Source organism: Daphnia magna, linkage group LG3, assembly GCF_020631705.1.
Source record: "Daphnia magna isolate NIES linkage group LG3, ASM2063170v1.1, whole genome shotgun sequence".
Taxonomy (NCBI): domain Eukaryota; kingdom Metazoa; phylum Arthropoda; class Branchiopoda; order Diplostraca; family Daphniidae; genus Daphnia; species Daphnia magna.
In genome coordinates, this window is record NC_059184.1 from 10117509 (window position 1) to 10188737 (window position 71229).

Consider the following 71229-nt stretch of genomic DNA (forward strand, 5'->3'; position numbering starts at 1 on the left):
TACAAGTATATTCCATGCAGTTTACATATAGAAGTAAAAACTCATGGTATAACAGTGTATTCACATTGAGATACAAGTATATTCCATGCAGTTTTACATATAGAAGTAAAAACTCATGGTATAACAGTGTATTCACATTGAATACAAGTATATTCCATGCAGTTTACATATAGAAGTAAAAACTCATGGTATAACAGTGTATTCACATTGAATACAAGTATATTTGATGCTGTTTACATATAGAAGTAAAAACTCATGGTATAACAGTGTATTCACATTGAATACAAGTATATTCCATGCAGTTTACATATAGAAGTAAAAACTCTATGGTATAACAGTGTATTCACATTGAATACAAGTATATTCTGATGCAGTTTACATATAGAAGTAAAAACTCATGGTATAACAGTGTATTCACATTGAATACAAGTATATTTGATGCTGTTTACATATAGAACTAAAAACTCATGGTATAACAGTGTATTCACATTGAATACAAGTATATTCCATGCAGTTTACATATAGAAGTAAAAACTCATGGTATAACAGTGTATTCACATTGAATACAAGTATATTCCATGCTGTTTACATATAGAAGTATAAAACTCATGGTATAACAGTGTATTCACATTGAATACAAGTATATTCCATGCAGTTTACATATAGATAGTAAAAACTCATGGTATAACAGTGTATTCACATTGAATACAAGTATATTCCATGCAGTTTACATATAGAAGTAAAAACTCATGGTATAACAGTGTATTCACATTGAATACAAGTATATTCCATGCAGTTTACATATAGAAGTAAAAACTCATGGTATAACAGTGTATTCACATTGAATACAAGTATATTCGATGCTGTTTACATATAGAAGTAAAAACTCATGGTATAACAGTGTATTCACATTGAATACAAGTATATTTGATGCTGTTTACATATAGAAGTAAAAACTCATGGTATAACAGTGTATTCACATTGAATACAAGTATATTCCATGCAGTTTACATATAGAAGTAAAAACTCATGGTATAACAGTGTATTCACATTGAATACAAGTATATTTGATGCAGTTTACATATAGAAGTAAAAACTCATGGTATAACAGTGTATTCACATTGAATACAAGTATATTTCATGCTGTTTACATATAGAAGTAAAAACTCATGGTATAACAGTGTATTCACATTGAATACAAGTATATTCCATGCAGTTTACATATAGAAGTAAAAACTCATGGTATAACAGTGTATTCACATTGAATACAAGTATATTTGATGCTGTTTACATATTGTATTGACTTGCCGCTAGGAGGCAAGCAGACGACAAGAGAGGGAGAGGGAATTCAGTCTTGGCTAGCTTGCTACCCCCCCACGTTGTGCTATCGTGCTGTCCCATCGACCCTAGGTAATACACTGTATTCTTCTCACTACGGCTCAAAGTCCACACATGGCGCAGTTGGTTAATTCCTACAATTCTAATTACTGATTGATCCTGATTATTGGTTGTATACTCAGCTTTTCGTGTATCAAGATCCCATCATTCGGTCGTCAATCTCACGTGGTCGCGCACATTTTTGCCGCCAGGTGCGCAACACCAAAGTCGCTTACATCCACAATCGGTATCAGTTAAATCACCAGACCTCCAGAAGTATACAGTTACATTTATCTTAACGTTTTTCTCTGCAAATTTTCGTGTGGCAGCATCATATTTAAATTTCATCAACGGAAAAACGAACGTCGGTCTCGCGTGGTGTCGCGCAATTTTGCCGCCAGGCGCGCAACACCAAAGTTGCATCGTCACACAACGGTACTATTCACCGCAGTTAAACAGTGCTTCATGCTAATACTTTAGCGAGACGTCGTCTTCACGAACAACGTTTTTTTTATTCTTAATAGTGTCGGGAAAGACCAAAATCGAAGTCATCAAAAACCGTAGCATACGGTCTCGATCCAAACATTTTGCCACGGTGGCGCTGCATACCACCAACCGTGTTAGTCACCCCACGCCTTTGCTAGGTATGGGTAGTTTCGCCCGACAAAACTTTACATCGACACCTATTCGACTTTCTTTCGACAGGTGGCGACACTACCTCGACAAATATGCGAGACTATTTCGACAAATTTGCGAAAGTACTTCGACAAGAAATGCGAGACTATTTCGACAAATTTGCGAAAGTACTTCGACAAGAAATGCGAGACTATTTCGACAAATTTGCGAGACTATTTCGACAAGAAATGCAAGACTACTTCGACAGTATATTCTAATTTCTAATCTGTAAGCATCAATTTGTATTAAATTGATGCTTGGTTTTCTCATTTACATATTAAATCTGGGTTCATTAAATCACAAATATCAAACATGCACCGTCATATTTTGAAATGGCAGTTGACAACGAGTACACTGACGGAGAGGGATAGAAATGGTCAGACAGCTGGAACAAAGAGAATGGTTGCATGGAAGAAGAGTGAATTGTTGTGGATTGATGGAACAGTTGCGACATCGGGAATTTGGAGTACGCTCTGAGACAGGAGATTGACGTGGTGAAGTTCGTGATTTGTCTGCAGAAGTCGATGGGTGCTCCGAAACAGCAAAATCATTAAAACGAGTAGGCATTCTACAGATGCGCTTGGGGCGGCTACTGTCACTAACATCGATGTCGACTCTTCTTTTCGAACGGTTATTCGATGAAGTAGAAGCGATGGGCTCGAAAGTCGTGGAATTAGCAATGGGTTCCGCAGCCGTTGCAGTGATTGCGAGTCGAGTGGCGTTTCGTCGAGTTCGTGGAGGTGCTACTGGCGCAGCCAGTGGTGTCAAAGATTGCTCTTGCGGCACGGCTTGCTGTGGCAAAGCAGGAGCATCTGGAGCTATTAAAAGAACAAATTGTTAAATATTCTCAAACACATCAGCATTTTAAATTACCAGGAGCTGCTGGTCTGGCTCTATTAGTCCTCGGCTGTGCTGCTCCAGCTCGAAGTCGTTGCTGCCCTTGGCGATTCCTTGGTCTTGCCAGAGCTCTAGCGGTGTCAAAGGTGGGACGTGGCAATGTCTATGAGAAGATAAGCAAAAAAATTAAGTCTAACTAAACGTTTCAAAAACATATTCTATGATCTATGTTACCCGATCAGGTTCAAAGAAATTAGAGGCCAATTCCAGAAAAAGAACACGGGATATGGTTTTGTCATCTAACTCTTCCCAAAGTTTCATCAACTTTCTATCGACTGTACGGTAAGAAGCAGATTTATCGCGGGATAAACTCAAGCCCCTTCTTAGTCCTTCCAAATCTCGTTCAGAGCAGTCATTGGCGTCAATCAAAAAAGCTTTACAAAAAAATTAGTTTCTTTTTCTTAGCCTATTTATGAAAAATATTTTCTTACTCATGAACTCGAAGAAACCAGGAAGAGCAACTAGGACGCGCTCGTTGAACCAACGGTTCCAGCATTCGATGGCGTTGTTTGTTCGATTGTGGTCACGATAGACGCTGTATGTTACCGGTTCAACTTCAAGAAGCCAATAATTCATGTAGTAAGCATAGAGTAACTTGACGGCATCTTGGACGACTTGGGGTTGGTTGGAAAGTTCATCCGCATATTTTCTTTTGATATCCTGTAAAAAAGTATCGATGTAAATCAATATTATACTGACAATATTGAAACATATTGAGTAATAATTCATAAGAAATTCAAAATATACCGAAAATCCCTGGAAGATTTCGTTCTCCGGTAAGAGGGCGAGCGCAATTAATTGCTTCACGATAAGGTAAACAACCCCCTTTTTCTGATATTCCTGCTGAAGGCCAAACTCTTGTGTTTTCCGGAAGATTGCTTGTCCGTAGTGGAACCAGCAACCGCGCGGTCTGGCGTTCGGAAATGCACTGCCCATAGAACTAAGAATTGCACGCTCGAAGTCCGAGATGACTAATTCTATTTGATCAATTGACGCTCCTGGATTGTGTTTTTGAACTCATCAAGAATGTGACGTAGGGAGGCGTCGTAGATCTTTCGGTTTCGATGAGTCATTAGGACGTAAGCAAAAGGTAAAGTCTGTAACGAACATAAATACAATAATCTTTGAAAATTCGGACCATCTGTGATTGAACCAACCTTGCCACGATACGTAACATGGATGGTGAATAGCTGCTGAAACATACTTGGTGAGCTACGAAAGGTGCCGTCGGAAGCAAGTTGTGTCACCTCGGAAAGCAGTGACATAATGTTCAAGGACAAGAAGATAAAAGCAAACGATCTAACGCCATCGGTCTCCTCTTCGACGCATCCACTGAAAAAATTGTGACCCTTTTTGGTTTTCCTGTAAAATTCCGATTCACTTGTAATTAAAAATGAAAGGTAATTTATTGAAAAAAGATAACTACCCGTATTTCGAATATTTGGTGAGAATATCCGTCATCTCTGCATATGTCTCTGGTATACGTGGATGGTTTTTCATACGAGCAACTTGCATGCGCTTTTCAAGCGCAGCGTCAAAAGTCAACGTGACATTGGTGCTAAAAACAGGAGAGATCAATTTAATAAAAAGTAATGAGTATCAAGAAATATGTGAATTACCGTTGACGGACTTCCTCGAAAATTTTTTTCAGACTTCCGTGACGTTTTCCAGCCAAGCGAACACATTCGTTGACTGCAGCAATCCGGCGCAATTTTTGTGTTTCTGGTAACAAAAGGAAGAAAGACTATTTAGAAGAACTAGGTTGCAAGTGAAAAATAATAATTTGCCTAACATACCAGGGCCATGATTGTGCTCCCGTCCAGTTTTGTAAAAAACGCCGTCAACGGATTTGATTCTGCTACCGCAAGAAAGTCTTTCGAAATGTCGACATTTAAAATACACCATTTCCTTCCTTGAAGGTAGAAGAACACACACATCATTACATACAGTTCATAAAGAAAAGCATTACAAAATTAACATTTTTACCTTCCACGATCTTTACTGTAAATATAATCGTCACTTGAAACGTAATGAACTGAGCCATGTCTGTCACCGGGTTCTTCACTTACGTCAATTCTTTCTTCCATGATTCAGATGATACAACTCACTCAAAGCGATATGTATTAAGATGATGTTCACAAGAAGACGGAAAATACCTTATTGACATGTTTTACTTTTGACGGGTCTTTATACGTCTTTATTTGTCGTATGCAGAATGCACTGGCCAATCCAGAGACAGAGTCATTTCGAGGTTTCAGTCAGTTGCGGAGAAGTAAGAGACGTAAGAATGATGAGTCCCTTGTGGTGTTCGCTAACAAGGTTGACACCAACTACAAGCAATAAAGGGTGCCGCAAATACTCACCGCCACGGCCTCACCGGCAAAGAAAAGTTGCCGCATTAACCTTGCCGTGTGTTGGTAATCTTCTCCACAACCGACTTAAACAACTTGAAATATCCATCTTCCATGATTTATCTTCCTGATTTAAATCGATATTTTCAAATTCTAATTTGATTTTTTCTTATACTCAAACGTTAGTCATTCATCTATAAAATATTGTAAAATTCAAGAGAATTGCGTAAAAATGAAGTTCTCAAATTCAAAGAACCTATATCCGAAGGTTATGGTACTTTTAACGCGTGGAGTTGGAGTGGATTATTCATTGAAAGAATCTTCTTCGTTGTCAGTGTGAAATGTAGACGAGCGACTGCCTTCAGGGCATGTCGAATTAACGAAACAATATGAACCAAAGATTCGGTATAATTGTTGTCAAATATTCTGCTGACATAAAAAATATACCTTTTACAAGATCGTGTCATTTTGTTTGAGTTTTCTTCGTCATCGTCTCGATCACTTTCTAGTAAAAATCTAAAGTGTGATTGGATCTGAAGACATCAATTGAAATTGAAATAAGTTTCAGGGTCAAGGGAAGTCTGAGCTGGTTTTCCGGTCGAAATTTCTTCTTCAGGCTTCGATTGATTAAATTGTTTTCCTTTTAGAAAATGTCTTCTCTTTGCTTTATGTTTGTGATAAAAAGTAGTTAAACAGCTAATAATAGCAGACAACTGTTAAACATTCCAATCAAACAAAACAAAACACGGCGATTGGGGCTAAAGGGCTAATGGCTCAACAGACAGCATACAAATTCCTTTCAAGACGGTTCAATTGTCGAAACAGTCTCGCATATTTGTCGAAGTACTTTCGCAAATTTGTCGAAAAAGTCTCGCATATTTGTCGAAGTACTTTCGCAAATTTGTCGAAATAGTCTCGCATATTTGTCGAAGTACTTTCGCATTTATTGTCGAAATCGTTTCGCATATTTGTCGAGGTAGTGTCGCCTCCTGTCGAAAGTAAGTCGAAAAGGTGTCGATGAAAAGTTTTGTCGGGCGAACGTCAGCATCCCGGTTCTTATTTATTGTTATGTAAAAAATGCATCGTCTAGTGTTTTTTCCCGCCTGACATAACCAGTTTGTCTGCTTGCGTCATGGTTTATGGAGTTTTTAGTTTTTTTTAATGACTGCAATTAGTGTTTTAATTAGTTTGCGTAAAGACAAATGGAAAGAGAAGTTGCAAACATGGCTGAGGCCCCACAAGGCCAGTCTCAAGAATTGAAGTGTATACTTCATATTGGAAAAGAAAAGAGTTTTGAAAAAGTAAAATTGTTTTCGATGGACCTGCTAAAAAATTGCAAAGAGAAGTCATTAGTGTACAAGTTTCGAGTTAGTTCAGAGTACGCAAGCATTTCTATTCCAGAGAGTGTTGATAATACAACAAGATACCATTCATCATGCTGCAAAAAGTTCACAGCCGTAGGAGCAAAGGAACTTCAGTTAGCAATAGAAAAGCAAAGTACCCTTGGTGGTCAATCTTTGTTACGTGAATCAACTTTTAACCAAACAGACTCAGGTATATGTCAATTATTGGTTTATACTTTAACCTATTATGTTAATGAGTATATTTTATGAATGCAATGAAAATTTCCATCCAACAGTGAATCCACCTGAATCCACAAACACTGTTCGATCCCTTAGATCATCTTTGAATGGCACTCAATACATTAGTAATGCACGCACTGGAGTTTTAATTCAAAGATTTTTTTTTGCCAACAAAGAAGAAAACAGTTCAAGAACAAACCAGAGAATCTTGTCATTTGCAAAACTACAAACATTCAGGTATAACAATTTTTGCACCTACCTTTATTGTTTATTACTAAAACAGTTTTATTTCTGTCTTCATTTGCAACAGGTTAGCATTTTGAATGATGCAAAAATTTTAGAGCATAAAGATATACTGGAAAAATTTGCTCATGTGGAAAGTAACTTGGAGTTTGTTGCCAAAGAAGTAAGGTATCATGCGTCGTGTCGAAACAATTTTGGTAATCTAGCTAGAGCTAAAAAGGCGAATCGTGAAAAAGAAGAACAGTCTGATTGGGCATTAAAAAAACAAATTCGAGAAAAAGCTTTTACTGCTGTAACAGTTTTCGTTCACGAGTTCATCATAGAAAAAGAAGAAGTTTATAAAACAAAAAACTTGGCAGATCACCACCGAATGCTGCTTGCCGAATTCGGACTTGAACCAAATGACATTGTCCAAGAACGCGACTATTTGTTTTTGGCAAAACTGAGTGAACATTTTGAGGATAAACTTATTATCCTGAAACATCCGACCAAAGGTGTCGGTAAAATTGCATTCTCATCTACTATCGACCCAACTGCAGCTTTTTCAACTGTTTTTACTGAAAACACGGGAAATAGCTATAAGGTGAGGAAATAAAATGTTAAATGTTTTGAGAAAGGCAACTGATGTCTTTATTCTGTTTGCATTTATACTCTACGTTCAAGAAGTCGCATACTCACTTAGAAATTTGATTCTGAATGCCCCTCGAAAACCTTTACCTACAAAATTACGACCGAAGGACATAAAACAGGCGAGGTTGATGCACTGGAGTTGTTGATCCTCTTTTTCAATTGCTTATTGTCGGGTAATTTACTGCTTACTATACCAATGAAAACTGAATTTAGCTATTAGCTTCATGCATACTATTTATATTTTAGGAAGAAACCTTTCGCATAAAAAAGAGAATCTCTCTGAAATCAAGCAGATTCGAGTTCAAGCGCTTTGCGACGACTCAATATTCGCTGTCACAAATGGTTTGTTTAAACCAAGGATTCATCTCGAGTTGGCAGTATATTTGCTTTCCAACACTGGCAAAAAAGAAGTGCTCAATGTGTTGAATCGGTTGGGCAAATGCATTAGTTATACAGTAACACAAGGAATACTGACGGAACTCGCCTTTACGTCAGCGGAAACATCTCGCTGGTTGCCAGATGGCATAATTAGAAGAAACGATCTCAATGTGATGGTGGGTTTCGATAATTTAGATCTCTTCGTAAGCACTACATCTGGAAAGGATACCCTTCACGATACTGTTGGTATCGTCATTCAAGAAATCCCTGCCGAAGAGGTTGTGTTGTCAGAATCCGAGTGTGACGAATACAACGTAGCTACGGAAACAAGAAAAAGAAGACGCAAAACCCACATTGCTAGGGATACTGACATCGCTCCGTACCATAAACACCCGAAAATGTATTCCGAAACTATTCTAGAGCTGGAAGATGATAGAAGAAAACTGGATCCTGATACCATTCTTTCAGCCAACAAAATTGACTTCCTATGGATGATTTTTTTGTTCTCGGGGATTCCTAAAACGCCTATGTGGGTTGGTTTTCATTCTCTCATCGTCGAAAATAAACATCCTCTTCAAAGAATCAGTTATTTACCTCAGATAGAAGCCTCACCAACCAGACATGATGTTGTCAATGAAACATTACAAAGGACTTTACGGCTAAAAGAAGAATGCGGTCAGAAGTACATCTCAGTAACTTACGATTTGGCTATAGCCAAAGTTGCTTTATGTATTCAATCCATGGAATCACCCAAATATGACTCAATCTTCATCCAACTTGGACCTTTCCATACTTTAATGTCCTTCTTTAAAGCTGTCGTCAAATTTATATCTGAATCTGGGCTCCCCCATATACTTACGGAAAGTGGAGTACTAGCACAAGGATCTCTACGCGTTTTTTTTAAACGGGAACAATTTTAATAGGAATAAGCGGATTCACCCAATGTTGGCCGTTGCGCTAAGATGTTGCACTTCAAATCATTTATGAAAAAGAAGAAATGATGGATGAAGCGGCACTAAACTCCATGCTGTTAAAAATAAAGATAGAGCCACAAGATGAAGATACTTTTTCCAAATCTCTTCCTACGGAGTTAAATGAGCTGTTTGAAAAATACCAGATTTACCGCAACGATACACTTGATGGTGTACACGGTGCAACACCGCAATTCTGTATGAAATATGTAAAATTTATTGCTTTATACCACGACCTCAGTAGAGCAGTTCGAACAGGCAACCACAAGCTGTACATCCATGTTCTACCTGAATTTGTGAAGGTATTTTTTGCCTTTAACCATCAAAACTACGTTGGGGAACAAGGTCCGTATAACTATTACTACAGCATTGTGATCGTGTACTGCAGAGAACTACGAATTGAGTTTTAAATTTGTAACTAAATTGTTTATAGGTTTATTGACAATTTGCTGAAAATGGAAGACACGCATCGCGGGATTACACAAAATTTCTTGGGTTGAATGCTTTCCGTAAGAAGGACCAAAAAGCGGTTTTCGGGGAACTATCAAGATCTTACCTTGGAGCAAACAATCAATTTGGATGCAGCCCATACTGCTCATGGTATTATATCCTTAATAGTTTTCGTCACCGTTAGCGCAACCTTTGACATGTTTGTTTCAGGTGTAGTAAATTTAACGGATTCGATTGCTGCAAGGCAAAGGTGTGCTATAAACCACTATTTGCGGAGGGAGATTTCTTCTGACATCCTTAATTATTTGGGATGGACTAGCAAAGAAGATGTCTCAAGAGAAGTAAATCCAAGCTGCATAAGAAGAGATATGCGACAGCTGATGGATGTAATGGCGTGTATAGTGTCTTGTAGCAATCCATTTGAAAATGAATCTACTTCTCTCCATAACATAAGTACGGGAAAAACTGCTTCACCTGTCACGCAATATTTTCTTACAAATGTTATGGAAATCGGAAGGAAAGCTATGGACGACTTCATCCAGCGCTGTGTGGCGGATTCGGCAGCCTTTGAGAAACCCATTCAGAAGCAGAAGATACATACCTTTGCAGAAGAAGGAATCAAGATTAACAGGAGGGTAAATGGAAAAATCCAAGAAGTAAAAATGGAACGGGACATGTTTGGCCGACTACTAATGTTGTCGATGAAAAACAAGATCGACATGGCCGTTGTTTTTCAATATCCGTTGACGCCCGTGCCTCTAGTCTTCGGCCAAATCGATGGAACCGTTAACACCACAGCAAAATCAACAATGTTCAAAAGTATAATTGGAACATCTTCTTATGATCAACCGAAGGAAATCGACGCTTACATCGTTGATGGATTCTTCTTTTTGCATCTTTTTGCTTCAAACCTACCTCTAATTTATGAAGACATTATTCGGTTTCTTCTTGTAAAGCTATGTAACTTGAAGGCAAAAGAAATCCATCTAGTTTTCGACAACATCGTTTCGCCGTCAATCAAAGATCTCGAGCGGGATCGTCGTGGCACATCGGAACGTCACACTTATTACACTACCCTGGGGTTAAAACAAAAGCGCACATCGAATTTCTTAAATGCGCTACGGAGCGATACTTTTAAGCTTCAACTAGTGAAACTTTTATCCATTGGATTCGGCAATAATTCACTGTCTACTATTGTTGCAGAAAAACATTGATTTTTTACCGAAGGGCACTCTTGCTTTTCATTTAAAAATGTCGGAGGTGCAATGGTGCGCACAGAAGAAGTCACAATGTGTTGCTTTCATGAAGAGGCTGACACAAGGGTATGATCGACATTACTTATTTAAAGAACACCAACAATTAATTGTTAATTATTCCTAGATGATTGCGCATGCAGCGTCAATTCTGCCCCCTGCTACGGTTGTCATCCGAGCTTCCGATACCGACGTTTTTGTAATTGCTTTGTCAAATCTATCTAACTTCAGTTCTAGTACACAGCTGTACTTAGAAACTGGACATGCCAGCAAGAACTCGGTAAAATTTCTCAACTTAAACTCCGTTTCGGAACAACTTGGCTCAGATTTTTCAAGATCGTTAGCCGGGTTTCATAGTTTTACTGGTTGTGACCAGATTCCGTCTTTCGCCGGAAAGGGAAAACTAAAACCTTTTACAATTCTTAAAAATAACCCATTGTATAAAAAGACCTTTGCAACCCTTGGTTTATAGGGAAACCGTTTCAGAAAACACGGCTGAAATACTCGAAAAGTTCACTTGTGAACTTTATGGTATAAAATGAAATACGGACAGACACAAAAATGCAGGCGTGAACGACGCACGTTACCAAATTTTTTGCAATAAATATGATTCATCAAAAAAAAACACTTCAAGTAAAAGGCATAGATGGCAGTAGCTTACCTCCCTCAAAATCAGCTCTTGATCAGCAAATTGGTAGGGCCAATTATCTTTGCTCTATATGGAATTATGCGAGTTCGTTCAAGTCAACGATGTTTTCACCTGAAAGAAATGGGTGGCATCTTAGTCCCGACCGTTTCGGTGAAAGTCAATTCACTCTAAAATGGTTTGGTGGTGAAATGCTACCCAAGAATCTAGAAGACATACAAGTAGCTGGGTCACCATTGAATGAAGAGGAAGAAGAAGACGCAGAGACAGAGACAGAAGAAATGGATAATGAAAGCGAAGAAGAAGTCAATGAAGATGAGGAATGAACTGCCAAAAATTAATTCTCTTGTTTAATTGTTTTATCATTGCAACGCAATTGTTTATGTAGTCAAGAACAATACAGATGTTGAAAGTTGTTCCCTTCTTTTAAAAAAGCGGCTTTTTTTACACTGATGCCAGATAAAAAAAAACTAGTTGTAGAGAGTAAAAGTTGAAGTTCTATCGTGTCTGATGTGTTTAAAACAACGGAAACTAACGTCTGGTCTTTCACTTATAATAACAGTTTAATTAGAGCTATTTTACTGATAAAAAATTAATTGTCTTAAATGAAATATTAAAAAATACAAAAAAAAATAAATTTCAACGATGTATGGTCCATTAAAAGCGACCGATTACAGCGTCTGGCAAGATGTAGTTGAATTAAGTTTATTTTTCTGCATAATACTGTTTATAAAACATTTGTCTTAAATGGTTAGTGATTTTGGCCAAATCACGCCGACTTCGGGATTCAATAGAGAGTGAACGCGACCAGTTGGAGTCACCAGACGCGCCATCTCGCGGTCGGACTATCAACGTGAAACAAACCTGAGGGTCAAACCTTCTCTTAAAAAGTTTGTGTGAAAAACGACAAGGGCTCCCTGACTATTTCATCTTTCCGTAAATACAACCTGTGCATAAATTGCTGGGAATCACAGCGTCTGCCGGTAAGTTTAGACCTTTGACCATTTGATCTTTGGCCATTTTTTTTATGGTTCTATAATTCTCATGTCCAAGTCTCTGATGCCAAGTGTGTTCCGTTTCGGCTACATTTCCATTTTCGTGACGCCTGTTCTTTACAAGGATGTCCAAGAGATAAAGAGATTTTCCAGCTCGATGTCCTTCCATTACCACAATACCGTTTCTGGAAAAAGAAACGGTGTTGTCCACAAAGATTGCTTTAACCCCAAGTTCCGTCGCGATTCCAATTGAGAATAGGTTAGTTCAAAGTCCTGGTACGTATTAAACGTTTTTCAAAAATGGCAAAAAGGGACACCCCGTTTACTTTTGCTATAATCTCAACATTACCTTGGCCATGTACCGAAAGACAGTATTCTCCAATGCCTGACACCATCCATGTTTCTGATTCGATGGCTACGAAGTTGTTGAAGGACAAAAATTTATCAGGAAGATGTTGAGTAGCCCCTGAGTCAGCATACCACTTAGTAGATTGAGATTACTAGCTGTTGAGCAGGTATGTGTCTTTTCATTCTTGCTAGTTTCTTCATTTACAGTAAAGCTGAACGATGTCTTCTCCTTTTGATTATTCTGATTTGTATTTAGAATTCCTCGTTCCTTTTTATGCCCTAGTAAAGTTTTGTCGGGCTGAAACTGGTTTAAATCTGGTTCGAAATTCCAGTGTTAAGTTTAGCACGGGTGTTAAACATTCGTGTTACACCCACTTGTTTGCGTGATAGGGCGGGTATCAAACTGGTATACATAAGTCATTCTATTTTTGGTTTTGGGGTATGTTATATCGGTTTATTTCTGGTGTTTTTCACCGAATGAATCCCGTTATAGTTCGAGTTATGTCCCCGAAAGTTTTCCCCATTTCCAAACACTACATTACAGCCTCTTATACCCGTTTGGAACCCTTCTTTTTTACTGGTGTAATATACCACTTTGGAATGGTACCTACGTACTGGTCTGTTACACCAGTAAATAACGCTTCAAAATTATGTGTATATTGACGGTAAACAGAAAATAATTGCAAATATATGTTATTTAATTGAATTTTTTTACTGTCATTTTATTTCAGGCGTCAACAGATGAAAATGAAACAATTTAACTAGAGCACAATTGCATTTATCCAATGAAATATAATAAATTAAACACATAATGGGGCCTGCAATAGATGACTAAGGAAAAAAAATCAAAGGGAAAATTTGTTTACGGCTGCATTTAGTTGATCAATGTGTTCTTGTGTAAGGACACCATCAGAATCTTGAATTGCATTAAGGGTTGTATCAGGGACAATGCCATCATCGTCATTATTGAGATCTTCATTAGGGTTGTTTGCCCGATATACTCTTGAGTTCACTTTTCTGGCATCCCGAACCAGTTGTTGAAGTCTTGCTACTTTGACAACTTCACACCCCTTTTTCTTTGCGAAATGGCTAACAGAAACTAAACAAAACCAATAATTGGTTTAAAACACACGGCATACAATTTAAGATCGGAAAAACCTAAAAAAACTGCCAGGAGGTGATACAATCCAGCTAATCCAGGTCGACCGTCTTTTCCCCTTGGGCACATTTTCCATTGCATTGAATTGCTAGTTGAATCAGCAATTAAGTAGGAAAACATTAGCCTTAGAAATTAGTTAACTGTCTTTTCTGTTTGAAATTTTTGTATGAATAAAAAAACCTGAAATTCGTCAATGGATCGTTAGATTTTGACGTATAATATTTTTGTAACGTATGCTAGTTACCAGGCTAACGGAGAGCTTCTCATCCCGCAAAGTAATATTTAAAGCCTCCATGGCAGGTGATGACTTTACTGGCAACTCCTTTAAGTGGGACTCTACTACACATTTATGGTGACTGAAATCTTCTTTGGCCATCTTAAAGACGTCTAAATTTCGCCCCTCTTTAATTTTGTTCTCAAGCTCACACATCTTCTCAATAATCGACTGGAACTTTTCAGACAACTTTGTTTCTATGCCATCCATTGTTTTTTGCATTCCTGCAATCCGTTGTAAGCATTCTAGCACACATAGCATAAGTGTACGATCAGTGGTGCCTGTGTGGTAGAAGGAAGACATATTATATTGTTTTTTTTTTACCAAATGTTTCTGTTTGCATAAAACGCACAACATTTTCATTTATTCTTAACTCACCTTGTTGAACGGAATCAGATGCGATTAGCTTTAGAGTATCCATATCCAGGAGTGTGTCGTTTTGTCGTGGACTAATCGGGCCCACCCAATCAGTTGGGTCAACAGGAGTAGCTAATAAAGATGCACATTTCAAAAAACCAGAAAAATATGTTAGTAATTGAAATATTTACATACCACTGCGGCCTCGGTAATCACTATTTTCCAAATTCCAGTCTTCTTCTAGCAAAGGGAAAACTGCGTCGTGATTGCCCATTGCTTCTTTATCAATCGTAATGTCATGGGCATGTACGGCATTGTAACTAGCACAGACAATTTCAGCATTCTGATTTTCTGGAACAACCTTCCTCGACATAGGATCCATCGTCCTATTTATTGACAAACTTGTTTCATTTTCTGTTCCATCAGTCTTTTTCTTCTTTTTTGGTTTATCATTAGCTTCTGGAATGTCGAAATTTTTCTTAATTTTTTGGTGAGCCCCTCTTCCTAAAGAAACGTCGTTGTCGGATTTCAAGATATCTTCAAAATTTTTTGAGCCTTTCATGGCAGCAGCGGCTGATTTATGAACTCGGCCGTGACTTCCTATAAAACATCAATGGGTGTAGAAAATACATAAAATTTGCATAAATCTTGATTCTATCTCACCTGTTTTGTGAAGGTTGTGGATGTGTACAATATCGTATTCAAGCCAATCGGGAGTGGGGAAACGGAACCTTTTAAACACATTGCTTCTCCATTTTGGAAGTTCAATGTTTACGCCACTAACACAATGGAGCCCCACTGGTGGATACAACATCAACTGCTTGCATTTAGATATCCATGTGGTTGGGACACAGGTGTAGAAAGTATTCTCTTTGTAATCTTCATCGGTTTACACAGTTCTCACCAAGAAATATTTCATCGAACCTTGCATGATGCCTCCGTCAGCACCATCCATCATGTCAATTTCCATATTGTAGTTGTCTTTCCAATGTATGCGTAATCTCCCTAACTGAAGATCGTGCACACCACGAAACAATGATAAACACAATTAGTTGACTTTACAAATATTTCTAGGTAAGCTGTTTCAAAGTACCTGAAAAGCACACTCCAAATTTTCACAGGACGGCCCTGGTTGTACTATTTTCTCCATTACACTTCTTTTAAAATTAAAAACATTGGTTCCCTGCATGTCAATAGATTGAGGTTAAATATACGTTGAAAAAATAAAATATCACTAATATAATTTATTCACAGAGTTTTCGTAGTCGTTTTAGTTGTTAAGTCGTTAAACTGTGGCATGTGCATTGAAAAACGTGGATGACGTCTGCTACCGTGCGTTAGAGAAGGGAGTAGTCCGAAAACAAAAGAAAGCTAGTGTGCGCCGTGGCCTACGTTATGATATCTACTTGCATCTACAAACTTGGCGCCTAGTGTCCTCTAATGTGTTTTGTTAAATCACAGATAATGACATTGTAAATATATGCATTTACTTTTGAAATGTCCTTAAACTAATAATATATTTTCCCGAGTGATAATGTTTTACTTACACCTACTATGGTAATGCTCATTTGGGTGTGACAATAATTTATTTTTATAAAAGTTTAAAAAATGCCAACTTACGACACTAGAGTCCTCTGCAGGTATGGACTTCAAAGCCGTGAAAGTTAATTACACAGTTTCCACGGCACCAGAATAGAATGAGTAAACTGTCATGGCGGTGTGACAGTCTTACCTTGTTCAGTCGTTTCATTCACACGTCGAAAGAAATTTCAATTAATATGTATAATTTCTCTCTATTTCGTGTCACAAAAAATGGATAATCATTTCGAACTAGTGATTGATGAACAGGTGGATGAAATCCTCCTGGGAGCAGCGGTAAAATGCGAGTTTTACAAGATGTTACCTCATTTAGTTTAACTTTGATGAATTCTTAAATGTACACCAAAAGAGTACACAGAAGTACATTTTTATCAAAATGAGATTGAGATTTATTTTGCTTATCAAAATTTAAAAGTCAACTGAGTACAATGTTTCACCATGATCAATCATCATTTGCGTTAGATTTACTACAGAATGGAAATAAAGGGGATGCAAATACAGATCATGGCGGAATCTTTGTTGTAAGCAGTCAAATTGCTTTAATTGTCGGTTCAAGGTTTCGTGCCTTGCTAAAACCTGTTTTTTCTTCCCATCATTGTTTCCGTTAGGGAAATCAAAAAAATTTGGGTCGTTGTAACCGCGATCGGCAATGGCTTTCTCTCCTTCTCTAAGACCAAAAATAAATACATCTCGGGCTAGCCTAAGATCTGACCATTCGCCACAGGGAAGTCCGCCGTAAGCCCAAACAATGTCTCCGGTTCGGATACAAATGGCTAGTTCGTATCTAAGACCGGGACCATGAAATTTATGGGAGTACCATTTGGGGTTGAATGGCGATGGCTCCATGATTCTGAAATCTACTCCATCAATAGATACCAGAATGTTGGAGCCTCTAAGGGCTCTATGGAAACGATTCTCCCATTCAATCTATGAATGAAAACAAATTAGCATTATATATAAACCCCAAAGAAATTAATGTTGTCTCCTACCACTGGCATTTTTGCGAGAAGGCGAATGAAAATATGGCACCACTTCCGAAATGTTTTTTCTGACACTCCAACTAGAGCAGAACTTATGTGTTCAGTAGCATAATGCTTCAAATGCAATAATGTCCATAAAAGGTGCTCTGGGCGCGATTTAATGGGACGGACATGAGATAAATTGTCATAAGCAGCAGCACACACACTCGGGGAAGTCCCAAAAAAGGATCTGAATTTCCAATAGCCTAAAGCAATACTACCGTCAACGTCATGTTTAGTAATATTATGGCCAAGCCGCCAGAAAGTTTCAGCTGATGCCATTTTTTTTAAGTATGTAAAAGTATTAAAAAAAACAAGACCAAAAACCCAGTAAATCACTAAGTCCAATAGATTTTCGTCTGCTTGACAGGGTTGAACTGTTTGTGTAATTAGAGAATTTGTAAAATATTTAAAAACAGGTGTCAAGAAATTCTTTTAGGAATGATTAAATTGCCTTGACGAGTTTTGCCTTAAATTAAGCGTTCATATGGAATAACTTTTAAAAAGTAACTTATGCGGAACATTTCAAAAGTTTAAAAGATTTAAAAAGTCGAGATTTTAAGGATCTTTAAGATGCTAGTTTGTCTTCAATATTGTTTAAATAATGGAAATTTTTTTTAAAGCTGTTGTAGACATAAATCTGCGGCTATGTGCAGTGAAAAAACTAATAAACCTTCCTTGTGGTGAAAAAATTAGTGGATTGAATGTTCAAATATTTGAAGAAAAGCTCAAATTTTTTTACATTCAATCCACTAATTTTTTCACCGCAAGGCAGGTTTATTAGTTTTTTAACTGCACATAGCCGCAGATTCATGTCTACAACAGCTTTAAAAAGAAATTTCCATTATTTAAATAATATTGAAGACAAATTAGCGTCTTAAAGATCCCGAAAATCTCGACTTTTTAAATCTTTTAAACTTTTTAAATGTTCCGCATAAGTTACTTTTTTAAAAAGTTATTCCATATGAACGCTTAATTTAAGGCAAAAATCGTCAAGGCAATTACATGTTGCATAAAACAACTTTTCGACAACTATTGTTAATTAATTTAACCGTTTTAAAACATTTTGCAAATTTTCCAATAATAGAAATCGTTCAACCTTGTCACAACAAAGCAGACAATAATTTTTGCTTAAGAAAGTCACGTCTTTTGCCATACTCAGTGTTTATTTCTTTAATAGCTAATTTCAAGCTTAAAATGAGCAAAAAATGCCGCAGTGGAAACACAATCCTCCGTGTAAAGCCCACACTATTCTTACTCAAATGTTCGCAGACGGAAAAATTGATCCAGCAACCACTGCAAAAGCTGCATTCTCGTTTCACCCAGAATTTGCCAAGTTTACCATGCCGGTCTTTTACAACAACTTCAGGCAGCTTAGGCAATTGCATGGCCTCGAATGTATACCACATTTTATTATTCTCGATTTGTTTAGCAATTATTATATTTTCAGATATTTTTTATAGAAAAAAATTCCGAAAAAAGCTCATCGTCTGCCCTGTGTTGTTTGGAGGACTCGGCCAACTCTAGTAGTACCAGCTCTCTTGTCGTTTCTCGCAAACGCCTCCGTGACGATCAAGAGTCTGACTTAAACGAGGAAATAGAAGATTTGGATAGCAGGATAATTCACAAGAACCAGCCGGTCCTGATTGCAGTTTATAAGGATCACTCATTAGCCGAGATAGTCTCTATCTGTGTTACGCTTCCTAGTGGTGTCACTGATATCCGCTTCACTCTTGATGGCACTGGGCCCGCAATGACGTTTGCTACCATTACGTACACCTGGCCTCAAGTTATGTTCGACATTGAAGGTTTATTTGCATCTGCCATTTAAAAAAAACTATGAAAGTCGAACACCCCAAGATCATAGCCCTTAAATTGGAACTAGAGAACAATAGACAACACATAGATAGAAAACCTCAGGGCTCTATGGAGATCTCTCTGCCTATTCCTGTCAAAACCGATCCAAACACTGTTAACTATAAGTTGACTAAAGGAACAGATGGCGTAATAGTATTAATGGCTGATTTATGTGCATTCCACAGATCATATACAGCAATCAAACCTGAATTCAAATGTGATTTCGAAGAATTCTAGACTTCTAGTTGTTTTGGTTTATGTTTTTATTTAAAACAAATAAACTGACAGTCGCAAACCCTATTCGTACCTATTCGAATTTCTCTCATTTTACCGCAGCTCCCTGGTCTGTGGTAAACTTAAACGAAAGAGAAAGGTGAAAGTCAATTGTCTGACACCAGAATATAGGCAAAAAATGAAAAGAATTGCTGTTAAAGAACTACATCAGTCGATGTCTAACGGAGTTTCAGAAAGTTTTATGACGCATTTGAAAGAATTGTCCTCAACATTGCCTGAACTGTATGCATTAAAGCAATCATTTACTCCTGCTATGGAAATCTCGACAGCGAATAAAGAAATTAGTAAACAACCTTCATTCGACCATTTGGTATTTATTTAAATTTCTGTTGCTATTAACTCTATGTTAACAATTTTACCTGAATGAATGATTTATTTAGGAAGTTGATATGCTGAAAGATGTGATAGAGAATAACTCTGACATGAGAACAAATCCCGAACCAGAATATTGCATAGTTAAAACATCTTTACATGTGCATCAAGCCGAAAAAAGTGTGAATTTCTTAACGTCAGGTAATCATGTTTCTTTGCTATTATTTATGAAGTTCAGTTGTCGAAGAAGACGATAGAAGTGGCAATATGCAATCCTATTCCTTATTTCTATAGCCCAAACTCCTATTGTTTTTTTTAGATGTCATAATGTCAGATGGCAACCAACAATTGAATGATGCAGATTATGATGGATTTCAAGGGACGACTGTTTTAGATGTGACAGACAGTTCTTCACTGAGTAGCAACATATTATCTTTCACTCGCATTCTCCAACATTGGGCCGCTAGCACTAATCAAAAGAAAAGCCACCTTACGTACCTGCTTCAGTTGCTAAAAGAACACAAAACCCTCATAGATTTTGACACACTTCCAGCTTCTGGTAATCAACTTATGTTTATTGACGGGCGCGATATGCCTCAGCCATTTGCAACAAGTGAAAATACTACAAGGTATGTTTTGGTTCATGCAAATTTTAATTCAGTTTTGCTACAGAGCGAACTATTGGATTCTTTAGCAAGAAATATCCACTACCTCCAGTTATTGATTTAAACATTAATGGCAATGGAAGATACTGTCATTTCGGTCTAGAAAATGCACTTTCTGGAATCTCACCAGGATCATACTTCCACAATTCCGACTTATTGCAGTACGCAACCATATTCAAAACTAATCCGGAATGCATACCAAATTGTATTAGAAAAAAGGTAGTGTATTTTATCTCGGAAATTATTGTAAAATGTGATTAAATTTTATATTCACATTGAGATAACTTAGGTTATAATTTTTACTTCACATTCAAGGTTGAACAACTTGATGGAGAAGCAGTAATGGAAGAAGCTAGGAGAATTCTGAGAGGCGAAGGAGCAGTACCTGATACTCAGCAGTCTTCCATGAATATTCCTCATTTTGAAGCAGACATAACTGCAGATGGTGTACAACTTTTCAACAACTCCGAGAAAGCAGAATGCATTCCAATTTGCATTGTGGTTCATTCAGTGAGTGAGTCTTCCGATCGGTCATCACACAAACCAATTGTGCTACAAATGAGATCTCCTATAATTGTCGGTGTAGGGCACTCTAAAGGAAAACCAGACATCAACGAGTTCTTATCTCCTGTTTTAGAAGAGTTAATCAGACTCGATCTAAACAATCACGATGAATTCATCACCAGGGCTCGTCAATTCACAGTGTCGCTTCGATGTGTAATTGCTGATAGGCCCATGCGCTCTTATTTAAAAAGGATAAAAGGCCATTCAGGATACTGGAGCTGTGAGAGATGTGTGCAAAAGGGTGTTTCGTGTGACATTAACTCTAGTAGAAGTAAGAAAAAGAAACCAAAAAAAACTATTCAATTTCTCGAATTAAACGCACCCCCTCGAACAGACGAGGATTTCCTGACATATTGCCAGTACGACAACTGCCTTGATGAACACATCAACAGTCTCCACGATCTCAGCCCGCTCCATAAGTTGAATTTCCCCATGGTCAGCGGTTTTGTTTTGGAACCCATGCATACGTTTTATGCTGGGTGCGTAGGAGGGAAACTGAAAGGTATCGCCGGCAAAAAAAGTGAAGGAAAATTAAGCTCATCACAGTTAGCTAAGGTGGATCAGAGATTAGCACTATTGAAACTGTGCAAGCCTTTTGAATTCGATAGGCATGTTCGAAGTCTAAGTCAATGCGTTAAGAAATACAAGCATCATGAGATACGAGATATGTTGATGTATATTTTGATACCCGTCTTTAGTGGCATTTTACAAGCCGACAAATTGGAAAATCTTCTTCTTCTACAGTATGCAATGCTTCTTATTGGCGGCTTTGACTCTTCTCCCATATCGTCGGCAAAAATTAAAGAAGCGTCCCGCGTTTTGAAGTTGTACGTTCAACAATTAATTGATTTTGGGTACCCTATCAGGCCAACCACTCACGCATCCTCTCATTTACCTGAAGACGCAGTAAAATTTGATTGTGGGGTTGAAGCACTTAGTGAATTCGTTTTTGAAAATTTTTATAGGTTTTTTAGGAACATCCTTTTATCCGGGAACTTGCCACTAGAACAAATTAGGAATAGGTTAGTTGAAAGGTCTAAGTACGTATTGCCAACTTCAGCGGATGGTATGATAATTAATTCTTCAAAGCAGTTTCACATTGAATTAAAGAAGCTGGAAGCTAATAAAAGCGGAAAAAAGATTGTCGTTACATTTACAGAATGGAAAGGTACCAGAAAAATGGTTTTTCCTGATTTCGTGCTAACTAACAAATATCCAAATAATATATGTTTACTAAAAAATGGCAATATTGTAGTGTGCAAAGATCTTATCGAGTCCCCACCAAAGAGTAAGGTGTTTCTGATTATTGGTTCCCTTTTTAAAGTGAGAGAATCTGCTTGCGTTCAGCCTTATTTGTCATCGGACTAAGGCACATTTTTAGTTTCAAAACTTGATGACCTCATCGGTGAATAGAATTTAAATAATGTAAAATGTAAAATGTACGCAGTTCCTTACAAGTTGGTTGATTATTCTAAATTGCCAGATATAATGTTAACTAATGTATCCAACATAAAATGGTTCGTAACACCAATCCGCCATACTATTTGATCACTAACCATTAGACTTTAACTCTATTATCCTGATTCCATTTATATTTTACCTTGTCTGTATTTCAATATAAAATTCAAATATAATAATTTGTATGTTTTTTCATTTATATATAATGGCGCACGTAAGAATCTTGTTTGTTTACTTGTTAATAATAAACAAATGCATTTCTGGTTCAATTTAACGCGCGCTTACCAAAAAAGGTGATATACCAATATTACCCCTTAGCAGGTTTAACTATAGATGGCATTGTCGACAACTTTTTTGAAAATCTTTTTCATTGAAATACAACAAGTGTCGTACTTAAAACCCGGCTCAGCTGCGTATAACAAACCGCTTATTTCTCTTCTATTTTTGTTTCATATATAGTGTGAGTACCCAGATTAGAACGCAGAAAAACTTAGTGGGAAACAGCAACACTATTTCCGGATTTAGTCGTTCTGATATGCAGGTTTATTTTCGTGCAATACTAGTTGCGTACACCTAGAATATTCATAAGAAGACTGTTCTGTGTTCGGTGTGTATCACCGGAATAAAACACTGACAACAACGGTTCTGAAAATTTGTCAACTATTTATTTCAATCATTTCAGTTGGGAATTTAGTGGACAGTTTTACCTAGGAAATGTCCAGGTTCAGACCAATATGAAAGGGGTGTATGACACGCAGTTTCTTGGCAAATAACGAAACATGTTTTTTAATGGGAATAATGCAGTGAGTGCATCACACCACACCACTTTGAACCCAAAAAGCTTTACTAGGGTGTCTCTGACAAACGTGGCAATTGTCTTGGACATGGTGGTCGCGAGAGCAGTAATCGCAATGAACTTTTTGTCGTTTGTTCGAATCTTCATAATGGCTTTCATAACTACTGCGTCTACCTCGGTATTCCCCATGTTGGCTTCCTCGAAACACTCTGGTTGGTCTTCCTACTTTACCTTGAAAGCGTTGACCATAAGTAGCATGATGGGTTGACAATGCGGAAATCCTGAAGTCAGCTTCACCTATTCCGTATCTCCTATTTGATTCTTCTTCAATGAGTAGTCGGGACGTCAGATGGCTAATCGTTCTTTCCGCCTTCGGTACACTCTCCCACACTGAAGAGAAGTGGCGAAAACTTGGTGGTAGTGTCCCAAGGATTTTCGTCATTATTTGACGTTGTGGCAGGGATTCCCAGATTTCTTAGTTGGGTGGACAGTTTTTCTATTCCTTGAATATGACTCACCATGTCATTCCCTGGAATAAACTGGTAGTTGAAAAATCATGTCTGGACATATTGTTGATTTTGCGAAGCACTTTGGAGTTGTTGGATTGTCAACCGAGTCCACATGTCAGCCGCAGTCATGCATGTTTCAAGAGTTTCTTGGATTACTCCTATTAGTGTGGAGTATAAAAAGTTTCACGCCAAACAATCTCTTTCTTTCCAGGTGTCTCTGCCTGCTTGATTTGTAATAACATCATTCATCATAATCTAAATATAGGCATAAGGTAATGTGTTGTTTATAGTTCCTTTATAATTGTAGAATTTACTATTAACTTTCTCTTGTGTCCCGTTTACACTCTAGCAATATATGTGGTGGTTGCAATTATGCACATTGACATAATACAATACCATAGCAAATTTTGCTTTGGTCATTGCGTATGTAAACTTCATCAATTTTGAAGGAGCTATCTTTACACAGAAAACACCCGAACATAAGTTTCAAATATTCTCATGTAGGAATTGTTCCTCAGACCTTCGACATACTTGGCCGGTGTTCTACCAATGAGCTACAAAAACTGCAAATATATATATTATAGGCTATTTTTTATAGTTATATTATATATATAGGCTTGAACAAGAAAGAAATCAACTAAGTCATTGTTGTGACTCGCATGGGCCTAAACCCTTAAGGGTTTAACTGAGTATTTGAATAACTCGCATATGCTTTTTCCCGAAAGTAAACAAAAACTTAAGCATCTCAATGACTCGCATGGGCCTAAACCCGTAAGGAATAACTGAGTATTTGGAATAACTCGAATAGGCTTATGCTTGAAGAGAAATAATAAGACATACTTTGCAATTGGTTCAGACTTGCATGGACCTTAGCCCGAACAGTTATTTACAAGTTTTTGTGTCTTTGAAATCTTAGCATTAATTCACTCTGTGCTTTGACAAAGTTAGATGTAGTATTTACCCCAACGGGAATAGAATCAGTTCCGTATACAATTCCTTGCAACTTGTGTTGCTCGAGAAGCATGTCTAGTCCAAATCTCCATGATGCAAAGTTGGAACCGTTAAATTTTGGAATATGGCTAACTTCTTTTGCAATTGAATTTGCCATCTTATTAAATTTACCAATCGTTATCTGGGCCCATAACCTGTTAAATGGTGATATGAAATAATTAACATGGTTAAACAGAGACCGTGATGTTTCAAACATATTGTATTGTACTAACAATATATTATAAATGTATAACTTGCTTTGCTGGAAATACCTTATCACAATACATGAATGTACAATACCTTTCGAGTATGCTTGTAGGGTTTTAAATAAAGTTACCAATAAGATAATTACAGAACCGTGCAATGATTATTGTATTGTATTAGGGGATGGGGGCTGTGCTGCTTGTTGCAGCACTGGGCTTATACGCAGAGAAGCCCTTCCACACCAGCGTACGCAGACGGTTCATATTTAATTAAGACTTTTGCAATTAAGTGAGGCATAGGGTGGAAGGCCTGAAGGAGGGTAGTTTTAATTTTGGTACAGCGATGGTTGCCTCTCGGTCATCTGGCGGTCATGGTTTGTACCGGGGGCTGAAGCTGATGGATGTGCGTTGAAGCTAGAAGGTGCTCTGGCAGTAGCGTTGGTGTACTGGTGCGGCAGTCTCTTGCTTTGTTGAAGGCGTCCGGGTGGTGTTATTTGTGTTACGGGAGGATCACATGGATTAAGGTACAGTGCCGGTCCAGTTATAGAACCGCCTAGCTATGGAACCGGCTCGGTTATCGAACCGATTTTTCTTTGCCGTGTTTCAGCGCCACCGTTGGCCGTATTATAAACTATATCGATTTTCTATGGCGGGAATGAATGGGTTTTGCCTTTTAAAACATGCAAAAAAATATTACTGTAATGGGTTTATCTTTTTAGGCAATGTTGTATATCGGTTCAATGACCCAACTAATAATAATAAGCGTTAAAGTTATTCATACCAAATACAATAATAATAGACGGTAAAGTTATTCATACCAAATACAATAGAATACAATAGCTTCCTTTATTCATTCTTATCTTCTAGCACCTTGTTTCATTCCAGTCCTTCTACCAACTCTAATTTCTTTTTCCTTCTGGTATGACAACAGTTCTTCTAGTTCATCAAACCACTTCATCTGTGGATGGTTCCCCACCAATGAAGATACACTAGTATCTCACCATTCATAGCCATAGACTTTATTACACATATATTATAAACCTTTTTAAGTTAGTCATAGCAGCGATTCGAACACGGCACTCGAGATCCATAGCGAACAGCATTACCACTCTGCTAGGTGCCCTTACATCCTAAGACCGTCAAAGTTTGAGGGATGAAAGAACCGACGATAGGTGGCACTAAGATCGGGTGCTTGGTTATAGAACCATTCAGTTATAGAACCGCGCACAGGCCGGTTCTATAACTGGACCAGCACTGTAGGAGAATGGTAAACAGGTAAATATTTACTTTCTCTCGTTGCAGGCGATCTTGATTGGGTTGTTTGTTGTGATGATGGTGTTGTTTTCTGTTGTGTCGGTGTTATTTAATCGGTGATCTAGGCTCCAGTTTTGAAGGTTTGCTCCAGATGCAAGCCAACGTACCAGTGACGATCTTTCTTGGAATTTGATTCAGATTGGCCCTCTTCTTGATTTGTTGGTGTTCAGCCTGATATTTCGTTGATTCCGGGTTCGTTGTGGATTGATCCTGCGTACTGATGGGGTAACCATGTGAGACTATCTGGCCTTGCTAGTGATAAATTAGAACAAACGAAAGTGCACTTGTACTACGCTTCTTGTATTGTTAGTGATAACAGTCAGAGAGAAAAGCATACGCAAGATACTACTTTATATAGCAGAGCGAGCAGACGAAAAAGGAGGACAAAACGGAATGAGAAAGGGATGGGGAAGCTTCTTCTGATACTGGTACATTGGATTGCGCATAATAAACAACACACCCACTCAAACCGATGTAACAGTGTATATACCAATTTCTTGTCTCAGCTTCCGGAAGCGTGACCCATCCAATCCTTTGGTGAGGAGATCGGCTAGCTGATTTTCAGTGTTGATGTACGTCGCGTTGATTATTTGGTTTTCCTGGAGATCGCGGATGAAGTGGTACTTAACGTCAATATGTTTGGTGCGCTGATGGAACTCGGGATTTCTCACGAGCTTGATTGCACTTTGATTATCGATAAAAAGTTCCGTGGGTTGGTCTTGTCTGCGTCCGAGGTCCTGTAGTAGTCTCCTCATCCAGACTACTTCTTTACCGCTTGCTGACGCTGCAACGTACTCAGACTCGGTGGTGGAGAGAGAGACGCAGTTTTGCCGTTGACTCTTCCACACAACAGGTCCTCCGTTTAAAATGAGAATGACTCCAGTTGTTGAGCGGCGGTCATCTAGATTCGAGGCAAAGTCGGCGTCTGAGTAGGCTCGGAGAGTAGTGGTGTCTCCTGTTCCGCCAAAGACAATCCCATGACTTGGAGTACCTTTCAAATACGAAAGGATTCTTTTCACTGCTTCCCAATGAGCTCCAGTTGCACTATTCGAAAACTGCGACACTTGGTTGACAGCATACGCAATATCCGATCTCGTGCAAGTAACCAAGTAGTTGAGGGAGCCAACGGCTTCACGATAGACACTTGCCAGCTCGATCGCACTTGTAGAATCACATCCAAGATCTTTAGACAGACGCGTGAAAGGATCTGCCGGAACACTACGAGGGCAACACTCAACTAGATTAAACTTCTTCAGCAATTGTTTGATATAGTTTTCTTGGTGTAGATGCACAGTCTTTTTTGCTCGATCTCTTGACAGTTGAATTCCCACAAAACAATCGGGTGGACCGCAGGTCATCTCGAAATTTTGGGCCAGATAGTCGACGACACTTTCTAGCTTCTCGCCACTACTGCTACAGATTAGACCATCATCCACCCAAATGGCAATGATAGTTAAACACCCTTTCTCTTGTAGGACATAGAAACACTGATCAGCACTACTTCTCACAAAGCCAAAACCAGCGAGGGCATTGTGAAACTTCGTGTTCCATGCTCTTGACGCCTGCTTGAGCCCGTACAGACTTCGGTTCAACTTGCATACAGCGTCTTCTCTGCCCGGTTGGATGAAGCCCATGGGTTGCACCATATACAGATCTTCGTGTAAATCCCCATTGAGAAAGGCAGTCTTAACGTCCAACTGCAACATTTTAAGATCCAGCTCGGCAGTTAGGGCAAGAACGACACGTAAAGAGTCATGTTTAACAACAGGCGAAAATGTCTCTTCGAAATCGATGCCTGGGCGTTGGGAGAAACCTTTTGCCACCAGCCTTGCCTTGTACCGCCGGACATTACCATCTCCATCCAGCTTTAACTTGTATACCCATCGGTTTTGAATGGGTTGACGACCGAAGGGAAGAGTAGTTAGCTTCCAAGTTTCATTCTTGTTGAGAGACTCCATTTCCTCCTCCATAGCTTCCATCCAAAAACTTGCTTGAGGACTCGTTGTCGCCTCTTTGAAACTTGCTGGCTCTTCAATGTCACCCACTGCCGCCAGGCCCGCATACTTTTGGGTCGTCGACTCGTCGATCCATCTGACTGGCGCCTTTCTCTTTCTCGGACCAGCTATTATAGGTGGCTCAGAAGGGTCATCAACAACTGTATTTCTGGTCACAAACGGAGCGACAGCAACCGGATCATTTGCTGCAACAGGAATCACAACAGCTGGATCGTCAGCTACCACAGGGACGGCAGCGGCTGGATCGTCAGCTACGACAGGGGCTGGATCGTCAGCCACCACAGGAGTTACAGCAGCTAGATCATCGGCTGCAACAGCTACATCTGGAATGACAGCAGCCGGATCGTCAGCAACAACAGGAACTACGACAGCTGGACCGTCGGCTGCAAAAGGAATTACAGCGACCGGATCAGGGTATCTTTCAAAAGCATCCGGCACAAGATCGGTGATGACTGGTTGTTTTCCAGAGAGAATTCGCTCGTCGGCTATTTCTTGGAAAATTACATCTCTCGTGATGAGCACCTTTCTTCCAACGGCATCCCAGACTCTAAATGCTTTCTGGGTCTCACAGTAACCCACATGATTGCATTTAATTGACTTGGCGTCGAACTTGCCTCTTTTCTCCTTCCTGATGTGGGCATAGACTGTAGATCCGAATTCTCGGAGATGTGAGACGTTCGGCTTCATCCCTCTCCACACTTCATATGGCGTCTTTTCCTTGACAGCTTTGGTTGCGACACGATTTAATATGTAGACTGCACAATTGCAGGCCTCCGCCCACAGCTCCAAGGAAAGTGATGAGGAATGTAACATGCTGCATGCCGACTTCAAAATGGTCCGGTTCACCCTCTCTGCCACACCATTCTGCTCGGGGGTGTAAGGAGCTGATGTCTCGTGACGAATTACATGGTCCAGCATCCACTTTTAAAAATCGTTTCCAACATACTCGCCTCCATTGTCAGATCTCAGTGTAACTACTGGATTGCCAATTTCGGTCTCTACGCGTTTGACAAATTGCTGGAACAGGAGAAAAACTTCTGATTTCTTCTGGATGAAGTTGATGACGCAGTAGCCACTAAAATCATCTTTGAAAGTGACAAAGTAGTTGGCGCCACCAGGAGACAGGATAGAAACTGGTCCGCAAACGTCCGAATGGATTAACTCACCAACTTTCTTCGCTCGTGTTCGGCCGGATGTCGGGAAAGATAAACGATGCTGTTTACCAAGTACACAGCCTTCACAAAAGGTGTCCAGTAGTTCTCCTTTGCTGATTTCCAGACCACCAACCATCACATTGGCTGCCATTTTCTTGATCGTTGCCTCACAGACATGGCCAAGACGACGATGCCATACTTGAATGGAATTCGGTTTTGATTTTGCAAGAGCTGCGATAGATTCCAGTGGCTTTCCAGTTGCTTTTGGTGTAAGACAGCTGCTAAATTTGCTATGACAAGTGAACACATCAAGCAAATACAGATTATTGGTTTCAGCTGAACCGACGGCCAGCACCTTGTCGCCTTTGAAGATCTTCACATTTCCTCCAGAGAAAGTGACACTATAGCCGTTTCTGGTGGCCGATCTGATGCTGAAAAGGTTTACCCCAAGGTTTGGGACGTACAGTACTTCTTGCAGGACTCCATTTAGCTGCTTTCCTTCTACCTCACCAATGACTGGAACTGTGCCGAAACCATGTACTTGTAATGGTTGCCGATCCTTTCCGATTCCTGTTACCGGCCACGTCCCAGGTTTGATGTGTTGAAATTGCAGGAAAGCCCATTTCTGGTCCGTCATATGCTGGGATGCTCCAGAATCGGCGTACCAACACCCATCTGACTGGCTAGCCTTGCGAGAGAGGAGCGAGACGGAGCGAAAAGCGTAGTCACTCGACCAAGATTCTTGCACTGGGCTTCTTTCTTGAACTGGTCTTCCACGGGCAAATTTGGCTTGAGTCCCGTTTACTTGTTTCTCTTGGTCCTTCGCTTTGTCCCAACATCTCTCTTCGGTATGACCTTTGCGTCCGCAATATGTGCATGTGAGGTTCCTTTTTGTTTTACTTGCTTGATTTACTGATGATCCACCTTGCTTTGCAAAGAATGCAGTGTCAGCCTTAGCTACTTCTCCTCCAAACCTCTTGTTCACCTCTTCTTCCTTTATGAGCCGGTTTGTCAATCGATCCATGGTCTTCATCTTGTCTTCCAGATTTTCCCATGCTGAGATAACTGTTCGAAAACTAGGAGGAAGTGTACAAAGGATTTTCGTTATTATTTGAGGTTCAGTCAGAGGCGAACCAATATCTGACAGCTGTCTTGCGAAAGTTTCAACAGCAGTAACATGATCCATTACACTCTTGTCTTTATCATACTGGTACTCGTAGAATCGCTGAATGAGTGAATGCTGGTTTTCTTGGGCAGCTTGCTCGTATTGACTGGATAGTCTTTTCCACATTTCATTTGCAGTTTTGCAATTAATCAACGACCTTTGTCGGTCCAACTCCAGGGAAGCCACGATACCATTTCTGGCAGCATTGTCCTTTTGACACCATGCTTTAATTTCTTCATTATTGTTCGTCGACACACCATTTGCATCAGTTACTATGAGTGGGGCGGGTTTGATCTCGTCTCCAAATACCATGGGCAAAAGGCCGTACTGTTCAAGCACGAGACAAATTTGAAACTTCCAGAAAGGAAAATTTGTGCCATCGAACTTGGCAACATGACTGACATCCTTTGAGGACAAAATTATTACGTGGCTAGACATTACAATGCACTATCAGGGCAGGCTTGTCACAAAACTTAACATGTGCTAATTGATACTGAGGACACAAAAATGTTCGTGGTCGTGACTCTGTGCCCACGTGAGTGGGAAGTTTCCAAGAATCCACAAACGACACACGCCAAAAAATTATGTACAGTAATGAAACACAAAATAGCTTAAACAGACTTGCCTGTATCTGGGCCCATAACCTGATAAATTAGAACAAACGAAAGTGCACTTGTACTACGCTTCTTGTATTGTTAGTGATAACAATCAGAAAGAAAAGCATACGCAAGATACTACTTTATATAGCAGAGCGAGCAGACGAAAAAGGAAGACAAAACGGAATGAGAAAGGGATGGGGAAGCTTCTTCTGATACTTGTACATTGGATTGTGCATAATAAACAACAGCTAGTACATACAGTTGCGGCCCTATGCACAGCTGTTGTTGAGAGTCCATTTGAGGCTGGTGGTATAAAGTTCTGGATTTTGGCTTGACTGTATGCTAAATGTTTCTTTTCCTTATGTAGTCCATGCTTGCGCTGCCAGTGATAAAGCCTTTCTGGGATAGATGAAGACGTGCTGCCTTTTTGATACTAGTAGTGTGGCCAGTTGTTTTCGCCAAAGCTAGATGGTGCAATATTTAATCGGTCAAGTCTTAAACCTGACGGATTTAAACTGCTAAAGACAACAAACAAACAATTGTGCAATGGGTGGTAACCAACGATCCGTCAGCCAGTCACGTCGGCTGCACGGATGTGAAGTGAACAGGTTGTAGGAAAGAAATGAAGGATAGGTTGGAGTGGTACTTACGCTTGAGTTGACTCCATTCTGATGCCAGGTGATTCGGTTTGAAGACGGCTTCACGGAGGGTATGGTAACGTTGGATGAAGAAAACGACGTGCGTTGGTAGGGTGTGAACCGTTTATTCAACTCATCTCCAACACTCACAAGTCGGTGACACAGCTACAAGAGAACTAATACCGTCCCAACACTAACAAGTTGGTCACACAGCTACAAGAGAACTAATACACACACTAGCTAGGAGAAGACTTACGAAAAGAAATCGTGTTTTGGGTTTTATACCACTAGTTTGCTTGGGGACGCTAAGGTTGGCGTGGGGTAATAAAAGGGAAAACATCAGCAACCAGCTCATGAAGAAATGTGAACTGGTGTGAAAAAAGGGAAACAAGGTTGAGAGATAGCGGGAGTTCTTACATAGCTCCCCTTCCTACAAGATTGCGTCCCGCATTTAGCATTGCGTAGGGCGGTTGGGTCGTAAGGGGGTCAGTTATTCTTCGGCGGTTCTTCCTTCGTCACAAGGGGTGGATGACCACGGCCAGGGCTCCTCCTTGCGGCTCCACGAATGATTCCCGGACGCGTCCAGCTCCCCGATCTCCCATCCGTACTCCGGCTCCTTTTGTGGGGGTAACCGATAGGTGCGTTCGACATAACGCGCTGCTGCCAGGTCCTCTTCGTCGGAGTCCAGGGAGATATGACTGCTGACGAAGCTGACATTGCATTTTCCGCCACGAAGCCTCGCAATGCTGTCGTTTAGCGCTGCAATGTCTATGCCCCTTTCCTGGACGTCACTGGCCGGTGACATACAGTATGGTGAGTGCCTGTCTTCGAGTAGTGCGATCGGATCTAAGGGGAGGGTGGAGGTGCCTGAGGAAAAGGAGTGTTCTTCCCAGGGGTCATCTACCGAAAGTAGGGAGACGTCGTCGATGTCATCTGAGATGTCTGCGTCGTACATAACCTCGTCGTCGTCGGGGTTGTCCGCGCAAAACAGGATGTTCTCTTAGTCGTCTGGGCAAGCCGCTACTTATCGGAATTCCTCCATGTCAGACGAGTAGTCTGCGCAGTAGAGGATGTCTTCTTCGTCCGGGTCGGGGACCGAGGCCGCTTGTCCACCTTTCTGGTCTTCTTGATCATCCGTGGATGTAAGGGGGGAGGGTTGTAGCCTAGGGATAGAGTGTGGTACGGATTAGGAAGGTTTGGTATCGAAGGATTGGTGGGGTGTTATGGGGTACATGGTTTACTCTGCACGATTCTGGGTGGGTTTATTCTAAAGGACACTAACATAAAATCTACGACATTGCATGATACATGGAAAATTAAGGTCGGAAATCAACGCGTGGGGTTTTAATACTAGGGACGTGAGAGGAGGGCTGCTGCGGTTCTGTGTTAGGCTAGGCTACGAGGATGTGAAATGGGTGGGATGAGGTATGGTTGTTGGTTTAACCCTAGACGCCCTGTGGGACTGGCGGGAGTTGCTGTCGGTACTTTAACCCGTGCAGTTGGTTAACGCCACCTCAGTCTGCTCATCGAGACAAGTCCGCAGAATCGGAAAGCCAGAGCAATGGACACTCCTACTCCCGACATGATGCCGAAGTTCCGAAGCCAGTATCCGATCCTTGCTATGAAGGAGATGTCTTGTGCTTGTCCGGGGTGGACGAGGACTGTGTTGGCGTGTCGTTCGCCCGACATTTCTGTGACATAGCCCATCTGTATGTACGCCAGGATGTCGGCCATGATGGTTGAAGCACTTAGGGGATGCGACGTTATTGTTGGGTGCAACTGCAGTATCATGCCCAACGAGTTATCGACCTCCAGGGTCATAGTGTCGATGAAACGGCGGCATGGTATCTCTAGGTTGGGGTTGATTGGCATCCAGGTGTTGTTCTTGAAGGTGTGGGCTTTGCCGTTGAAGTTGACGAAGTTTGCGTGCCAGTAGCAATCGGAGTACTTCGTGAGCTCCCAACCTTCCACGTTGATGGTCTGGTTGCCCCACCAAGGTTGGGCTCAACATGGCGTGAAAACCGTCTCGAAGATGACGTTGCTGGGAAAACACTGCAAAACGGACACGGATGCCCCGACCGCCAGTAGCTTGGTGCATAATGGAAAGTCCAGATGCTTAGCGGCTAACCATCCGTCGTATTGTGCAGTCGTTGTAGCGGCATGGTAGGCGGTTTTCCGGCTTTCGTATTGCAGGTTACGAATTTCTCGGGCCAGGTGGTTTGAAATGTCCAATGCGAAGTCTCTGATGTATTGTTTATGACTGGCGTATTAGATCTCCGCCCGTGTCATTTCGGACAGCGCCATCTTGGCTACGAAGTCCGCGTTTTTGGGCCTCATCTCGACGAGTTTCGTTTCCTTGGCGGCTTCCCGAACCGCGATGACGACTCTGTCCATTCCTAGAACCGGATGGTAGGCAGTGAGATTTCCTCCTACGCAGACGGAACTGTTTATCATTGAATATATAAAATCCAGCTGCTTAATTGGGTCCCGAATATGGAAGGTAGTGTCGTTTTCGGTCGAGTACTTGACCCCCATTCCCTTTTCGATAACCCTTAACTCACACTGCTTCGCTTCCTTCCAGGAATCGTCCCAGACGAGGGTCACGAGGGTGTGTTTGAAAGAGCCATTTACTGCTCCAGGGATGTCGCCAAGTGGGGAGCTGATGGTACAGCTCGGGAATTTGCTTTGGAACGTCACTTCTTTGAGGCGTCAGTTGGTCATCTTTTCTGTCACCGTCCGAAGCCAACTGGTTTCCACGAAGAGGGGGCGTTCCAGGGCAAACGAGTTGGGACCTGTTATATCCATCGTCTTTCCTCGACATTGTCGTGTGGGTCTCATCCTTTGGCACGTTGCTGCATCCACTTCGATGGGGTTGCGGCCGTAAGACACTTGATTCCATTGCATGAAGTCCTTGTACACTGTGATGGTGGCTACCCACATGCTACACGTGTGGCAAGCAAAACGTTTAACTTCTGGTAGTGTAGAGTAGATAGCGTACGTAATGGGTACCGAAGGAGTGGGGGAGGCTTCGAAAGAGCAGTCTTCCTCCGTGAACTCCAGGAATCCCAGGTTTGCCGCACCATCACAGTTACACACGGTGGCATTATATGCAGCCAAGGGGGTAAAAAACAAGAGGACTAGGAGGGACATGAACAATAATCTAGGCAATCGAAGATACGATACGGTGAATAGCACGAAATAACGAGTAAAACAAGGAAATGCATAGCAATGATACAAAGGGAAGTAACGGATTTTATTCTACGGAACGGTATGTAGTGAAAAGGCACATGGTTAACTACTCATGATGAACTGTTCATATGGTTGCTACTGAAATTATATTTAAACATCTAACATTTATACGAGAGAATGCGCTACGTGTCACGACCATTGGTGGGTCTAAGGGCGCTCCATGGCCGTAGGCTAGTGCGGCGCTCGGGGCGGGTTGCTACGGGGGGGACTGGTGGGGCTACTGGCTCTAAAGCCGTTAAAGAGAGTCGTTCCGGGGTGAAAGAGAGGTCGATGTTTGGTCCTTTGTGGAGGTTTGAAGTTATCGTTCCTTCTGGTAAGGGGGTTGGACCGGCGTCGAGGTCTATCAGATTCTGTTCTTCCTGCAGATCGTACTCTTCATCCGTTGGGGGTGGTACTTTTTATTTCGTTTGTGAGCTCCGGTAGTATGGGAGGATCACGGCTCTCTTGGAAATCTGAGCAAGGTTCTTCCTTCCAGATCATAGATTCATACAGGGGTTTGATCCTGTTTACGTGCACCAACTGGGTCTGTTTTCCCGTGCATTCTTGGATTTCCACGGTGTGGTTGTTGTTGATTTTTGTGATGTGGTATGGCCCCATAAAACGGGGGATGAGTTTCTTGCTTGTGCCTGCCATTGGCGTTCTTACGTCGATTAACACCTTGTCACCGATGTTGAATGCTTGCTCACGAGCCCACTTGTCGTACTGGGTCCTTGGCTGTTCCCTGGCTTGAGTAAAATTTGCTTTAACCAATACGAAGGCCTCGTGAAGACGTTGCATTAGCTGGCTTTTGTAGTCGGATGGGATGATGAAGTTTGCTGGCTTTTGTAAAAATTGGTCAATAGGCCTTACTGGATCGCGGCCATGGTTTAGGAAGTAGGGGGTTTCTAGGGTGGAAGAGTGTACAGAGTTCCTGTAGGCGAAAGCAACTGGGCCTAGCACTTCTTCCCATTTAGGGAAACCCTGTTCCATGTATTTCCGTAACATTTCTACTACGGTTTTGTTGAATCTTTCGGTTAAGCCATTAGTCTGTGGATGGTACGCAGTGGTCCTCAACTGTTTAATTTGAAGTGTCTTACAAAGTGAGAAGAACAGCTCGTACGTAAAATTCGAACCAAGGTCGGTGACAATGGCCCTTGGGGGGACCATGATACAAAATGACTCTATCTACAAGCGCCTTGCTCGTTGAAAGGGCGGTCTGGTCTGCTAGAGGGATAACTTCTACCCATTTCGTGAAGTAATCAGTAATTACTAGGATGTGATTGTTCCCTTGCAGGGATTGTGGTTGAATTGGCTCTAAGAAGTCTAGCCCTAAGACCTCGAAGGGTCCTGAGGTGAGGTCTAGGGGATTTAAGAAGGCCCGAAGATTCGATCGTCGGGGGAGGACACAGGGAGTATGGCTTCATCTTCTTCTTCAAACTGAATTAACCGGAATTCGGGATAGAAAATCTGCATTCTTATTGACTCGACCCGGCCGGTACTTTATCGAGTATTTGAGGTTACCCAACAATATTGATCATCTTCCTAATCTACCCGTTTCGTCTTTGAACGTCTGCAGCCACTGCAGCGGGCGATGGTCACTGATGATAACGAATGGCTCGTCCTGAAGGTAATGGCGGAAACGTTTTATACCGAAAATTACGGCCGCGGCTTCCATCTCAATGGTAGAGTACTTGGTTTCTGCTTTATTTAGGTGTCTACTGGCTTAGACGATTGGTTGGTCTTTTCCGTCGTGTATTTGGGACAAAACGGCTCCTAGTCCGTAATCGCTGGCATCAGTGTAAATTAGGAATTCTTTAGTGAAATCCGGGTAGGCCAGAACAGGGTCGGTCATCAGGCATTTCCTAAGTGATTCGAAGGATTTTTCTTCAGCGGGCCCCCATTTTATCCTGTCCTGCGGTTTACCCTTCGCTTGATGTATGAGGGGGTGGGCGACTGTGGAGAACCCCTTGATAAACCGTCGGTAGTATGACGCTAACCCCAAAAAGGACTGCATATCTTTAACGATAAGTGGTTTTCTGTAATTTACTAGGGATACAATTTTTGCGGGGTCTGGTGCTACGCCATCTGCTGAGATGACGTGCCCGAGGTACTGGACCGATGTCTCTAAAAATCTACATTTTGATAGTTTCACCTTGAGGTTTGCCTCTTCAAGTAAATCAAAGATTTTCCGCAGGTTCGATATGTGTTCTAAGGGAGTCTTAGAAAAGATGATAATGTCATCTAAGTAAACCAAGCAAGTCTTTCCTATCTCTTCCTTAAGGACAAAATTCATCAATCGTTGGAAGGTTCCTGGGGCGTTAGTCAGACCGAAGGCGAGCCGATTCCATTCATACAAACTGTTCGATTATTTCTATTTTCCAGTATCCTGATGCCAGATCTAGAGTGGAAAAGCATTTTTGGCCTTGTAACAGGTCAAGCATGTCGTCAATGCGGGGCAAGGGAAAGGAGTCCTTCTTCGTGATCGCATTTAGTTTTCTGTAGTCAATGCACAGGCGGTCGTCTCCTGTTTTCTTCTTTACTAACACTATTGGGGCCGCCCAAGGGTAGAGGGAGGGTCGTATAATATTGTTTGCTAGTAGTTCGTCAATGATTTTCTTTGCAACCTCCCGTTGACGGGGAGATGCTCTGTATGGCCTTTGGCGGATGGGCCCTTGCCCCTAAGTGTCGATAACGTGTTTTACCAGGCCCGTGTTCCTCATATCGCGTGTTTGAAATGCAAAGATACTTTGTTTTTCTAAGAGCAATTAGCGCAATTCCCCCTTTATGGTTTCCATAACATCTGGGAGGGAGGCTTCGAAGATGGCGGGGTCGATGGTAGTAGGCTTGGTGGAACAAGATGCTATGAGTGTAGGTGGCTCGAAAACCACATGATCCAAGATGGTGTAGCGAGGAAGGGAGATAGTGTGGTTTGTTTCGTTGACTATCACAATTCTGAACATGCCATTGTCACGTTTTGTAGAGACGAAGGGGTCCAGTCGAAGACCGGCGGGTAACCGTGGGTTTTTTACTAGAAAACAGGCAGTGTCGAGAGATAGCTTGATGTCACTATTCTCGCTCTCCACCACGCATGCGGATGATGGAGGTATTTTCGTTTTAACAGCCACCATCATTGTGGGTTTGTCATCGTTTTGGAGGTGATCAGACTCCCTCACTCGATAGACTCGCCTCTCACGACCGTCGATCATAAACTTATGTTCATGAAGAGCGTCTAAACCTAGTACGCATTCTTCCATAATTTCCGGAGCGACGATGAACTCTTGTTGAAAGGGTTCACGGGGCCTCTCGTCCTCGACGAGAACATCTACTGTTACGGTGCCCTGGCAGGCCAGGCGCCTGTTGCTTATATCGAAAAGGTTTACCGCTACTTCTCTTGTGTGTCTGAATTCTTCCATTTGTTGCTGTAGTCTTTCGAAGAGTCGACTACTAATGAGGCTTTTGCCTGCTGCACTGTCTACTAACGCTTTTAATGAACTATTCCCTACTCTTAGTCCAATTCTGGGGGTGGTAACTTGGGTGGACACGGACTTGACAAATTGTTGGGGCTTGGGGCACCCACCGAGTGGCCCAACAGTTGATTCGGTGGTTTCTAGTTTTCCGCCTGCAACCGCAGGATGCCGGTTGGTGTCGCTGGAGTGTTGGCATAATGCCCTGATGGGGGAGGGGGTCTTGGGTGCCGGATGGTAGGGCAGAAGTTATGTCGGTGCCCTATGTTCCGGCACAGGCGGCAAAGCTCGTTCTTTTGTTGTAGCTTGGTGAAACAGTCTGTTTCGGTGTGGAACCCCCAGGTGTTGTGAAATTCGCAAAAAATGGCTGCCCTTTTAAAAGCTTCGGGTTGCGTCACGTTCGGGTCTCTCTGTCCTCCACGAACCTGAAAGGGCCTCTGTGCTAATTGCCTTTTCATTTCTGCTAGAATCTGTTGTAGTTCCGCGTTGTGAGTCGTGGCATTATGGTCAACCTTGGTGCTTAAGCAATTTAGGGCTTCCAGCACGCTGGTCAGTTCATTTTGATGGGTTGGTGCATTCGTTGACGAGTATGCTGCATGGATTCTAACTCTGGTCTGTGATTCTTCAATAGCTAATGCAGTAAGTTCGGCTCGATCGATAAGTGTCTCGAACGATGCAAACTTTTTATACTTTAAGGGGACTTGCACATCGTTGGGTAGACCTTCCAGAAACCTGTCCATCATCATTTGCTCCCAGGATGCGGCGGTAGCTGAATCTAATATCCCATCCATAGGGTAAGCTTTATGGAACGCCTTACGAATACGGTTTGCGTAGCGGCGCATGTTTTCCTCCGGCTCCCTCTTCATGTTGTGAAACTCGACACTCCTTTGTGACCGTGTTTCGGTCGAGTGGAAGAGTTTGAAGAGTCGTGCTTTCACTGCTGCGTACTTTTGGGATCGGATGGGGTTGTCTAACTTGAATGTGTCGAATTCTTCAGCAGCCTCTCAGTAGAGTTTAGAGCGCATTAAGCGTAATTTCCTAGCTTCCTCGAAGTTGCCTAGATCGAGGGCTGATTCCAGGTGAGCCGCCCAATCGTCGAAACGACCAGACCTCTGACGATCACAAAAGATTGTCACTGAACCAAAGGCTTGCATTGCCTGTTCCTGATGTGTCCTCCTAATTTTGTCGTCTAAGGCTACACTTGTGACGGAGGAGGGACAGCTGGTACTTTTGGTCCCTGGGTGTTGGGTGGGGGCGGTTGTGTGTTTAGCCAGTGGGGGTTCTGCTGCCCACCGGTTGGCGGGTTGACTGGTGTCGAAGCTACGAAACCTGGGTGGGCAATGATCTGAGAGGGTTGTCCAGATGGGGCAAACGGGTTGGTGGGGGGCGTGTTATAGCCCCACTGTGATACGGGTAATGGGGGGACCCCCTGTAGTGTTGAAGTCGGGTACGGGTTAGTGGTTCCTTGTAGGGTGTCTGCGGTTGCCGTTGGTTGGTTTTGCTCTGCTTGGGCAAGGGTTCTCGCGGTACTAACTGCTGTCTTCGTGTCGACGCCAGCTTCTAGGAGGCGGGTCAACTCTTTTTCGTACGTTTCAAAGAACGTGCTCGCCTGTACTTGAGACGGTTTGCTTGCATTCGCCCCGTACACGGTGGGCACTGGCGTAAATGACACCTTCCTGTTTGACGGTGTCTTTATCGACGTAGGGCACGGGGGGCCAGACACTGGTGTTGGATGTAGGGTGTGGTGGTGGGACATCGTTTGCGAGGTGATTGGCGAACTCGTCGAAGTCGGAGGTGTGAATTTATCTGTCTCTTGGCGGGAAGTGGGCTTCCCAGGTGTTTCCTCGATTGTATCGGGATCCGAGGTCGTCACGGGGCTGAACTCCGTTGGATCGGGTAAGTTTGGGTCGGGTCTGGCAAGGTCTGGGGTGAGTAGGTCGATAAGCCACTCCTCGTTGCTCTGTCTTGTGTCGGTTCTCAGCGGTGGGGTTGGGGCGTCGATAGATGGGGCGGAATCACTGCTGTCGTACGAAAGAGGTAGAACTGGCGTGTACCCCGTCCGTAGGTTTAAAAATTCAAAAAGTCTGGCTGGGGTATCGAGGGAGGGGTAAAGCGCTAGGAGGGAAAGTAACGAGACCCTGATGTGCTCATCACTTAGGCGGAATCGGCCGTTAGCTTCTAGATGATGCTGGAGCTCAAAGATAAGCTCATCTTCCGGAATATCGTGGATGCGGGAGTGCCAGTATTGGCTGTGGAAGGAGTTCCTTTTTTGGTTACTTGGTGTGAGGGACAGGTCTGCTTCGTGTAGGATAGTGCTTGCCTGGCGTAACAGCTCTCTTCTCTCCTCCTCTGTGTCACTGTCTTTGAATAAGGACTGTGCGTGGTTCCGGATTACGTTCGTTTGCTGGGCCAATGGTGTTTCCCTTCGGTCTGTGTTGTTGGGGATATCGAAATTTACTAGGGGGGCTGTTGGTTAGGGGTATAGGTTTTTTGGTCGGGCGCCCAGGTTTGCCCACTCGTCTTCGTTTACGTGTTCCCGTACTTCTTGTGGCGTGAAAAATCCTTCTCCTGACCCTTGGCTACCCTTGCAGCTGTCTACAAACTTCTCTAATTGTTCCTCGATGTATTTTTGGTTTGCTGCGGCTTGGTTTGGTCCTGGGCCCGTCCTGAATGATGGGAAGGATTGACGGAAGGACCTCCCCCAACGCTTAAGAAGCGGAATCTTCTTTCCCGCGCTGCTCTCGTCCTTAACCATTACTATTTTAGAAGGGTGTTATGCACGCGGTAACGAAGCTAAATGGGTAAGGCGGTCTTTTCTCCTAATTTTTGTGTCTGCGGGAGTCGGCGTGACTTAGCGTGAATGCGTTGTGGAACGGTAGTAATGGGCTTAAAGGTCTCCTGGCTTGAGAGCACGCAAAAAATCCTTCTTCGTGAATTTCTACTCCCGCGTGAGCGGTCACGGTTACCAACTCTCCCTTGGTAGTCTATGCACAAGTATGAGTGACATAGCAAAGATCAGAAAGAACGTTTTTTTCTGGCAATTTGAGGGTTTCGGGAGCATGCGTGAGTTAGCGTGACTTAGCGTGAGGGCATCGTGGAACAGTATTATCGGCTCAAATATCTTCCGGCTTGAAAATACACAAAAATCCTTCTTCGTGAATTCTTACTCCCGCGAGAGCAATCACGGTTCCCAACCTTTTCTGGGTAGTCTATGCACAAGCATGAGTGACGTAACAAAGATCAGAAAGAACGGTTTGTTTTTCAAATTACGGTTTCGGGAGTTCGCGTGAATTAGCGTGACTTAGCGTGAGGGCATTGTGGAACAGTAATATCGGCTAAAATATCTTCTTGCTTGAAAATACCAAAAAATCCCTCTTCTTGAATTCCTACTCCCGCAAGAGCAATCGCAGTTCACTGCACGGCAGCATAAGGGGGTGGTGTTTAAACCAACCAAAAAAAGGGGTTTCTGAATCCTAAATCCGTCGTTGGACCAACTCGACTAAAAAGAAAGATGGCGTCCGTCAACCAAGTGGGACATAAATAAGCTAGGACGACCCACACGTTCAATCACGCAACGCGGAAAACTACCCGACGCATGTCCGTTCATTGAATGTGCATGCGACGCATAGTGTCCGCACAGCAGAGCCTGAACGAGTGAATCATATGTTTGTAGCGGCACGAGGCGGTCAAAAAAAAGGCACGAGGTCACGGTTCGACTTCACTGCCACCTGATGCAATATTTAATCCGTCAAGTGTTAAACCTGACGGATTTAAACTGCTAAAGACAACAAACAAACAATTGTGCAATGGGTGGTAACCAACGATCCGTCAGCCAGTCACGTCGGCTGCACGGATGAAGTGAACAGGTTGTAGGAAAGAAATGAAGGATAGGTTGGAGTGGTACTTACGTTTGAGTTCACTCCATTCTGATGCCAGGTGATTCGGTTTGAAGACGGCTTCACGGAGGGTATGGTAACGTTAAATGAAGAAAAGAACGTGCGTTGGTAGGGTGTGAACCGTTTATTCAACTCATCTCCAACACTCACAAGTCGGTTACACAGCTTCAAGAGAACTAATACCGTCCCAACACTAACAAGTTGGTCACACAGCTACAAGAGAACTAATACACACACTAGCTAGGAGAAGACTTACGAAAAGAAATCGTGTTTTGGGTTTTATACCACTAGTTTGCTTGGGGACGCTAAGGTTGGCGTGGGGTAATAAAAGAGAAAACATCAGCAACCAGTTCATGAAGAAATGTGAACTGGTGCGAAAAAAGGGAAACAAGGTTGAGAGATAAGGTGGGGGCTTTGACACCTTGGTCAGCGGAAGGGGGGCAATAAAATAATAAAAGAGATAGCGTAAAAAGGAGGTCAAGGGTGGGGGGAGAAATATGAGGTTGTTCACACTTAAACTAAATGCAATTAACAAAATTCTAACTAACGTCTTAACTCTAGCGGGAGTCCTTACTATGGTCGATACGTCCTTACAATGGTGATTTTTTTAGTCTTGTTTTTAAGTTTTTTGTACGGTGTAAGCTAGATCTGTGCATGGGCCTAGATTGTGTTGATGACTGCTGATTGCACCAGGAACTTAGCGAGTGGGTTGCGGATTTTAAACTGTGGTTGGGGTCTATGGCGAGGTTCAGACCAAGGATCGTGTCCTGGTCGAGCGTGAGGTGGTTATCCGATAGGAAAAGGCGTAGATTTGATCTGTGGGTTTCGTGTTTTGGGCACACAAGCAGAGCATGTTGACTGTTTTCTATTTTTTCGCAACCATATCGGCAACTAGGGTCGACTTCTTGATCGATCCTGTGCCTGAACGAGTTCAGGGAGTGGTGGCCGGTTCTCAGTCTATGCAGGCATGTTGCTATTTTCCTATTGTTGTGTTGGTGCCATTTGATGACGCCTAGCCTTTTCTATACTTGGATATATTTTTTCTGGCACTGACGTAGAGTGGAGAGAAGGTAGTCTCTCCAGTTGGCTTTACCGAGGGATATTATTCCCTCGACCGAAAGATTGTTCGCGAGCTTGTTTCTATTTTGATTGGTGCACTCTGTTGCAGCCAGTCTATACGCCTTTTCATTCCCCTCTATCCTTGTATGGCTCGAGATCCATACAATGTTGGTTGCTGTTCCGCTCGATTTTAGGCTCGCTATCGTCTCCCGTGCGTCATTCACCACCTCGTTGTTGGTCTGGGTGGCTGACATTATGGTTTTAATTGCTGAGTTTGAATCTCTGAAGATCATTACTTCGGGGGGGGGGGTGATCGTCTAGGTTGTAGATATGTTTTAGCACTTGGGCGATTGCAATTAGCTCTGCAGAGAAGACACTGGTGCCTGCGGTTAGTGTCCAAGCTTTTTCGAGATTCAAAGACGGGAAGTAGGCGGAGCAGGCCGTTGTCATTGGGTCCGTGTCCATCGATTTGGAGCCATCCGTGTAGACCCTTATTGTGGATTCCGGTATTTACTGGTTGAGGGCGGGTGAAAGTAGTTATTGTTTTGGCTCTGCATGTTGATGCCATCTTTTTACTCAAGGGAAACCAAGGGGTTCTGCCACGTGGAGGCCTACTGGGAGGCGGGGGTTTATACTCGGATGGTACCTCTGGTTGGGGTGGGAATAGAGTGATCCCCATGTTTTTCAAATGCCTGGCTTCGCTGACTATGCCCGGGGTGCTTCTGGGTTTCCACTCGTAGGTTGCGGATAGGAGTTGTTTGGCCGGGCCGTGCATCCAGTTGCGGGGTTTGTAGCTCAAGCGCGCCAGGTATTTCCGGGTGAGCCAGCTGGTTCTCGATTGTAAAGGTTCCGTATCCGTCTCCGCATACAAAATCTCAGAAGGCGTGGATTGTCTTGATCCCAAGATGGTTCTGCCAATGACGTCTATTTTTCTTAGATTAGATTTGCTTGTGCTACCGTATGCTTTACATCCTAGTCCATGATACTGTCGACCAAACTTTTACATAGCATGACTAGTGTCTTGGCTGTCGGGCCTGGGTTTGTTTTGGCCATTATAGTGAACAGGTTTTTCAATCGTTTGCAGCGGTTAGCTACGTAGTTGATGTGAGTCTTTCAGATCAGCTTTGAGTCGAACCATACTCCTAGGAATTTAAAGGTGGCTTGGGACTGGATGCGGTGGCCGTTCAGGAACAGTAGTGGATCGTTGCCCGGTTTATAGGCTCTTATGAACACCACCATCCCGCATTTTTTGGGAGTGATTGTGAACTTCAACTTCTGGACCCACCGGTAAACGTGGTCGAGCACCGGTTGGAGTGTTAATTCTGCATCCTTTGGGCGTCTCACTTGGGTGTATAGTGTGACGTCATCCGCATAGAGTAGGATTTTTGTCTCGGGCGTGGGCGAAGGAAAGTCAGTCAGCATGATGTTGAATAGGATTGGGCTGAGGGCTGCCCCCTGAGGTACTCCGTTTTCCACTGGCCTGATCTGGGACGTATTGTTTCCTATTCTGACGCACATGTTCCTCCCAGATAGAAATTCCTGAATCCAGCCTAGGAAGGGTCCTGAGACCCTTGTAGATTAATCCCTGAATCCAAACTGTGTCGTAGGCTGTTTTAGTGTCCAAGAACGTTGATACAGTGCATTGTTTTATGTTGCAGCTGAGCTGGATGTCGCTGTCTAGTTCGGCGATGTGGTTAGTCATGCTACACCCTTTCCTGAATCCTGCCTGGGAGACGTTGATGAAGCCCTTGGCATCCAGGTACCAGTGAAGTCGGTTGGATAGGATTCTTTCTAGGGTGTTTCCCAGAAAAGAAGTAAGCGACACTGGTCTGTAGGAGTTCGGGTCTTCAGTTGGTTTTCCTTGTTCTACAAGGGGTATCACTACTGCTGTTTTCCATTGAGCTGGGACAAACTTGTTTGACAATAAAGTATTGAAGAGGTATAGGAGGTGGGCTTTGTTAGCAATGCTAAGGCTCTGCAGCATCTTATTTTGAATGAGGTCCAGGCCTGTTGCGTTGCTTTTTGATTTCGGGATGGCTCTCTATACCTCCTCTGGTGTTATCTGGTCGTTGAGTATGCTGGGGCTTTGTAACTTGACCGTGTCACTGATCGTGGCCTCGAAGATCCTGTTGGTGGGGATATCCTTGGGGTGGATATTGTTGAAGTTTTCTAGGAACAGCTCGGATTTATCCTGGTGGATGTTGTATAAGGTATCATTTAGGATGATGGCGCGTCTATCTGCAAATGAATCAGAACCCTTGCCTGCCATGTTTTTGACGAATGCCCACATTTTCAGCTGGTCGTTGGGGCCCAAGCTGGAGAAAAAGGTGTTCCACGCTTCTTAATTTGCTTTTATTATTGATCTTCTTTTCTCTGCTTCTGCCTTTTTCCATTTTTTGCGTAAGTTGTGGGATAGGGAGGATTCCCTCCATTCTATGAAGGACTTTCTAGCATTTTTTACGAACCTCTTGCATACTTCGTTCCACCATGGTCGCGCTGGATCCTTGCATGTCTCTGGTTGCCTTGTTGGGTCAGTTTTCTTGAAGTATTTAGCGTTGCTTTCGTCAATGCTTCCCATGAACGTTTGAAAGGCCATATCCGGGTCAGTAATTGTAGTGAACTTGTGTTTAACGAGGAGCCCGTCAATGTAATGGCTTCACGAGGGCCACTTGTCCTCGTCTATTATCCATGTTACGGGGTGGCTTGAGCTTCTGCTGGGCAGGTGTTAAGGGTGGTGAATCTGTATGTGGTCGCTGCCTATGTAAGGTCCCGAAGTGGTTGATGCGGTGGTTGATGCATCAGGTCGATCGTTGTCGCTTTTCCAGTGGCCTGGTCTATGCGGGTGTTGAGGCTCATCGGGGTTATCAGACAAGCATTGTCGATGTTCGCTAGAGTTTCGTTTCGTTGTTCTTCCTGCTTGGTTTTCGTTAGCGTCGGTTTCCCACAGGAAGTGATGGCCGTTGAAGTCCCCACCGACCACGAAATCATTCGCTCTATCCAGTAGGACTGCTATATCTTCGGTCTCGCAGTCCCCTTTGGGGACGTACGTGGATATGAAATCGATTTTTTTTTATTTGTGCAGATGATGCTGGCACCGATAGCTTCAACGGTGTCCCGCGTGGGTAGGTGAATAGGTGTGAAGTAAAGTGTTTTGTGGATAAGGATGGCTACACCTCCCTCCAATCTGTTGAGGCGGTCCTTCTTGAGGATGTGGTGGTGTTTGAACTTAGGAGCAAAGCCACTGTTCCAGTGGGTTTCGCTTAGTAGGGCAACTTCTGGGTTAACTAAAGATAAGAAATATCGAAACTCTTCTAGTTTTGCTTTGGTCAAGCCTCTGGCATTCCATTGTAGACATTTAAAGTTAGGATTGGTTATACTAGTCATATTGGCTGCAGCTGTGGTCGTCCATGTCTTCCGTAAATGAATTTCCCCATGGTGAAAGCGGATCGTTTAGCATGCGGCTCTCCTGTCTCCGTGAGGGTGTCCACGCTGGGGGGCTGGGTAGCTTGCTGATGAGAGGAAGGCACCTGGATGCACCAAGGTTGTAGGATGAGTTGGAGGCATTGGTTGGGGGTGTACCGTCATGTTGGCAATCATTAGTTCAAGCTTGTCGAACCTGAGCGATTGGTTGTTTGCGTTTACTGATTGACTTTTTTCCAGGATGTTAAAGCGTTGATTAAAGTTTGCTATTTTTTCTTTAGTTTCTAACAGGTCTTCGTCCAGGGACTCGATCTCCTTGCTCATCTGTGGAATTGTTGTCTCTCTGAGCTGCCTCATTTCCTCTTGAACCGTCTCTAGTGGGTCCTTGAGCAGGCCGATATCTGGGACGCAAGAGATTTCTTCATGCGATGCTGGACCCGTTCGATAGGCTGATGTGCTCGCCAGTTTTGTTGGTTTGTATTTATGTTGACCCTTCAACACGAAAATCACTGTCATTTTTTTAATCAGGGGAATAGAACACACAATGTTCAGTACTTGCTATTGGTTTTGAATAAAAATATCATTACTTAATTTTAGGTCTCAACTGGGCATCAAAAGAAAATTCAAGAGGTACCATGACAGGAGAGTCATCGTTGCAACGGAAAAACAAACGGAAACTCTTTTCTATTGATTCATTTTTATGTTTACCCTTCAACACGAAAATCACTGTCATTTTATGAATCAGTGAAATAAAACACAGAATGTTCAGTACTTTGTTTTTGTTTTCAATTATAAATTATGTCTTAATTCAAGAACTAAACAGTGAATCAAACGAAAATTCAAGAGGTACCATTTCTTGACAAGAGAGTCATCCTTTTTTTACTACAAATGGAAACTTGTTTTTGTTGATTTATATTTATGTTTACGCTTCAACCCAAAAATGGCTGTCATTTTATGAATCAGTGAAATAAAAACCACAATGTTCAGTACTTGTTATTGGTTTTGAATAAAATTATCATGCAGAGTTTTGTATTTTGCTGTGATTTGGTCCATGTGGAGGGGGCTGGATGCCCCCACGAATAGTACTTTTCTGCGGATCTATCGAATGCTTTCGATGTACGTACAGTATCCTGCACAAAAATCCAAACAACTCATTGAATTTAATAACCAATTTGTTGATTTTCGAATGATTTTTTCAAGAATTTTTTTAAGAACTATGCTGGGCAGTTTGCAGAGCTACGAAAAAAATGTTTAGTAATAGTCTAGGTATCTACTTTAGTTAAAAAATCAATAATAATTAAATTGATGTTCGGGTTTTTGTGCAGGATACTGTACCTGTCAAGAATGCTTTCCGTATTGACGGCAACATCGACAGTCATACAAAGATTGCATGTTGAAAAGTTATAAAGATAACGTTTACAGATCCGCGAAAATGAGGAACAACCTAAAGGACCATCTGTTGAAAGGGATCATTTTTGCAACTAGAAGCGAAATGGTTTCTCTGAGAGATGATCTGGATCTGGTGCAATCTAATACAACATACTTCAACTGTGGTTACATAATTTTCATCAGAAAAGAAGAGATCAATTGTGACCAGTGCCTGGTTTCGCTTACGGGCGAAAAATATGAGCTTCCCAGTGAATTTTACGCAGCACACATTAACACACTTAAGAGCAAAGGATTCCTCCATTTCATTTCAATCGGATTTTACTACACCAACGCCAACGCGGAGACTATTCTTCAGAAGCACTTAAAATCAGAAGAAGCCTAAATCAGGGATTCCTTTGAGCTAGTTATCAAGAAAGTTGTTGGTGACGGCGTTAGTCTTCGTCCCATATGCTGCGAGGAGCATCGAGCTGGAATTATATCTTTTCTGATCTATGAATATGTTGCATTCCAATACCAAATCGAATCCAAGCGCTTCAAAAATGGGCTCTGCAAAAATTTAAAGAGAAGCAACAGAAACAACGCAAAATGTCCAAATTGGTTGTGTGATATGTTTGTCAATGTGCAATACAGTGTATCGATATACAGCGATAATGTAAACTGTTCTAATACAATAATTCTGTTAAAATGAAAACTTTAAGCAAATTAACTTAATTTCCGCGGGCTTAGCAATGGAATGTTATTACTGATCCGGGTAGTCAGCGCCTCTAGCAGATGCCCGGATTTAAGTTTTTAAAAATAGCAGACGAATCGTCAAAATCGGGTCTGGCAAACAACAGTTTATAGACCACGGTTTTCAGTATTAATTTCCCGAAGAAACTTGCACATGCTGAGGTGGCTGAAATTAAATTTCCAGCTTCTGTGTTGTTTAGAGACATTGTTATCTCATTTGATAATCGAAGTACATTTTTCAGTATTTAGGGCCCCATAATGCCTTGTTTTACATTTGTTGCAGCTGTGGAATGATGTGTATGTTAAAAGGTTCTTAATGCAGCGACGTCGTTTCCAACTTTACTGGCAGTAGTGTATCCAACATGTTGAAGTGTGCATTGATTATAATTTCTTTTTGCCCATAAGTTTTCTTCAATTCATCGATGGCAATGGCGTAGTTGGCGTTAGCGTGGATGAGCTTTAAGTTTTCCACAAACAGGTGGGCTTCCCCTTTCAGGTACTCCTTCAAATAGCTGAATTTTTTTACTGTGGGAAGCGAAGAAGAATGAATTGCGTTGTCAAAGGATTCCCAGAATGGAGTCCGTTAGAGGATGTTTCCCTTAAAAGGCCTATGCCTTTGAGGCAACCTTGTTGTTTGGGTAGTTTCCGGTGTGTAACAAATTAGGGGAGGCAGAAAACCAGTTATCAGAAAAAGAGGTAACTAGCAGGAGAGAACCACAAAACTACCAGACATTGCCAATACTGGAGAAAAAAAAAATAAGAACAAACAAGACCACATCTCAATAAATGTAGATCATGAAAAAACCATGTTGACAGAAAAAATGAAGGAATCTGTAACAAGAAAGTATTAGTACCAGCATCCGAAATTATATCCGATTTTGAAACCGTATCTGTATCCGTATCCGTAATTATTGTTAGGGTGCATCTATAAGGCGAACTGCAAAGAAACCCTAGCAAAGGAGTCGCACTCCTGGGGACATGGGGTTATAGTCAAACAGCAACGGGATCCGTTAACAATCACAAATTCAGTTCAATCACTAACAAGCGATATTAAAATATCTGTTCATGTGAAGTAGTGGATTAAGTACGTAGATAAGTAACAGACTCCAAAAACATACTGAGCAAAGAATATAGGACCAAAAATTTATATATAGTTATAAAATAGTTTCCTTAAGGAGGATATAGAAACTAATGCACAGTTTCCTTCACAAAAAGAAGAACAGCGTTTGTTTTAAAAACTCCATTTGTTGGTAAGATACCTTTTTAATTAGAGGTAAGACAAATTTGGTGCTAAACCATCAAAACTAAGGTTGGGTATTTGAAGTCTATACACCTTTTTGATATACTGCGGGTAATTAACTAAATGTCAGGAAAAAAAGTTAAGTCTATACTGTATTATTGCTAGACTCCAATACCTTCAGGCTAACAAGAAAAATGACTGCAATAGAAAACCTACATTACCCGTTATGGTCATTATTGGGTCTGGTATAATATATGATATATAGTCGGGTAGCATATAGCAATACTGAATTCATTTCACTGGTATGCTAGATGTCAGATAAAAGTTGTTAATGGCTCATAAGATTAATTTCCGTCAACAAAGTAGGAAACCTGCGTTTTAACCTCGAATCAGTTTATTGTTTAAAAAATTTACTAATTATTCGTACATAACATTGTGTCATAATAATTTACTTTATTTCTCTCCCATGCCCTCCCCGAGGGCAAGGGTTAAATTTGAAAAAAGTAGCCTGATATACCAAAATTGAAAATTCGTTAATTTTGTAGGCTGGAATTGGGATAAAGAATAGGGCAAGAAGGAGTGAAAACCGGGTTTATTGCACCGGTTTCGGTATTTCTCTCGTAACCAAGTAGACCCGAATTCCGCCCCAGATGCCTATTGGAAAAGGGATAAACACACCACGAGAACCGCATCGAAATCCAAAATGACTCACCCAATCGGCTAAAAGCTTCCCGATTGGCGTGGGGCCCATCTTTACCTAGAGAAAACTAAAGAAATTATGCCTAGCTATTTAATTACTACTTGTGGGTTTTGGATTTCTTAGGAATACCTCATATCTATTGGCAATCCCACAGAAGATAGTGGAACTTTGTTTCGGTCAATTCCGCCAACCAGTTTTCGAAGCTTCTTCACTCCCAAACCTCTCTTTTCGTTCAACACAAACTCTTTTGAACCAACATGGATCCGTTGATGAAAATTTGTATATAAACCCACCACCATCCCATTTTACACAGACATAGTTCCGTTCTAAGAAAGTCGAAAGTTATTGATGCATTTTATTGTAATCGGTTCTTTGGTTTTTTTATTTTATACAAATACATTCTTTTTACCTTTAATAAATGTTTTCTCATTAAAAAAAATATGATTGAACTAAGCACCGATCTCTTTTTATTAAAATTAGTGTAAATAGTTACCGATTTTCACTTGGATTTGATTTCGGGCCTGGAAAAACCCCGATTATAACACTTTGCCCCCTGTTTGGCCCGTTTCGTTGAAAACATGATTTTAAAATATTTTTAAATATTCTGATTCACTTATCCGACATTTTTTAAATATGTGGCGGGTCGTATTGGTTACACCGGGAATTTATAACTGAATTTAATCGCTTGAAAAGTACCTACCTGAGTTATAATCGATGGACTTTATTCGGATATATCGATGCATTTTAGCGAGTCCAAGGTAAACCCCCTATCCTAGTATTACGTTGAATTAAAATAAAGTTTATCGGGAAAAATATCTAAATTGCATATACAGTCATGCTTGCAAGTTTCTTTAGCAGGCAAATGGGTCTATATCCTTTCATTTTGTTTGGACGGAAGGGATACTATGGTGCCTACCATACCCTCGTTTTCTTTCCATTCTTCTCTTCCTCTACGTTTCAGTTAATTTTCCTACTTTTAATGTTGCACCTTTTTCGCGGGTTGCAAAGAAAGAAAAATAGGAATAGCATAAAGGGGTACGGTAGGCACCAAAGTATCCCCTCCATCAAAAAGAAATAGAAGGATATAGACCGATTAGTCTGCTAAAGAAACTTCCAAGCATGACTGTATATAAAGGCAACCGAAGAGGAATCGCAACAAGGTAGCGAGGGGGGACAGAAGGAGGTAGCAGAAAGGAGAGAATCGGAAGCGTCACTAGCGTGGGATCACGGAGATGGTACCGGAAAAAATGTATTTTGAAGAAGCACAAGGTAGTACGCCCAGCGTTGAATTGCAAAGGGAAGCAAGGGGTAGACCGAGAAGTTAGTCGGATAGCCAACTATTGTGATTTTCGGGTTGCTTGAGAAAAGGAGATACGTACCAGAGACAACAGCGTGACGACTCAACCGTCGCAGTGAGCGGGTTAACAGAAGCGTTTGAGAGCTTTTACCCAGAGACCGCAAGCGAAGGCGAGGAAGAAGAGTCGGAAGACGAGATGGCGGTATCTAGATTGCTGAAATTTAAAGCTCCTCCGGTGTTCTCAGGAAAACAAGGGGAGGGTGTGGTTGACTGGTAAGATAGGTATGAATCAGTGGGAGATTACAATAGATGGAACAATTAAGATAAGTGGGCCAAAATTAGGATGTATTTGGAAAGACCGTTAAGGCAATGGTTCCATTGTGTTACCGTACCGAACTCATGGGAAGACATGGCGGCAGGGGCAGGGCCACAAGAGGTACCGGTGAGGGTGGGCCTGAAGTCTTTTTTTCTTAACAAATTTGTGCAGGAAGGAAAAGCACGATATCGGGAGATAAAATTGAGGTTTCGGAAGCAGGGAATACATGAGCAACCTCAGAAATACTTCTGCGAGATCATGAACCTGTGTCGGCAGGTGGATCCAGCGATGACGAAAGCGATTGAACTAAATTACTTGTTCCGTGGACTAAAGCCAACTTTATTTTAAAAAATCTGGATTTTAAAGCCGAAAACGTGCGATGAGTTCCTGTCGGCAAAAAAATTACACTCCAAGGCTGCGGAGCTAGCAAACGGGGGTGGGCGTTCGCTATGATGGCGGCGTAAGCCCCAAAGAGGGGTGTGACGTGGCTGATCATATGGAAGAAGAAGAGGAGGAAAAGAGACGACCAGGAAGCCAAGCCTTGGCGAATGTACAGTATCCTGCACAAAAAGGTGTACACCGATTTAGTTTTAAAAAGCCATCTGTGGGTAGGAAATATTAATAGTTTACCTTTTTAAGGAGAGGTAGGTAGGTTTTAGCGCAAAATCATCATAAGGGGGTGTTGGGTAATGTTAGTCCAGACACCTTTTTTTTGCCCTAGGTATTAAATGTCTGGAAAAAAGTGTAGACTGTATTATCGGTAGACTCCCCTACCCCCCGGCTAAGTAGAAAAATTTTTGCAATACAAAATAGAGTCTTTCCATTACTCGTTAATGTCATTTTCGGATCGGGTAATCGGGTAGCATATGGAAACACCAAATTCTTTTTATCAGAGAGCATCAGTGAAACTCAAATCGAAGCATCAGAGAATAATACAAGAAGGGCGGAATCTACCACAACGATCGTTGGTGGCAGTGAAGATCGAACCTCTATCGTTGGTGTTAGCTTGCTCAGTACTTATTGATCCGTCGGCTAGCTTAGAGAAGGGCAAGGGATCCTCGGCGGGGTAGGGTTTTGGTAAACAGAGACGAGGGGTTTGCGAGGGTTTTAATGTTGAAACCGGGGAATAGATCGCAGTTTGTCAGACCAGGAACCGTTATTGGGAACACCATTGAAATAGAGGGAGAGGTAGTGGAAATAGTGGAAAAGGTGGAAACGGAATCATTTTAGGCATTAGCCTACCAGAAGGAGGTAGAGGAGGAGGGTGTGGATATAACAAGCCGGATCAACAGGAATTTAACACCAGGCAAAATAGAGGGGTTTATGAATGTCCCTAAGAACTTTAATGACTGTTTCGCTCGTTCAGAAGAAGAATTGGGGCGTTGCGACGCGGCCTAACACATTATTCCGACGAAAGAAGGGGTGGTGCCGATTTACCAGAACCCTTGGGCTAGTGCCTATAAGGAAAGAGAGAAAGTACAAGAAAAGATCCAGATGCTGGTGAAAAAAGGAGTCGTTGAACCGGCGACAGGTCCGTGGGCATCGCCGGAAGTGCTAGTAAGGAAAAAGAATAGGGAATGGCGAGTGTGCATTGACTACGATATTTGAATGCGGTAACAATCAAGGACATGTTCCCGGTACCTAGGATCGAGGAGAGTTATGCCAGTTTAGAGGGGGCAAAGATTTTTTCGATCATGGGTTTGGAGAGTTGCTACTGGCAGGTGTCATAAAGTAAAGAAGATAAAGGTAAAAAGGGCATTTATTACGACGGCTGGTGGAGTTTATCATTTCCTGGTGATGCCGATGGGGCGGTTTTCGTCTCCTGGGACGTTTCAAAGGATGATGGACCTGGTGGTGGCGGGTCTCAGGTGGATTTCTTGTTTAGTCTACTTGGACGACAATATCGTCTACGCCAATATCATTGAGCAGCATTTGGAACGACTACGGATGGTGTTGGCGGCGTTACATAAGGCAAATTTGAAAATCAACACGTCAAAATGCAAATTTGGAGAAACGGAGTTGGTGGCGCTGGGCCATTTGATTCGAGCAAGTGGGATTCGTCCAGATTCTGAGAACAGTGTTTCAGATCTTTTTTGGGGGGGATCAGATACCGATAGGTTGTCAACTACAAACCTAAAGATCAGATCAGATAGTCAAAATAAATACTGAAAAAAAAGATAGAAGATACTATCTACAAAAATACCGATCAGATACTTTTTTCATATTTTTTTTACCCCTGAAGATCATATAAGATCAGATAAGATACTTGCACGTCCTCTGCCACCAACCATGTTAATATCCTAGAAAATATTGTATTTTACTCACAAGTCACAATACAGTCGCGGCTGTAAGTTTCTTTACATGTAGCTCAAAAACCCGCCCTTTTACTGTGTATTGGCGGATGGTATATGCCTATGGCAGAGGTTGAGATACCTTATTTATTCCATTTTTTTGTTTCTTTCCCCTACCCTTCCACCCATATTTACTTAATTTTTCTGCTTAACATCAATTACTATTTTATCACGATGTGGCATACGGTAAGCAACCCTATTTAACGTGTTAACAATAACGATTTAGTATTAAGCTACACTCTGACTTACTTGGGCATGGAAATTAACATTAAGTCCCATCGTTTGACTGAATCAGAAAACGTCTTCTTTATTCATTTATTTAGAGTGTGAGATAATAGGGCTGCGTAATCATATGACAAATCGTGGTAAAATAGTAATTTTCGATAAAAGAAAAATTAAGTATAAATATGGGCGGAGGGGTAGGGTGTAAGAAACAAAAAAATAGAACAAATAAGGTATCTCAACCTCTCCCATAGGCACATACCATCCGCCAATACACAGTAAAATGGCGGGTTTTTTAGCTACGCGTAAAGAAACTTACAGCCGCGACTGTATAATACAATCAAGGTCATCAACAAATACATACCGTCACCAGATCTTAAAATATGCTTATGGTATATCGTACGTAAGTTTAAAATATTAAAATATTTTAATTTAAAAAAATCCCATTAAGCTACATGCTTTTTCAAATAAATCCTAAACAGCTAATGCTAGTATTATAGTTGTGTTAATATGATGATTTACATTTGTAGAAATAAATTACATGAAATACTTGTAAAAAAATGCACCCACTCACTGACGTGGCGTTGGGGGCGTCCCAAACGAGGAAAGAGAAGGAGCGGAGGATTACAGTTAAGAAGCTAGAATGCAACGAGGTCTAAGGAAGGCGTTCACAGAGGTGGAGGGACACAGTCAGAGGGCCCAGCAACGTTACAAGGCCTACTACGACAGTCGTCGGAGAGAATCAGCTCGGTATGCAGTGAGGGAAAAGGTGTTAATTTACAAACCAGTGAGAAAAATTAGGAGGGCAGAGAAACTGTTACATCGATGGCATGGGCCGTATGTGGTGGGGCGACAAACGACGCCCTTGAATTATGAGGTCAAATTGCCAGACAGTCGTTCCTGAAAAACGGAGATAGTTCAGGTCGAACACATCAAGAAATTTGTTGACCTTTTAACCCTAGCGGACAAGAAACTAGAAACGGAGAGAGAGCACATTGAGTGGGAAGAGACAGCAATGCCAGAAGAAGCAGCAAATCGAAAGGCGGGAGAAGAAACCCGAGCACTTGGGGAAGAGTAACCGAAGAAGATGCAGAGGAAGAGGTGGCCAGTGAAAAAGAGGAGGAGTAAAACACTCCGAGCTGGGAAGAAGAATCTGGAACGAGGCGGTCCCCGAAGAGGAAAAGGAGGACACCGCAACGGTTGATGTTGTCATTACCTTTGTCGTTCATGGATCTTGTGTTAAAATCCAGGTTGGGCATAGCAGAAGAGATCGTGTTGTCAAACGGTGTTATCTTCGGAAAATGAAAGAGTTTTTATTGAAAATTGATCAAAGCAGAAAAGTGTCATAGCGGACGATAGCAAACCAAATGAAATTGGGAAATTTCATTCCAAGTTAATAGAACATTGGTGTGGCGCCAGCATAGCGTCACTAAGCGATGCCGATTTCTTTTTTTCCTACCGTTTTTTCGTTTGTTTCCCCAACCTTTACACCTGCAAACCGCAAAATGGTGCCGTGAGGGACAAAGGTTGGGCAGTGTTGCTATCAGTTTCAAGAGAAAAAAGGCAATATAAATGCATGTAGAGCTCGAGCGCCATTTTGAGTGATTTAGAGTCAGCCCATTTTCCCGTCACTTTACAAGTGAAACGTAGGAACTGAACGGAGCGTAGTACTTAAATACAAAGCCTGTTACCTTTGTCTGCCATCTTTCTTTTATTTTGCCTCACTTGAGCTCCCGAACAAATATGTTCATGGTAGAGCATTGGATAGACTCATACGATTGCAGATGACAAATCGTAGCTACGAGGGACTTAAGTGACCATGTTTACACCGAGACGACCCAGAAAACAGTGTGGTGTGATGGATGGAGGTTGAACAATGCTGAGCGGGCTCTTTGGAGTGGCTATCACAGATGACTTGGTGTAAGTAAGCAAAAACATTGAACAGTTGTCAGCGGATTCCACGGCTATAGTGAACGCGCTAGAAATTCATACGTCGCTGATTAAGGAACCGTTTGGGAGATTCAAGCCAGCGCACAGGTTATTTCCAAGCTCCAGGGGTCCTGTGATGCGTTGGATCGGGAAATGAGAAAAGCGGAGTTCCGACTCGGAAATGTGCTCAACGAGACGGAAAACAAATGGGTGATGATGGGGAAGGTAAAGGAAACGTTCCGTTCGGTTGATCGAGCATTGGATTGGTTGGCTCAATTTGTGGAAAACTTAAGGGGTGAGGGGCTAAAAGGCGTTGCTATGGAACGGTTACCATCGGCTTTATTTCCACCCGCTCAATTAGAGCAAGGCTGTTAATACATTTGCCGGTATTTGAATTCCGCCTATCGTTTTCCGTCTATCGTGTCATAAGTCTGTCACGAGTGATGGGAAAGGTAACATGAGCCGTTCGCTATTCCCCATTTTCCGAATATTTGGCCTTAGCGTTGGATAGACAGACGTTTCTCGAACTCTCAGAGAAGGAAGTTCCAACATGCATATCTGTGAACAATTTCGTCTGTCCCATTAGTCAAGCCATCAATAGGAAGAAAGCTAAAGAAGCCTGCTGCATTGCAATTTTCTTGACAGGTGGGAGGCGCATGGAAATGGATTCTTCCCTGGTATCGTTGCCATGGCGCGGGCAATCAGCTGTTGATTTGGGTCATCGTCGTTTGGGTTTTTTAGCGTCAGGACCACAACAACTGGTGATTACTTGTAAAAAAAATGACGGAACAGCGAGTACGATACGATACGATGAGTTTACCGGCCGTTGATATTTTTGAAATTCCTATGGGTTGTACGGCGTAGTCCGATGACTGGCCTGGGTCTGCAACGAAGACTGGTAGAGTTGGAGGCGAGATTATCAACACACGAAAGTACCATCTATGAAGAGATACAGGAACAGAGTTTAACCACCTAAATATGGGTGGACGTTGCTGTTGTAGTCGGGGATTATTAATTAGTTAAATTTTAGGAATGGATTGGGACGATCCAAGTCTAAAAGAGGGATGTCACAGAGCCAAGGGCAGCGGAGGAAGAGATCGTTGTTACCCGGACGGGGTTGGATAGATGCGTGCCTTCCATCAACGGAAGGCATGCATCGGATACCGTATGCTGACGAGGCGATATTGATGGTGATGCAGAGGAAGCCTAGCTGATATAAAGAGAAGCCCGATTGTACAACTGGCCTGTCTGTCTTTTAGTGTATTTTGGAGAACACGCAGTTCAATACAAGTCTTCTATTATTTGCCGCCTTGTTACAATCTTACGACAATTCTTTGTCTACCCAGTGAACGCTTTTTGAGACAAAGGGTTGTATCAAGTAAAGGGTAAGCAATTTCCATACTTTAACATGTAAACAGGATCAAATATACTTGTATTCAACGTAATTTGTGAATTTATATGTATACAGGATATATGTATACTTCTATAGGTAACCAAGATCAAATATACTTCTATTCGATGTGAATACACTAAAGATACCATGAGCTTTTTATGGGCCGACACAAAATATTTCTAGATGTAAGCAAGATCCCCAACCAATGAGCCAATACTGGAACGATGCTTTTCGCATACTTCATCATGTTATTCACGAAGACAAACACGCTTATCGACCCCGAAACGACATTGCAACCAGCAATCAACGTCGCCTTTCAATGGGAAAGGAAATGGAAACTTCAATTTGCCCTCGACAAATCAAGAATGATAACGTTCACGCGTGCCTGTAAACCAAGGGATAACCCATTTTTTTTTCTTGGATGGCCCCAGGATCCCCCAAAAACGTTATAGGAGTCATATTTGACGATAAACTGCTGTGTAAACAGCAGATCAAACAAGAAATCAACAAATGCATGAGAGTGAAGACCCTATTTAGGGGCTACCGAACACCATGGCGGGGCCCTCTACGCCAAAATTCATCCTACTTACTGGCGCAGTGATAGAGGGATTCAGAACACTACACTAGCAAATATCAACATCAACGTTGTGTACCTACACCGACGGGGTATAATCACATGCTTCGAAATCAACTGCATACGCAGTGCACATCCCAATAAGAAACGTTTCCTAATAAATTAGATCATTAACAGCGTAACAAGTATCTACACAGTGGAACTAGCTGTGCAGCTAGCCTCAGACTACACCTATAAACAAATCGAAAACCCATGAAAGATGACAGTATTTTGCGACTCTAGCTCGGCTGTAAAAACAATTGCTTCCATTCAAGCAACGTAAGCACCAAAGGCAACTAAGAAGCGGACAAGTTGGCACAAACCGAATGTTCTCCACCATCAGGAAAAAACGCAAATGACAGGCTCTCCCCATCCAAGAAAATCTCTCTAATAAAGTCCGACTGGAACAAAAACCAACTACCTGAAGACGGGCCGGAATGCATTCAGTCGGAAAGAAAGCTTAGCCTTTGAAAACGTCAAGCACATAATAATCGACTGTGCGAGTACAGAAAATCATCACACTAAAAATCCGCCAGCTACTAGCAAGCCAAAATGTCGACGTCGACCCACTGCTTGTCCTCAACATTGCACTCGGGACTTTAGTTCAGTACAAAATAATGGACACCCTAGCTAAACTCTTAATCCAAACCGCCCTCGTAAATTATAACTTGAACAAAACAGATTTACTATGGCTTAAGGTAGCAGAAAAATGTAGATGAGGCAATCAGGTGCGACCGACTAACAAGCATCTGCAATCCCAGATTCTATGCCGGGGGTTAGATCCAGGGCGCTCAGTAGAAGCTAAGACGACTGCAAACAAAGAAAATGGAGAATCAACAAACTCTTACGGAACCACAAATCAAATCAATAGACTGTACGTGGACAGCTAAAGAATAAGAAGAAAAATAACAAGTAAAACCTCTATAGTCTAAGCACGAAGAATAATAATGAAACCTACGAGAATAATAATGAAACGCACGAAGAATACCCACATAACACAAGGCAGTCCGTCGGATGTCCGACAGATGTCGGGGTCGGATGTTGAGTACATCTTTTTGATATCCTCCGGACAGCCTGATATCCGATTTGGATGTCCTATGGATGTAATTTTTTTTTGGTTTGGACCGCCCTCAACAGTGCCGTCGGACATTCTAAGGATATCCGAAAGGGCTTTCATTTGGCTATAAATATGACATGTATTAGACCTCTAATCTTGAAAAAACATTAGACTATTTCAGTATTAGAACGCGGGTCTCCCGCATCACAGTCGAATATTATTCCACTGTCCCAATCTATATATATATAAAATATCATTTTCGAACAATACAATCGAATTGTTGTAAAACACTTGATCTTTTTCGATAACAAATCACATACACGAAATTTTAAGAAGTTAAGATGATGTCGAACTTAGGTTAAACCAGAAATGTATAAATTGAAATTAAACAATTTAGGCTTAATATTTTTTGAATTTTAAACTTCAGCATGATTTATTAAGTTTAAAGTAGTTTTTTTATTATTTGAAATTAAAATCCTATCATAAGTTACTTGCTTTGAATATTATTAGATGCCGAATAATATTTATTTTCTGTAAGTTAATTTCCAATGGCTTGGTTCCCGTAAGCTAAACGGAAAGCCTGAGCAAACAAACTGACGACTTACATATATTAATTAATAAATATTAATTTTTTGTAATAAATTTAAAAATAAACCATCCGGCAAATAGATAATTACTCCTTTATTTTTTCAATTTTTCGTATTAAATGCTGGACTTAAAATAAAAATACGTTCAAGGGAAAAATTTTAACACAGTTAAGTTTTCCCCTTTTGGAAACAAAGAAATTTTGACAATTAATAATGAAAGTTAGTGATCGGCCCAAATTAGTTCTAATCGAGTTAACCGCCCCGCACCGATAAAGTGCATTCGGAGTTGAATTAAGGTGCCATTTTTTCAACCGGGGCGGTGCGGGGAAAAATTTCAGGTTAACCCGTTGCCCCGAAGCAATTTAAAAAAAATGCCGTTCTTTCGGTTTCAGAGTAAAAATCGGGGCTAGCGGGTAGAACGAGCTATTATCGGGGTTGTTATCGGATAGATTGGGTGAAACAGTCAATCGATTATGTTTTTTGAATGGATGAATCGATTGATTGCAATCCCATTGATTGCAAACCCCAATTGAATTCGGGGAGAAGAATTTTCCACCCTGAGCCACGCCTCGATGGCCTGAAATGAGAAACCCGGTTTGCAAAAAAGCGCCCCGATTGGCTCGAGGCCTAACCTTAAATGAAACAATTGAAAATCTTCTTGGCTGTTGGAAGGAGGTCCGTAGAATATTATTTTCGCACATCCATTGCACTTCCATTCCTAGCCGACGGACATCCCTGGAACTACCCATTGAGTACATAGATATCTAACGGATGTTCGGCCATGATTCGGACATCCGACAGCAGAAATGTGCTATATGGGTAACGACGTTTCACGAAACATCGACGTCCGAGCCACCAATCCCGTAAACAAAAGCCCCTGGTATACAAACAACTTAGTAATGGTACAAAAACAAACCTCCAGCCCAATAATAACTGCTAGTCAGAAAATCCACAAGCCAAAAACAAATCCAAATAAGGTAAATACTAAAAATGTACGCCAGATTGCTAAGCACACACGAAAAACCATTAAAAACAGCCAAGACCAAGCTCGAACATGGGACGACGCCACAATTCAACAACCTGGAGCAACAAGCAGTACAAAATTAAGCGATAGAGTCCTACGGAAACCTCCAATCTAAAAAGAAGATCAAAAGAACTGCCAACCTGGAACAAGAAATCACCGGTGCGTGAGGCCTTCACCCTAGAAGTACAGTGACTGTGGATATTATTGCTCCAATGGTGCGTATAAAAATACCAATACCAATATCAATACCGTTTTAACAAGTACAAACATACTTGTATTCCGTGAGTCTTATATGTGTTCAGACAAAATACATATTTTTCTATATATAAACAAGATCAAATATACTTGTAGTCAGTGTGAATACACTGTGATTGTTAACAACAGAAGTCGTTAGAACTAATTTACATTTTTTGTTTCTGTATGTCTGTATCTGTAGCTGTGTGTATGTGTGTGTGAACTTGTGCGATCGCCGCCTAGGCTGAACTAATATTACCTTATTTTAGCTAATATGTTACTTCCGTCACCTCGCTCACCCCTTTTACACCTCTACACCTAATTTCACAGTGGCACCCTTCTTTTGTTTTATTCCCCTCAATCCACTATGGTACTCAATCCGTATCGATATTTTTCCCTTTCCACTGGATGCCTTGCCACTGTATTGTTCGGTTGAGGCTGCGTGTGATAACGTGATTCATCTACCGTGAAGAAATACTCTTCATCGACTTGGTAGGTAGAAGCGCGACTAACAGTAGAAGCACGACTTACTGTAGTGTACTGTAAATTGGATTTTCAAATTGAAATTCATTGGGTTAAATTTAAATGAAAAAATATGAAAATGATGTGTATTGTAGAACTAGCGTAGTTCTGTTTTTTGCATCTTTTCCCGTAGTTTTATTACAAATAGTTCACTAATAATAGGTCGTAAAAGTAGCCACATTTCCATAAGGCTCTCTCGCGTGTTCCGATACTTAGGGCTCGGATTAAAAACACCCCTATCCACCATTGTAAAAATCTAAAAAAAATCACCTAATAGCTGACCCCTATAACTCCCTACAAAAAAAATTTGGTCGCTTTCCGACGAATGCGCTGTATTTAGGAGCGCCGAGAAAATCGCCTTTTCCCATTAGGTTCTCTCGCGCGTTCCGATACTTTAGGTAGCCACTGTATAATGAAAAAATTTGGGTTATGATAATTCTCTCATCTTCTCAGGTAGATGAAAGTCTATTCAAACTAATTCTTTTATTTTCTCTACTAAAGGTATTGTGAAAAACACAACAAGCTAGCGTTATCCTTAACATCGAATAATAATATTGTATAGTTATAATATTCTAAAATATAATGACTGGTAACGTAATTTTGAAGTACCAAGAAACTTAAATTGGGGTCATTCTAATCTCAGAACCTACAATTGTGAAATCATTTACTTTAATATTCCAAAGCTTAGCTCAAATTCAATGGCGCAATGCGTGGTTTTGTTGGGTTGAATCTAATCTTCAGTAAAATTTTGCATTTATAAATAAATCAAATTTAAAAAAACGCGGCGAGAAAATATAATTTGGTTCTGTTAAATCACCTAAATCTTGAAGAAAAAAAGTAATTTCGTCGATGTCAGTTTCCATTTTGTAAACAAACTGTTCACAATATCACTGTTTAGTACTATTTTAGTCCAACTTCGGAAAACTAAATTTTAAAAAGTTCCCATAGAGGAACCTTTCTTAGCTGACACTTCGAGCCTTGCAATATATCAGCTTCACTTCCTCTACATCGCCATCAATATCGCCTCATCAGTATACTGTATCGGATGCACGCCTTCCGTTGATGGTTCTCCGATATCCAACCACGTCCGGGTCACTACGATATCTTCCACCGCTGCCCTTGGCTCTGTGACATCCCTCCCACATAGCAACGGGTAATCTTTAAGACATCCCAAGGATATCCGGTAGTCCAAAAGACAACCCGGACTAAAAAAAAGATGTCCTTAGGATGTCTTGTCAGGCATACTTTGGGACAAGGACATGCCTGACCAAAAAAATATGTCTTTAAGATGTCCCGTCAGGCCTACTTTTGATACATGAAAAAAGAAGACTAAGAAAGAATGTCTTTAAGATGTCCTGCCGGGGATACTTTAGGACAAGGGAATGCCAGACAAAAAAAAATGTCTTTTGGATTTCCCGTCAGGCCTACTATTGGGAAAAGACAAAGGAAGACTAGAAAGGATGTCTTTAAGATGTCCTGCCAGGGATACTTTAGGACAAGGGTATGCCTGACAAAAAAAAAGTCTTTTAGATGTCACGTGAAGAATGCTTTTGGACAAAGCCTTTTCGGACTACAAAAAAAGGTGTTTTAGATGTCCTATGAAGAATACTTTTGGACAAGGCAGTTTCGGACTATGGAAAGATGTCTTTAAGATGTCCTGTCAGGGATACTTTTAGATAAGGTCATTTTAGACTAAAAAAAGATTTCCTTAAGATGTCCGCTCAGGACTACCTTGGGACAATGCCATCGAAGACTAAAACAGGAGGTCTCTAAGATGTCTGCTCAGGATTACCTTGGGACAATGCTGTCGAAGACTAAAAACAGGACGTCTTAACCCTAGCAGAACCCTTGATACCATAGATGTCCATTGGACGTCGCGACATGCTTTGGACATCCTATATATATCCCTATTGTACTACCCAGGATATCCATAGTACAACATTTGGTACCATGGATGTCAATAAGACGTCAGAAGCCGACATCCTTTGGACAAGGTAAAATAATAGAAATAAGATTACGTGATCGTTGGTTAGATTTAAACCTCTGACCCATAGATTCGCAGACTTGTCTCCTACCCCTGTACCACCACACATGTTTCAATACTTACAAAATCATCATATAAATGCCTTTACATGGAGTATAACAGCTTGTTTTGTGGACCATGGATGTCCATAGGACGTCAGAGGACTATTTTGGGACAATGCTATCGAAGACTGAAAATGGTGTTTTTAAGATGTCCAGCTATGCCTACTCTAGGACAAGGCGGTTCGAAGACCAAAAAAAGATCTCGTTAGGATGTCCGCTCAAAGACTAACTCGGGACACAATAGAAGGACTTAAATAACACGTTCGTAAGACGTCCAACATCAGGCTATTTCAGGACAACTGGACAAGGGTAAAACTGGATCAGAAAAACATGTCTTTAAGACGTCTAAACAAGGTGAAATCAGGACAACTTCACCAATGAACTTGAAAACTTAAAAAAGATGTTTTTATGATGTTCCGCTCCAAGACTAACTCGGGATATAACACAAAGATTAAAATAAGACGTCCGTAAGACGTATATTCTGAAATTGCTTTACCAAAAAGTAACCCCATACATCCTTTTATATTCTGAAATCTCCTTGTCTAAAAGCATCCCCAGCAGGACATCTTAAAGATATCTTTTTATAGTCCAAAACAGTATTGTCCCAGCTGGATAATGTTGACCAAATGTTCTACTAGTAAAGACAACTTTTAAAGCAGTTGATATTATAAAAGAAAGATATGACCTGAAAAACAACTTTTTTACAGATATTTCTTAGCTAAATATGTTGGCAAAAGGTACTCTAATTAAATGTATTTTGAAGATATTTTTTTTACAGCTGAAATTGTCATGCTAAAAAGTTCTCGTACCATTGATGTCGTATCGACATCTTATTGATGGCGTAGTTATCATTGTCATTTTTTTAGCCATTTCGTTTACATCCTAAAGATATCATTTTATATCATTTTTAGGACTTTATATCGTTTTCACAAAAAAAAAAGATATCTTTGTGTCGTGTGGGAAAACACGGATTTTTATGTTCACCAAAACTCTCATTTTGGCGTTCACTGGGGCGATTGTTTTCTCTACAAAAAAAAACCACTAAAAACATAACTCTAACAACGATTTTGAACACGAGTCTCCGGCACGTCAGTCGAGTGGTCTACCATGTATACAATTTTCAATTGTTTTAATGAACTATTTAGACTTACAAATTATACAGTAAATAAGGTAAGTCTATTTTATCCGACCAAAGTATACTTAATAAACTAACTAAACTTACTTAACTAACTTAACTTACCCTAAATAAAAATAAAATTAAAAACTATAGTTTAGAACCTAAGCGGGACAAGCCCGAGAGACATACAGTCCCACGTGCAAGTTTTTTTAGCAGGCAAATGGGTCTATATCGTTTCATTTTGTTTGGACGGAAGGTATACTATGGTGCCTACCATACCCTCGTTTTCTTTCCATTCTTCTCTTCCTCTGCGTTTTAGTAAATTTTCCTACTTTTAATGTTGCACATTTTTCGCGGGTTGCAAAGAAAGAGAAATAGGAATAGCATAAAGGGGTACGGTAGGCACCAAACTGTCCCCTCCATCAAAAAGAAATCGAAGGATATAGATCCATTTGCCTGCTAAATAAACTTCCACGTATGACTGTACACATAAATAAACCATTGATAAATGAAAATTGTAGAAATAAAATTCGTTATATTTGTATTTACAATATTAATACCCAACATGGGTTGCAACCCGTTTCGACACTTTTTTTCGGCACTTTGATTTCGTCGTTTTACAGAAACTTAATTACAAAAACATTCAAATCTATTCCTTGTACGATAAGAATTGTACTATCACAGATGGTAGGTTAACGAGTACGCTTACCATGCTAAATTTTGGCGTTCACTGGGGCGATTGTTTTCTCTACAAAAAAAACCACTAAAAACATAATTCTAACAACGATTTTGAACACGAGTCTCCGGCACGTCAGTCGAGTGGTCTACCATGTATACAATTTTCAATTGTTTTAATGAACTATTTAGACTTACAAATTAAACAGTAAATAAGGTAAGTCTATTTTATCCGACCAAAGTATACTTAATTAACTAACTAAACTTACTTAACTAACTTAACTTACCCTAAATTAAAAAAAATAAAAAACTATAGTTTAGAACCTAAGCGGGACAAGCCCGAGAGACATACAGTCCCACGTGCAAGTTTTTTTAGCAGGCAAATGGGTCTATATCGTTTCATTTTGTTTGGACGGAAGGTATACTATGGTGCCTACCATACCCTCGTTTTCTTTCCATTCTTCTCTTCCTCTACGTTTTAGTAAATTTTCCTACTTTTAATGTTGCACATTTTTCGCGGGTTGCAAAGAAAGAGAAATAGGAATAGCATAAAGGGGTACGGTAGGCACCAAACTGTCCCCTCCAACAAAAAGAAATCGAAGGATATAGATCCATTTGCCTGCTAAATAAACTTCCACGTATGACTGTACACATAAATAAACCATTGATAAATGAAAATTGTAGAAATAAAATTCGTTGTATTTGTATTTACAATATTAATACCCAACATGGGTTACAACCCGTTTCGGCACTTTTTTTCGGCACTTTGATTTCGTCGTTTTACAGAAACTTAATTACAAAAACATTCAAATCTATTCCTTGTACGATAAGAATTGTACTATCACAGATGGTAGGTTAACGAGTACGCTTACCATGCTGGAGGGACCAAGTTCGAATCTAGGGGAAAGTGAGTAAAAGTCAAGACCTCCCACCCTCTTCTTGTATATAGTCCGCGTTCTTACTAGTATAAAACCGAACCCGTGTAACTCTTGATGGTGGACAAGAGTTGGCTACATTACCTACTGGTCGATGGAGATTGTTCTTCCTTGTTCAGGGGTAGTCTAGCACTAGACTCGATCTGATGTGCGACGACGCCACTTATTTTTTATCTTAAAATTTTAAATTTTAAAAGATGCTCTCTAAGGGATAGTTATGGACAAAGCAATTTAGGTTTATATAGAGATGTCTTTAAGATGTCCTGTAGGGGACACTTATGGAGAAAGCAATTAATGACAATATAAAGATGCCTTTAAGATGTCCTCTAAGGGATAATTATGGACAAAGCAATTTAGGACTATATGAAGATATCTTTAAGATGTCCTGTAAGGGATACTTATGGACAAAGCAATTTAGGACTATATATAGATGCCTTTAAGATGTTCTGTAGGGAACACATATGGACAAAGAAATTAAGGACTATATAAAGATGTCTTTAAGATGTCCGTCCAGGACTACCTTTGGATAAAGCTGTCGAAGACTAAAAAATAAATTCTTAAATATATCCACGAGCAAGACTAAGTCGGGATTTGACAATGATACTACCTAAGTAACAAATCCATAGGTCAGTTCAATAAGTACTTTGATTTGATTCTTTATTTACTAAATTGACACAATGGTTAGGATACTAAGCCAAGAAGTCAGAGGTCTGCAGTTCGTATCCAACAATCTACGTAAGTAAAATATCTCGTCTTAATACAGTTTAAAATATATGTTAAAGCATCTTAGTACAGTCTCAAAGTATATGTCAAGCGTACTTAATCATGTTCCAAATATCTTATCAGCATGCATGATCAGGAAGATGAATCAAGAACTGGCAAATAGACCGAATAAGTAACAAGACAACAATCCCGCAAACATTCGGAAATTTTTGTGTGATGACAAACAGATGTCTTTAAGAAGTCAAAAGATATCACTAAAATGTCTTTAGAAAATCTTTAAGATGTCCAAAAATATCTTTGGTGAATCAGAAAGATGACCTAAAGATGTCTTCAGGAAGTCAGAAAGATGGCATCGGGATATCTTTAAGAAGTCAGAAAGATATAATTGAGATGTCTTAAGGAAATCTTTTTCTTTTGAAAGACAGCTTTAGATCAAGCTGTCTTTCATACATCCAAAAGACAACTTAAAGTTGTCCTCAATCTGTAGTCTTAAAGATAGTACTAGTCCCGGACATTTGAACGAAACGAAGGAATCTTAAAAACTTTTTAAAGACATCCTTAGGACAACCCCACTCGGGACAACTGGACATCCTTGGGATGTCATGAAGATAACCCGTTGCTATGTGGGCTCTTCTAGACTTGGATCGTCCCGATCCATTCCAAAAATTTAACTAATTACTACCAACCAACTACAATAGCAACGTCCACCCCTATTTAGGCGGTTATATTCTGTTCCTGTATCTCTTCATAGATTGTACGTTCGTGTGCCGATAATATCACCTCCAACTCTACCAGCCGCCTTTTCCAGGTTTCGTAGCACGTGAATTCCACTTATCAGACCGACCAACGCCAGCGCAACCAACCCGTACACTTCCCAGGGATTACGCCATTCATCAATGGTTTCTACCCTTCGACTATCGTTCTCAACTAAATGTTGAATACGTTTCCCCAAACTATCTAGTTCTCCTCGAACTTTCCCATTCCGCTTAACAATTTCCATCAAGTCGGATTTGTCTCCATCCTTTCCCTGCTCACTGCCATTCCTTATTTCTATGGTCCCCATATTGGTTCTCTGCACCGACATAATTTCTAGAACCCTTAACGGAAGCGCCAGAAGTTCCGACTTACCACCTGCAAGCTAATTATAAAACCCGATATTTCCGGGACTACGTTTGAAATATCCAGTCATCGAACTGCGCCATACAACCCAAATGAATTTCAAAAATACCAACGGCTGGTAAACTCATCATATAGCTACTCGTTGCCCCGTCATTTTTCTTACAAGTGATCACCAGTTATTGTAGTCCTGACGCTGAAAAACCTCAACGGCGATGACAAAATATACAGCTGATTGCCACGCCATAACAAATATACAAGAGAACAATCTCTTTCCTTGCGCTTGCCAACTTTCATGAAAATTGCTACGGAGCAGACTTCTTTAGCGTTCTTCCTATTGATTGCTTGAAAGAACAGATGAAATTGTTCACAGATATGAATGTTTGACCTTCCTTCTCTGAGAGTTTGAGAAACGTCTGTCTATCCAACGCTACGGCCATATATTCGGGCAATGGGGAATAGCGAATGGCTCGTGTTACATTTTCCATCACTCGGGGCAGACTTATGACACGATAGACGGAAAACGATAGGCGGAATTCAAATACCGGAAAATGTATAAACAGTCGAATACCACCCTCTACTGCTGCTGCCACAACCCTCGTACTCTGATAAGCGCTCCACATATCCCTCATTTGAAACTGAGAAGCGAGGGACCATCCGGGTGGTAAATTCCCGTTTACTTCTGTTAGTACCAGCCCTAATTCAGTGGGTGGAAATAAAGCCAAGGCCAACCGTTCCATAGCCACTCCTGCTAGCCCTAGTTTTCAACAAATTGAGCCAAGCAATACAATGTTGGATCAACCGAACGAAATTGTTCCTTTACCTTCCCCATCGCCAACCATTGATTTTTCGTTTCCTTGAGCACATTTCCGAGTCGGAACTCCATTTTTCTTATTTCCCGAACCAACGTGTCGCAGGAACCCGAAGTTTGGAAATAACCTGTGCGCTGGCTTCAATTTCCTAAACGGATTCGTTAATCAGCGACGTATGAACTTCTAGCGCGTGCACTATAGCCGTGGACTCCGTCGACAACTATTCAATGTTTTTGTGCACTTTCACCAAGACATCCGTAGTAGTCACTCCATATAGCCAGTTTAGCTCGGTTCCACCTCCATCCATCACACCGTGCTGTCTTCTGGGTCGTCTCGGTGCACACACGGTCGCCTTAAGTCCCTCGTAGCTACGAGTTATGATCTGCAATCGTATGAGTCAATCAAAGGCTCTGGCATGAACATATTCTATTAACGTGGAAGGAAATTTCCCAATTTGACTTGGTTTGCTATCGTCCGCCATGGTACTTTTCTGCTTTAACGTCAATCAACGTAAAGTCCGGTTGCCACCACGTCCGTTTGTCCGAAAGTAATATCCGTAACCAGCTTCCACTCTGAGTCGTTAAAAACTCTTTCACCTTCCGCCCTGAAGATAACACCGTTTGACAACACGATCACTGCTGTTATGCCCAACCTGGGTGTAAACACAAGATCCATGAAAAACAAAGATAAAGAAAACATCAACCGTTGCGGGGGCATCCTGCTCCTTTTCGGGTATCGCCTCGTTCCGGATTCTTCCTCCCTGCTTGGATTGTTATACTCCTCCTCTTTTTCGCTGGCCACCTCTTTCTTTGGACCTTCTTCCGATTGCTCTTCTCCAAGTGCTCGGGTTTCTTCTCCCGCCTCTCGATTTGCTGCTTCTTTTGGTATTGCTGCCTCCTCTTACTCAATGCGTTCACTCTCAGTTTCTGCTTTCTTTTCCACTGGGGTTAAAACCTCAACAAATTTCTTGATGCGTTTGACTTGAACTCTCTCTGTTTTCCGGGCACGACCGTCTGCCAATTTGACCTCATCATTCAAGGGCGTCGTTTGTCGCCCCACCACATACGACCCATACCATCGATGTAACAGTTTCTCTGCCCTCCTAATTTTTCTCACTGGTTTGTAAATTAACACCTTTTCCCTCACTGCATACCAGGCTGTTTCTCTCCGATGACTGTCGTGATAGGCCTTGTAACGTTCCTGGGCCCTCTTACTGTGTCCCTTCACCTCTGCGAACGCCTTCCTTAGACCTCGTTGCATCCTAACTTCTTAGCTGTAATCCTCCGCTCCTTCTCCCTCCTCGTTTGGGAGCGCCCCCAACGCCACGTCAGTTGGCATCACTGCGTCTCTTCCATGCA

The 71229-nt window shown here is 41.4% G+C and overlaps 4 protein-coding genes, 1 long non-coding RNA gene and 5 pseudogenes across 5 annotated transcripts; 5 read left to right on the forward strand and 5 right to left on the reverse strand.

Annotated features, from left to right (window-relative positions):
- The first annotated feature begins 1518 nt into the window (after positions 1-1518).
- Positions 1519-2020, forward strand: LOC116933441. The gene is made up of 3 exons (XR_006644399.1): positions 1519-1624; positions 1707-1812; positions 1902-2020. It is a non-coding gene; the product is annotated as an uncharacterized LOC116933441 (long non-coding RNA).
- Positions 2021-2314: 294 nt separating this feature from the next.
- Positions 2315-4889, reverse strand: LOC123470587 (increased rDNA silencing protein 4-like). Its single transcript, XM_045171009.1, has 4 exons — positions 4746-4889; positions 3496-3609; positions 2926-3052; positions 2315-2870 (listed from the first exon to the last, which is right to left on the reverse strand). Exons 1-4 carry the CDS (start codon positions 4887-4889, stop codon positions 2359-2361), a joined length of 897 nt encoding a protein of 298 aa, XP_045026944.1. The 3' UTR covers positions 2315-2358.
- A 4863-nt stretch (positions 4890-9752) lies between these two features.
- Positions 9753-10769, forward strand: LOC123470660. Its single transcript, XM_045171210.1, has one exon. It carries the CDS (start codon positions 9753-9755, stop codon positions 10767-10769), a length of 1017 nt encoding a protein of 338 aa, XP_045027145.1.
- A 164-nt stretch (positions 10770-10933) lies between these two features.
- Positions 10934-11780, forward strand: LOC123466368 (annotated as a pseudogene).
- A 2103-nt stretch (positions 11781-13883) lies between these two features.
- LOC116918385 lies at positions 13884-15869 on the reverse strand. The gene is made up of 5 exons (XM_045170666.1): positions 15681-15869; positions 15251-15596; positions 14783-15187; positions 14609-14719; positions 13884-14511 (listed from the first exon to the last, which is right to left on the reverse strand). The coding sequence occupies exons 2-5, from the start codon at positions 15399-15401 to the stop codon at positions 14147-14149; spliced, it is 1032 nt and encodes a 343-aa protein (XP_045026601.1). The 5' UTR covers positions 15402-15596; positions 15681-15869; the 3' UTR covers positions 13884-14146.
- Positions 15870-16558: 689 nt separating this feature from the next.
- LOC123470374 lies at positions 16559-17544 on the reverse strand. Its single transcript, XM_045170612.1, has 2 exons — positions 17176-17544; positions 16559-17113 (listed from the first exon to the last, which is right to left on the reverse strand). Exons 1-2 carry the CDS (start codon positions 17485-17487, stop codon positions 16595-16597), a joined length of 831 nt encoding a protein of 276 aa, XP_045026547.1. The 5' UTR covers positions 17488-17544; the 3' UTR covers positions 16559-16594.
- Positions 17545-18344: 800 nt separating this feature from the next.
- LOC123470323 lies at positions 18345-19356 on the forward strand (annotated as a pseudogene).
- A 103-nt stretch (positions 19357-19459) lies between these two features.
- Positions 19460-22531, forward strand: LOC123466295 (annotated as a pseudogene).
- Positions 22532-33241: 10710 nt separating this feature from the next.
- Positions 33242-35971, reverse strand: LOC116919316 (annotated as a pseudogene).
- Positions 35972-37731: 1760 nt separating this feature from the next.
- LOC116919315 lies at positions 37732-39614 on the reverse strand (annotated as a pseudogene).
- Between the last annotated feature and the right edge of the window lie 31615 nt (positions 39615-71229).

What these genes read in the sequence shown, in the direction of transcription:
- LOC123470587 (XM_045171009.1), bottom strand. Translation starts at nt 4,889, where the DNA reads ATGATGTGTGTGTTCTTCTACCTTCAAGGAAGGAAATGGTGTATTTTA. An exon ending in GGAGCACAATCATGGCCCTG is followed by an intron (nt 3,610 to 4,745) that starts GTATGTTAGGCA and finishes ACTTTTTTACAG; the next exon opens with GATATCAAAAGAAAATATGC. An exon ending in GGCTTCTTGAAGTTGAACCG is followed by an intron (nt 3,053 to 3,495) that starts GTAACATACAGC and finishes ATCTTCTCATAG; the next exon opens with ACATTGCCACGTCCCACCTT.
- LOC123470660 (XM_045171210.1), top strand. Translation starts at nt 9,753, where the DNA reads ATGTTTGTTTCAGGTGTAGTAAATTTAACGGATTCGATTGCTGCAAGG.
- LOC116918385 (XM_045170666.1), bottom strand. Translation starts at nt 15,401, where the DNA reads ATGTTGTATCCACCAGTGGGGCTCCATTGTGTTAGTGGCGTAAACATT. An exon ending in CCACAACCTTCACAAAACAG is followed by an intron (nt 15,188 to 15,250) that starts GTGAGATAGAAT and finishes GATGTTTTATAG; the next exon opens with GAAGTCACGGCCGAGTTCAT. An exon ending in TGATTACCGAGGCCGCAGTG is followed by an intron (nt 14,720 to 14,782) that starts GTATGTAAATAT and finishes CATCTTTATTAG; the next exon opens with CTACTCCTGTTGACCCAACT.
- LOC123470374 (XM_045170612.1), bottom strand. Translation starts at nt 17,487, where the DNA reads ATGGCATCAGCTGAAACTTTCTGGCGGCTTGGCCATAATATTACTAAA. An exon ending in TTCTCGCAAAAATGCCAGTG is followed by an intron (nt 17,114 to 17,175) that starts GTAGGAGACAAC and finishes TTTCATTCATAG; the next exon opens with ATTGAATGGGAGAATCGTTT.